This window comes from Mytilus californianus, unplaced genomic scaffold (genome assembly GCF_021869535.1).
Source record: "Mytilus californianus isolate M0D057914Y unplaced genomic scaffold, xbMytCali1.0.p SCAF_11, whole genome shotgun sequence".
In the NCBI taxonomy this organism is placed as follows: Eukaryota; Metazoa; Mollusca; class Bivalvia; order Mytilida; family Mytilidae; genus Mytilus; species Mytilus californianus.
The window spans coordinates 61,801,150-61,869,714 of NW_026262593.1; the positions used below are offsets into that span (position 1 = coordinate 61,801,150).

Sequence of the window (68,565 nt, forward strand, 5' to 3'; positions counted from 1 at the left end):
ACAATATCATTATTCCCCCAATACTTATGTTTGATTTTTGTTTAATTTTGGTCCCATCATATGATTGAAAATGAATAAATATGAAAAACTACCCTACCATTAGGATGACATTATAACTTGATTATATAATAATGTTTATGATATATACTACAAACTGATACACCTTAAAATTGCCTGATCCAGACCGGGGACAGGGAACACTGCCATTTGAATCTGTTAACAGACAGCAAGAAGATGAAGATGAAAATTAATATCTCCCATGAAAATATCATAATACCGTCCACAATTTTATTATTTGTTTTTCAGTATAGGACATATATTTAATATTTTGTGAAACCAAGTACTGTAAACCAACTTATTTTCATAGATATTCAATTTTCGCGTTTAGTCCTTTCTAACCCATTTTCGCGGCGATTTAATTTCGCGATTCTAAAATTTATTTTGATGAAAATAAATAAGGAAAAATTTTTTCATGTTCGTGACGAATTATATTCACGTTTTTTTCTCGACTCGCGAAAATAAATCGCTCATGAAAATTAGTTGGTTTACAGTATTCCCTTAGAAAAAGTTTCATTTTTATGTCTCATTTGAATTCTATGCTTTTGAGTAAATTGTTTGAAATTTGAGTATAACATTGAAAAGAAAACTTTTAGTCTTGATGTCTTACTTGTGCAGTCGTTTTGTTTTTAAATTCTGAATTTATATAATTTTTGATTTTGACTGGACTTAAAGTGGTACATAACACTACAGGGAGATAACTCTGTAAAAATCAGCTTAATTTTTTAATCACATATTCTATTGTTAAGAAAAAATTAAGCTTCACAATGATCAAAATTAGTGTTTGTCAATCTGCTATATATCAAATGAAATTTTTCCAAAAAAGTGTGGGTTTCAAGTTTTTTTGAAATTTTTATATTATGGTCAAAGTAAATATTTTGTCAAAATTTTATGAAAATTAAAGAAGCTGTGTTTCCATGAACAAAGTAAGTTGACAAAAAATGACATACTTCTCAATTATATCACTTAATTTAAGTACAATGATATGGTTGATGTAACATTTATATTTATAGGGTAGTTTCTTTGAAAGACTTGTAAACTTTTCCCACAGTAATATCATATGGCAGCTGTTTTTATCCAATCTCTTCCAGTTAAGATGACAATTTTCAGGTGTGATCCAGATCACCACTGTACATGATGTTCAATAAAATTAAGCAATTTGTTAGGTTTTTTTTTGGATTTTCAAACTCATAAGTTTAAAACAAACTGACAATATAATGCCACATATGACCAAACAACAAACAGCTGATAGATAGCACATACTTCTAATGCACTTAGAATTTAAATGTAAATGCTAAAACATATAATCTAACCTGGGCCCCCTTGCATTTTTTTCACACTATATCTACTGAATAAAACTTACTGTCTGAACATCAAAATCTGCTTGTTGAGTTAGATTTAGGTCATCACTATTACTCTGAGTCTTTCTGTCTTTGGTTCTTTTTTTACTTGGGCCAGAGTCTTCATTATTCTTTCTTTTACTTTCCTTTAATTTTGATTTCCTATCATATAATCTAAAGAGAAATAACCGTGTACACTATTATTCTAATATCTGAGATTGCATGCAAATTAAGATGTTGAAACAACAATATTTCTCACTCCTGTATACGTGTAAGGAATTCTTGTAGCTTCAGTAGTTTTTCTTCTTCTTAAGGAATGACAGTAATATTTTTTCTGTCTATGAGTATGAAGAAATAACATAAAAAATGTGGTGCACACTGATGAATAACTTGCGTAGCAGGTTATTTAAAAGTATGCACCGCATTTTTGATGTTATTATTTCGAATCGACAGAAAAAAATATTACAGTAATTTATTTTAATTTAATTCTAAATTCTATAAGGAGTAAATCATGAAAAAAACATTGATGACATCACGGTCACATGACAATATTATGTCTATGAGCTGATAGACAAAAAACTTTCAGCCAATCAGAAGATGTGTTACATCCAAAATTAAATTATATTGGTATAATATAAATTTTAAAGAGGACAAATTAAGTCCTCATAACAGTAAAATCAAAGCATTGTTTGTGCTGTGATGCAGCAACTACACCACATTATTTACATTTTCAAAATTACCCCATTCAGCTCTCAAAATTCTGAGAGAATTTTCTAAGATACTTCAGAAAAGCAAAGTGATTGAAATAAGTAATGGAAAGGTTTGAAGAGTCGTGTCCTGATTTTAAATCATATGTACAGTGTATGATGGTTAACAATAAACATGATATACATTTTTTAACACTATTGTATTAGGTGTAAAAAGTCAATTATTTGATAAAATGGGCTTCATGTGGAATGTCATAGGGTTACTAGATTTTCAAAACAATATCTATTCAATTGTATTTTAATATTTTCATGGAATTATGTTCTCAGTTTCAGTTTTAGTTTTTGAAACAGAAGTAAATTTTCAAAAAAAGATTCATCTAAAAATTTTATCCTTTTAGAACCAATCAAAGATTCATCAAAAAGAATTTATCCTTGTGATTCCACAGTATAAAACCTTGGTCTAAGAGTTGTGCTATCAAAATCTATGTCCCCTTAAATTTGATTGTAAATGGTTGATTTTAGCATGTTTAGGGGTATTTCTATTTTCAATCACAGGTATACCAACTTTAAAACCCTTTTAAGATTGTAGACCACTAGACTAAACTTAAAACTAGAATAAGAGTTAATTCTAGGTGCAGAATTGACAAACCAAATGTTGAAATGAATTTACAAATGGATTGCAATTGATTTGACTACTGATGCTGAATCAAACAAGTGTTGATTTGACTTTTAACTAGGTTTTCCAAAAGAAAAAGTCAGTAATTAATTTGGTGAAGTATGGTGAGTTGTTGCCAAGTTTCCTTGCAATAACTTAGGAACTGTTCATCCAGATTTTTAAATTTTAATATATATTGATACTAATGACAAAATGGAGGTCAAGTTCATGGATGTTGATTTTCGATTTTGCCATTCAGGAGTTATGGTTCTTGATATATTAGAAATGGCACCCTATGTTGTTTTGTTCAATAACTTATGAACCCTTCTACCAATAGTTTTCAAATTTAAATATTAGGTTAATGATGACAAAATGGAGGTAAAGTTCAATATTGAGGATTTTCACTTTTACTGTTCTGCAGGAGTTATGGTCCTTTAATCTATTGGCAGATGGCAATCAATATAATTTATACAATTACTTTAAACCATTTGACCAATGTTTTTAAAATTTTTATATGTTGGTACTGTTAAAACAATAGAACTTAACATAAATATTGATGATTTTGACCTTAGACATGTTAGAGGTCAATGAGTTATGGTTCTTGATAGATTGAAAAATGACAATTTATAATAAAATATTGTCATTTCTGTTCTTATGTATTTTTCAACCAAATTACTCTTATAACTTTAATAATTAAGCTTTTACTGATGATAAAATGGTGGTCAAGTTTGAAATTGGCAATTTTCATTTTTGCTGTTCAGGAGTATTATGGTTCTTGATAAATTGGATTATAGGGGTAAATTCAGTAAATAAATATACGTCATCTAAGGGACTGCATGCCGATTTGGGGGAGAGCTTTTTGTACAAAACTGAAGTCCTGTGCTCTTCTGATTGGTAGATAATGTTTGTAATAAATATTTTTTGATAGATGGATCAAAACTAGAGTTAAAAAAAAAAAATGAATGCTGAAATGTACTAATTTTTTTTACTTCAGGGTTGAAAAGTAATGGGGGCCAGTAAAGGAATTAAGTGCGAATCTACAGTGTTTGTAAACAAGGCCATGTGAATGCCCAAAAATGCTGCATGACCCTATGTTTTTATTGTTGCAAAAGATAGGGCTACATTTGTACTTTCATGACTTATGTATGAAAGCTTCCAATTTCTAAAGTTAAATCAGGTATAAATTTAATTCAAGACAAAATTAGATTAAAGTCAATGGGAGATTTTTTACTGAATTTACCCTTATAGGGAAATATGCACTATGTCACTGTACTTGTTCAAGGCCACACAATAATCACAAAACTCATTTCCTGTAAATATTAATGCAATATGGAAGCCTTTTAATGGAACCAGTTAAAGTTGTTTTTATACAAATTTCTATGTTTAACTGCAGCTATCCAGGATGCACTGAGGATTAATATGTATCTTATTACATACTTTACTACACAAATTATTCTTCCCATTAGTTACAATGTATTTCTTTGTAAAAATCAAATTGAATTAAAAAATTTGCACCATGTCAAACATGAAATAAATTTAAACTATAAAAGACCATTATTATTCTAATAAAATATGCTTGTTCCAGGACAATCCATCTCTGCTTTTTCTTTTGAGAGCCCTATTAACATGACAATGGTAGGATTTGAATCTTGAATAAATGCTGAATGCTAATTTTTACCCTACTTTCATTTTGGCCAAATCACTACTTTCACTTTCAACAATTTTTTCCACATGTTTTACTTGTTTCAATATATATGCAGCTGATAGGACCACTTGAATAGTAAACTTTTCAAAGAAAACAGTAGTCAGAATACTCAGGAAGAAATTTAAACAGACGTAAAAATGACACTACTACATATGATCACATATGATATGATATAATAAAAGGTCTGAAGCCTAATTGTTATACACTTCATCATCAGCCATCTTCAATCTTTGTCTTGATGACAGGGTAATCTCTCATGTGGAATATCTTCCCCTGGTAAAATGACAATCACAAATTTAGTTTCTACTTTTGTACTTTTAAAAATATTGTATTAAACATCTCTGTTGACTTCTAAAAATAGCGGCAAATCTTCGTCTGTGGAACGTTTACATCAAACATGCATATCTTTCAATATTTAAACATTCAAAGGGGCTCAATTAAGGACATTAAGGTTTAATTATTGTATCATCATTACTTATAAGTAGCAGAGATGAGAAAAAAATTATAATTTTTTGACACATATTTGAAGGGATTTCATTCATTTAACCTGGGTATAGAAACTGATCGATCTGTTGAGATTTCATTGTCCCGATAGCGGATTATTGATTTTTGTCGAGCCTTCGACTTTTGTCGAAAAAGCGAGACATAGCGATCCTACATTCCGTCGGCGTCGTCGTCGTCGTCGTCGTCGTCGTCGGCGGCGTCCACAAATATTCACTCTGTGGTTAAAGTTTTTGAAATTTTAATAACTTTCTTAAACTATCCTGGATTTCTACCAAACTTGGACAGAAGCTTGTTTATGATCATAAGATTATATTCAAAAGTAAATTTTGTAAAAAAAAAAATTCCATTTTTTCCGTATTTTACTTATAAGTGGACTTAGTTTTTCTGCCAGTTAACATTACATTCACTCTGTGGTTAAAGTTTTTAAAATTTCAATAACTTTCTTAAACTATCCTAGATTTCTACCAAACTTGGAAAGAAGCTTGTTTATGATCATAAGATAGTATCCAGAAGTAAATTTTGTAAAAAAAAAATTCCATTTTTCCGTATTTTACTTATAAATGGACTTAGTTTTTCTGCCAGGAAACATTACATTCACTCTGTGGTTAAAGTTTTTGAAATTTCAATAACTTTCTTAAACTATCCTGGATTTATACCAAACTTGGAAAGAAGCTTGTTTATGATCATAAGATAGTATCTAGAATTTGATAAAATTTTGTTCCATTTTTTCTGTATTTTACTTATAAATGGACTTAGTTTTTCTTCCAGTCAACATTACATACATTCTGCAGTTTAAGTTTTTAAAACATTTATTAGATTCATAATTTATCCTGGATTTTTACCAAACTTGGACAGAAGCTACTTACAATCAAAACATAGTATAGAGGGGAATATTTTTATTAATTTTTTTCTTCATTTTTGTTGAGCCTGCGATTAACACCAAAAGTAGGCGAGACACTGGGTTCCGCGGAACCCTTACGAATTTTTTGTTTTAATTGACATTTTATCATGCGTAAGATAAGATAAGACAGAGACATATATACACATATATATATATATGTCTCTGGATAAGATAAGAAAATTTTATTTAATTCAGGAGCTTTTGACCGAATATAAAAATCTGTACATAACATCAGAGACATATAATACATTATTATATGTCTCTGATAACATAAAAACAGTATAAGATATAAACAACCTGCAATACAAAGTTGAATCTCACACGTTAAAGGGGATGTCAGTTTAGCTTCTGCAAGCAATATTATACAGCTTTAAATTTGTATACAAACAAATTCTGTGTCAATACTGTGAGGATCAGTGGAGACTCCAAATGCACAACTGTTCTGATGGAAAGCTCTGTAACTATATAGCACTTTCAAGACAAATTTTGGTCTTGAAAGATATCTTATTTTTTGCGATCACCTGAGCGGAGGAGAAATTTTACTCGATTGCGTATTCCTCACAAACAAATTCTGTGTCAATACTGTGAGGATCAGTGGAGACTCCAAATGCACAACTGTTCTGATGGAAAGCTCTGTAACTATATACCACTTTCAAGACAAATTTTGGTCTTGAAAGATATCTTTTTTTTTACGATCACCTGAGCGGAGGAGAAATTTTACTCGATTGCGTATTCCTCACAAACAAATTCTGTGTCAATACTGTGAGGATCAGTGGAGACTCCAAATGCACAACTGTTCTGATGGAAAGCTCTGTAACTATATACCACTTTCAAGACAAATTTTGGTCTTGAAAGATATCTTATTTTTTGCGATCACCTGAGCGGAGGAGAAATTTTACTCGATTGCGTATTCCTCACATGGACTTTGAATTGAACTAGGTAGATATCATGGTATTTCTCGAACAGTATATGTCTCAGGTGCACCTCAAATGAAATTGATGATGAAAAACATTTTTTTTTATTTTCATGCACATCATCTTTAAACTAGGAGAAACTGCATGTACTCCATAATTAACTCACTCTGTCCTAATTTTAAGCACTTGGTTCCTAGTCAAAAACTAATCTGGCTACTGAATGTAGAGAATATATATGTTGATATATTATTAATATGTGTTTGTGATATGAATGATGAAGGCAAAATATAGATCTAGCTTATCTGCATCAGGCACGAGGATGGCATATGGTGGTTACCTATCATAGACTCCCCAATAATAATAATGTTCCTTCTTGTATTTATTTTATCATTGACAATCAAAATTATTCCCATACATATTATATTTAAGTATTTTTCTATTTGCTACTATGAAAACTTGGGCATGTCATTTGAAATAGCATCGTCCCTTGGTGCCTCTTGCAGTCGGGTCAACTTACAATGTGTATCAACCCCTCTGCATCAGGCACGAGGATGACATACAGGTTTTTGCATCTGCTCATAATATCATAAGGGGACGACCATTTGATATTCTGGGGGGGGGGGGGGGGGGGCAGGAGGATTTGTTTTGGATCGGTTATTTATTTTTGTAAACTAAGAGGACAGATTATCTATTTTCTGCACTATTGAAGCAAGATTTTTCATTTTCATTAAAGCAAGGGACTGATTATTTATTTTCACAACTATATTTATAATATTCGAAAACATACAATTTTTAAATTATTTGTTTATTATAAATAATTCATGTAAAGTCAAGTCATTATGTACCATTTAATCAGAATTAATTGTTATCCTCTGCAGAAATGAATCTTCTATATTCCCCAATGCATATACACGTATTGCATACATACACAGTATTAAAGTTTGGTTGTAACTAAGGCTCTTTTAAAAGTATTGGCAAACATGGCCGAGCGGAGCGAGGCAAAATTTTTTTTGAAGGGTTTTTGAACCGCTGAAGGCCCAAGAAGCTATAGAACAAATGATGCAAAATCAATGCATGATCAAGTTAATAATAAAATTACTAAATTACAAAATGAATGCAACACTAACAGAATACAGAAGGGCAATCAATGAACAAAAGACAAATAAATAAGAAACATTGATCCCGAAAAATCAGGGGCTACATCTGAGGGAGAATAGAACTTGCTTCTTGCAAGGCACTCACGGTGAACACAATTTGAAATTTCCTACATGAGGCATTTGTCTCAATGTAGTTACGGCCCTGATTTAATAAAAGTGAGGTAAGTGTTCCTGAGACAATTAACCTCAAGTTAAATCAAACCAATTTTCTGACATTTCAAGTATATTTAAATAATATTTATACTTTTATTATTAAAAGATATGGGAAGTGTTTCCCGATTTTTTTTTTGGAAAAAAGATGAATTTATGAAGAATCTGGTGCCATCTCATACTTTCGATTAGACCTGTTGAGTTATTTATTTTCAATACATTGCAAGTCAGGTAATTTATTTTCAAACTACCACAGAACAAACCATTTATTTTTGTGATTATCAAGGCTGAGTTATTTATTTTCAAAATCCTCCTGCCCCCCCCCCCCCCCCCCCCCCCCCCCCCCCCAGAATATCAAATGGTCGTCCCCTAACCAAATTGTCTATTTACATTTATGTGTGTCTATTTCCCACCTTGCCATGCATTACAACTCTAGATTCTACTGACGAGGAAAGGTAACACTAGGCCACCGAAAGCAGAAATGGACGTGTTGTTTATGTTCTCTGTGCATTATTATAGAATAGGATAGTTTAATCATTGTTCAAAGATCAAGAATTTGGTGAGATCATTCCATACATTTCACTACACCATATTGATAAAAAAGAATTTAAATAACTCTACAGATATTACTTCATAAACATGTATTCAAATTCAAATCACTGTGAACTGTTTTCAGCGATCCACTACATATCTTATACATAATGAATGATCTAACGGAACTTAGACCAAGTGATTTACTTGTTCACTGAGTTTTATAGATAGCCAATACGATCCTTTTGATGATCTTCTTTCGTCACAAAGACAAACTAACATTATAATTGATGTTCCTTCAAACATAAGCAACATAAGCAACGATACTAGCATAACAGAATCGGTAATAAAATTTATACAAGAAGAACTTTTATCCTTACCTAAAGACAGTATTGTGTCCAAATTAATTGATAAATGTAAAAACGCACACTGTGACATTGACGACATTCGCTACGCACTTCTGGAAATTGCAAAATGTCAAAAAAAATTTCCATATCTGAATGCAACTCTTAAAAAGTGCCTTTGTCCTAGAAAACCTAATGGGAAATCAGTTGAAAATAAACTTGGTAGCGATTGCTATGTGCTGTATCTAGCATCACACACTTAATACTCGTTCGCATACACAAAGTGCGCGAAAAATGTCTACAGCAGATGAAAATAACCAAACTCATTCCAACGAATTCTCTCAATGTGTTTGAAAGAGACTCTCGTGCGCATAGAAAGAGAAATTAACACATTGAAAGGCGACTACACTCAAGAAATTGAATATCTGAAGACGATGATGTTGGGTTTTATCGTCCGGCTATCTTGATAGATATTGCGGACTACAATAACCTATTCTTGCAGTGTTGGATCTGCTGTTCTTTTCCCTTTCATCTTGCTCCGACCTGGTGGTTGAGGTTGGTACGGAGTGTCTGGCCGTTCTTGTAAGGCAAAGGCAGTTTGAATGGCCTCTGGATCTGGCATGGATATTGGTGAGGTATATGATGGTGTGCGAAGTAGGTCGGGGCCATCGATGTCAAAACACTCTGTGAAGTCTATCCTACTACGCTTACTTCTAGGTTTGGATGGAGTATAGAAGTAACGGTGATGGCATGCCTTCTGGGAGTTGTACGGACTAGTGACTATGTCCGTCTTGATGATGATTCCCTATGGTTCTCACGATATTTTGTTGGTGTAAGTGGTATACCAATAACTGTATCCCTGGCTTGCGTCTGACAGATGTTATCTACGCTTGTACTGGTGGTAGTTTCAGGGGTAGCAGCGGAAGTAACGGCTTTTTTGTAGTCCATCCACTGGGTGAAACGCTCGGCATTTCGTCTCCTGGTAGATGGAGGCTTGTGTTTCTTTTACAGGGCCGGCTTAATTATAGGGTTCCTGGATGTAGTGTCTGGGTCCTTGGCCTTGATCCAGGTGAGTTGGGCTGTAACCTGGTTAGAACTGGCAGTAAATTTCCACTCAGGTTCTTTTCCTTCTAACTTCATGGTGGCTAAAAGCGCTTTCAAATCATTCGGAAATTCCATAATAATTGTTCACGAGATTGACGGTTCAGAATACAACTCACTGAATTGAATATCTGAATAAGACCGTCTCTGTATTAGTACGAGAAAACAAGCAACTGGTTAACGCTTACCAGAAAAACAATGACCGGTTGCGGAACTTTCAGAATCAAATTTCATCTTTGCGAGAAAACAACGAAAACTTAGCTAAAACCGTAAACAACATGAGCGTCGTTTCACTTGAAGCGGTAATATGACATGCAAATCTAATAAATTAGCAATTGAAAAGAGTTCAGGAACTTTCCGAAACAAACTTGATGAATACGAAAACAACATTCAACAGTTAAAGACAGATGTAAACAAAATAAAAAAACGACTTTAAAACAGTAAAACTAAATGTTAACGAACTACGTTCAAGCGTGAAATCTGAGTCATTTAGAATTGACCAGTTAAGTGATACACGCGCGCAAGGCGTTGTAAGTCTCAAAACAAAGACAAACCTCATGAGTGATAAACTTAAAGAATTTGACGATGTACTCAATAATGTAAATATTGATTGTTGTTCTCACGCAAAGTCAATTAGTGATTCACTAATTGAATTTGCGTGAGAACACTGATTTGCGAAAGCGTATCATAAACACCGAGAAAGATGTCAAGGTTCTTGACAAGTCTACAAAATCTTACGCAGACATCCTAAAATCTAAATCTGAACAAGTTATAGCTTCAGCTGAAACATTTGATTATAGCAATGTGAGCGAATCTTTTTGTAAATCTAGGTCAACTAGCATCAATGGTAAAATTGACGATTTGAGTCAGTCCACAGAGCCGATTCAAAGGAATTCCATTAATGAACATTCCCATTTTCAGTTGCCAAATACTCTAGTGGACTCACAACGAAAACACGTCAGATCCTCTGATGTTACGAATTTGTCCGTTTTAGTCAAAGACATTATACCTGTACAAAGTAATATTGTTAATCCAGCTCCCTCTACTTCAATAAAAAATAATAGCATGAGCACCAACAACAATATAACTGGGAATGAACAAAATACAAGTATTCAAGTGCATTTTCCATGTGTAATTGTAAGACATAATAGTGTCCTGTGAAAAAGTGTCCACCTGGACAGTTTTTCATAGAATTTTGGTATTAAATAATGTCCATTGCCATGAAATATTGTCCCTAAAGTGGACAGATTTTTACTGCAAAAGTTATGAAAGAGTGTCCACCCACAGGACAAGTTTTCATAGTAGTTGCTATCAAATTGTGTCCTCCAAGGGAAGTAATACAAAGGTCATTAAAAAGTTTTATTATACTTAAATTGTAATAAAATCTGAACGATTAATTAGAAATTGATTATTATACAAATGTAAACAAACAAATAATGCCATGGAAGTGAATATAGATCGAGACATTTAAGTTCAAAGAATCATCCAGCTAACGCTAAAGACAATAAGAAGGAAATGTGTAAAGTATAATATCAAATGTGACGAACTTTACTATATTTATTATGAGAAGAAGGCAAAAGAAAATATAGAATTTTGGTATTAAATAATGTCCATTGCCATGAAATCTTGTCCCCTAAGTGGACAACATTTTACAGCAACAATTATGAAATATGGTCCACCTATACACAGGACAATTTTTCGTAGTAATTGTTAATAAATTTGTGTCCTCCAAGGAAAATAGTACTGAACAGCATCTGTTACACTACTGTAACAACAGCCCATGAAAAGGCCGTGAAATGTCTGTGAAATATCACAGGGCCGTGAAAACCCCGTGAAAATACCCCGTGACTTTTGTAAAAAAAATATTTCTAAAGGCCGTGAAAAATATTTGATGTTAGAAAAAGGCCGTGAAATTTCAATATCATGTGAAAAGGCCGTGATAACTTGTCCTTTCATGCTTAATAAAAAATATCACGGCCTTTTCACTGGTTGTTGAAACCAGTGAAAAGGCCGTGATATTTTTCATGTCAATTTTTTCTTATCCTAATTCAGATTTAAAACATCCCATGTGATTATTGTAATATGGTCTAATTATTTCCACTCACATTTTTCTAAATATCCTATAAACTTTTCATTATAAATATATGTCTGTTTAAATATTATTATATGCAATACTACTGTACAGGCCTGACTTTTAGATGGAACCATTCATTGTTATAATTGATGACTTTGTGCCAATAAATATTTTGTATTTAAAGAAAAGTATTTTGCTTCTCGTCTGTACATTATTAATTTTTTATAAACAATGTAAACATTAATTTTAATTGGAACCGAAACATGTAAAAACGAGAACTTCCCGGAATATCAGACCGTATCCGGTTTCGTGTTTCTTTTAGAGTAATTGTAACATTTCCGCACTTAGGTTGGAAATTTGAGAGACGCCGAAGGTCGATTGTTATTTATAGTAGGGTGCCCGATGTCCAAAAAGTCCTCTAGTTAACGAGTTTTAAGTTAACGGATAACACACGGCTGATTTTTTTGCACATTATAGGAAAATCATTATATTTTACAATCATGATTGTCGTCGTAAGTTCGCGTGGTCTCGATTTTCTAAATTTCGTGTTTTTACAGGGTACCACCAGTTACCGTATTGTACGGGGAATCTTTAACATGAAAAATAAAATTATTGCGTTCTTTGTTGGCAGTTAAAACAGTACCTATAATATAGTTTATAAATTAAATATATCATATAACGAAATCGGAAAGTATTTAAGTGATTTTGATATAAGTATTTCAGCATTTTAGTAAGAGTAAAATTTTACCCGAAATTTACCCTATTTTCATCGAAAGCAAAATTATTACGTGTATCATCACAATATGTTTTACTCTGATTTAAGCAATAAGACACAGTGCATGTGTGTGCCAAATTGCATGCGTGAAATAAAAATCGTTTTGAAAAAAATAGCTATTAAAAAACACAAATTAAGTCAACATTTTGGTATTGATTTAACACGGATTATCTCGTGCCATTAATCATTTTGTTGCTTACACTATTAGGTCATTAACAAGGACAGAGGTCACTCAAAACATTTCTCTTTTTTGCTTGTTGTGTGATTGATTTATTTGTTGTGAATAGCCAGCTAACTTTGTAGATTGCCACTTTGTTCGGAGAAATCTGTTTTGTGCCTGTTTTTCAAAACTTTAAACTTTTTAGTGAATGAATATTTTGTTATAATTGTAACATAAGAATCAAATCGGTCGGTTTTGTTTCACACCCGGAATATGGCACATCAAAAGTCTTGTATGATGTTTTCGACCTAAATCCCTCTCGGTGGGAACGACAACAAAAATCAATCTAATTAAAATATAGATCTCGGATTTCGTTATACTACGTTATACTACATAGACCTCGTATGTAGTATAACGTAGTATAACGAAATCCGAGATCTATATTTTAATTAGATTGAACAAAAATATACCACCGTTCATGCAACAACAAAAAAAATAGATACAACAGACAGCAACCAACGACAACCACTTAATTGCAGGCTCCTGATTTTGGACAGACATATACAGAATTTGGAGGGGTTAAACATGTTTGTGATCCTTCAACCCTCCTCTGACCTGGACAATGGTATAACAACACAGCATGATAAGAAAAATCTGCTGAAAAACAGTTTGAAATGGCTTGACTTATCAAATCGGCATGAAGCACAAAAACAACTAACATGAAGACAAAAAACACAAAGTACCGATATAATAGTACTCGCCGTTAGGGTAGAACATTTTATATTCCGAAGAAAGGGATGGGGCTGGCGGCGCGAAAATTTATTTTCACTTTTGTACACATTGATATCCTCAACTATCCTGCAGTTCATGTTGAATAGTATTCATTCTCATCCAGTCTTGTACAAAGTCAATTATTTCAGTTCATTCCAGGCCAAGTAATTCATTTTCAAAATCCTCATTCCCTCCCTGTTTTCGAAATCAAATGTGTGTTCCCTTACTGAAAACTAATGAAAGGACTCATCAATAATCTGAGAAAAGTATGATCATAAACATCATTACCGTAAAAACTAGCTTTCGTTATAAATCAGGCCGTTAGTTTTTTTTTCAAATGAATTCTTTCATTTTTTTCATAACTGGCCTCTTTATAGTCGACCATACGGTATGAGTTTTTCACATTAATATTGTCGAAGAGCGTACGGTTGCCTATAATTGCTTGCTTCCACTTCTAATTTTTATATTATACAACAAGTATTACATAAAATTAACACTATCAATGTTCCATGTAAATGAAGTAAGGTCAAATGAACTCTGCCACAAAATCATGTACACCTTGTTACCATTCCATACACCAAATATATTTAACCCACTACTATCTGAGACTGTACGGACTTTACCACTGAAACTTAACATTGTTCACTGATCCGTGAAATTAGGTCGAGGTCAGGTGAATCATGTCTGACGGTCATGTAGACCTTGCAAAGATACCATATATTAGTAACCAAATATAGTTATCCTAGAACTCATAAAAATTGAGACATTCACATGACGAAAAATTCTATACAGTTTTTTAGCAGTCACTTAACCATGAATATGAGGTCAAGGATAATGATTATATAACGGAAACTTCGCAACACAACGGATCTATATATACAAAGTATGAATCATCCAGTTCCTCTGCCCTCTGAAATATAAAGCTATACAAATAGTTTACGGTGTTGCCGCCACCACGATCAGATTGTATTCTGTATGCCTCGCATTCTGCTACTTGCGTCGATTGATTGATTGATTGTTGGTTGGTCTGTTGTTTCGCTCTTATTAAAATTCTGATCTTTATTAACTCGCGTGCTCTTATATATAAGCTCAAATCAGGATAACGAAATCAGAGATCTATATTTTAATTAGATTGATGTTGTTTACAAGTGTTTGTAAAATACATCGATGCTGTACAAAACTTTCTTTTTGTAGATAATCTTTAACTTCATGTCAATTGTAGGCCAATTTATGTTCGATAAGTCATGTACATTACACTTGATATAAGTGTGTAAGATGGAGTGATTAGCCTGCTGTTTGTAATTCTCATTTTGTTTTCATAACTTGTAACAGAAACACTCCCCCTTTTTCACCGTTTGCAGTTTATTTTTTTATTTCTGTAAAGCAAATATAAACTCAGACCTGCTAATTCAATCAATTCTGCGTTAATATTCATCAGTTTTGGAACTAAGTACTATTTGATTTGCTTCCACGTTCACCAAAAGAAAATTGGATATTTACCCAGAAAATCATGACGAACATCTTCTATCAAAAGACGGAAAAATAATATTTTGGGAGGGCAACTTATAAATGTTAATATCTAAAAAACATCTCTAAAGATCACTGGTATCGAATCGTATGTAAAAATTCCGATTTTGGAACTTTTAAAAGGTCAAGGTCACTGTTATTTAACAGCTGAATGAAAATTGTAAAGGTGCACCCTAATAGTACAAATGTCAATCTCGAACCATATTTGGCAATAAAATTATCAAATTAGTCCTAAATATTGAAACTATAGTTATAATCCTTTGAATTATTCGAATTTACTTAGCTATAAACGCAAATATGTAGGGGTGGCCAGCTGTCTAAACGTGACTCTACGTTTTCCTTGAAATTTTAGATTTGACCTTTGACCCAAATTTAAGAAAATCGTGACCACTGCAGACAACGACGACATCAATATTTCGACGAGGCTTGTTCTCCTCTTTCCAATGATATAAAATATAGCCGTGTGTTATTCCGTTAACCCAAATCGATCAAATTTACTATTACTTTATAGATGCAAGACGAGTGACAGCAAGTTTGAGGTAAGTTAAGTTATTAATATTTTATTCTTTTATGCATCATATCACCAAAATGTTGATGACGTTTGTGAGCATTTCCTTGAATCCATTGAACTGATTTTGACTGAATTTGCAGAAACCGCGCAAACATGCATGTGATATATTCACTTATATTTGAGTCTGTTGCACTTGATTCCTCTAATCATTTCGGTTAATGTTTTCTAAGACTTACCGGATCCTTTAAATACGATTACGGTTTTGTTTTGTTTATGTATTTGGGGAAAAAAAGGGGGGGGGGGGGGTCCTTTCCCCCACACTGGCCACATAAAAAAAAATCGTAAGGGTTCCGCGGAACCCAGTGTCTCGCCTACTTTTGCTGTCAATCGCAGGCTCAACAAAAATGAGGAAAAAAATCTATAAAAATATTCCTTTAGATACTATCTTTTGATTGTAAGAAGCTTCTGTCAAAGTTTGGTATAAATCCAGGATAGTTTATGAATCTAATAAATGTTTTAAAAACTTTAACTGCAGACTGTATTTAATGTTAACTGGAAGAAAAACAAAGTCCATTTATAAGTAAATATGGATAAACAGGTACAAATTTTAACAAAATTTCCTTCTAGATACTAGCTTTTGATCATAAACAAGCTTCTGTCAAAGTTTGGTACAAATCCAGGACAGTTTAAGAAAGTTATTAAAATTTTAAAAACTATAACCACAGAGTGCATGTATTGTTTCCTGGCAGAAAAACTAAGTCCATTTATAAGTAAAATACGGAAAAAAGGAAACATTTTTTTAACAAATTTACTTCTGGATACTATCTTATGATCATAAACCAGCTTCTGTCCAAGTTAGGTACAAATCCAGGATAGTTTAAGAAAGTTATTAAAATTTTAAAAACTTTTAACCACAGAGTGAATGTAATGTTTCCCGGCAGAAAAACTAAGTCCATTTACAAGTAAAATACGGAAAAACAGGAATTTTATTTTCACAAATTTACTTCTGGATACTATCTTATGATCATAAACAAGCTTCTGTCCAAGTTTGGTAGAAATCCAGGATAGTTTAAGAAAGTTATTAAAATTTTAAAAACTTTAACCACAGAGTGAATATTTGTGGACGCCGCCGACGACAACGACGACGACGCCGACGGAATGTAGGATCGCTATGTCTCGCTTTTTCGACTAAAGTCGAAGGCTCGACAAAAATGACATTTATGTACAGTACACTATACGTAGACATAGACATAGACATATATAATTGGAAATGATTATAATAGCAATAAGTATCTCTGAAATGGAGTTCACTCTGATAATCAGAGGCGTAACCCCCTTTGAATGTGTCGGGAGCTATTTAAGTATTTTCTGACTTGGCCCTCGGGACACAGAGTTCAAAAGGAATTAATCAGGGGCGTAGCAGGGAAAGTATTTATAATATTTGTACGGCAAAATGTCCTTTCTAGAAGGGTTTGTGCCATATCATAAGAATAATTGGTATGGCAATGAGGTGTTTAAAAAATAATTGGTATGGCGAACGTGCCTGCAGTAAAAGTTGCTACGCCCCTGGCCCCCTGTAAAATAAATAGCTGTGACTCATTACGGCCACTTAGTCAAGTTTGGCTTTAGCCATACATATTATTACTTCAAAGAAACATTTAAATTTAATAGTCTGTCTTAAAAGTGTCTTTAGTCTTAAAAAAAATCTAAAAAAAATAAATAATACAAAACAATAAGTTAACAATACAGAACTTCGTTAACTAATGATGCCATATATATTGGATAGGGGGCAGATTTTCTGGAAAATGGTATGAAAATATGGGAAAACCTATGCATGTTTCCAAGTTGCTGTTCTGTTTCAATGATGTTTTTTAGTATTTTTCATACCATTTTCACCTCCAGTATGAAAATCTGCCCCCTATTCAATATGGGGTCATTAACCGTGAAGTCCTGTATTGCATGGAATAATATTGTAGCTGTTTTAAGTACATGTATGTACATAAATGCCAAAAATTAATTTGAATATATAAATAGTTTTTTTATATACATGTATAATATATGTAATGTTTCTTTATTTATTCTAGGAATGAAGAGCAAAAGGATATAGCAGTCTTTATATAAAATAGTTCAGGAATCCAGTTGGAAAGAAGAGCTTTTCAGTTAAAAGTATTTCCTGGGAATTAACAGGAACTTCTATAAATGTTTTTCTGGAATATATAAGTTATTCAAAGGGGCAGTGAAGTGAAAGATTACATTAGACAAATATTGCTGAAGTGGTAAAATCAGACCCAAGAGATGTACAAAATTTCTACAATACATTTTTGTACATGTTACAGCTGACTTTAGCTACTTAATCACATTGTCATTTGTGTGCTTTTATGTTTTCTTTACATAATTACTACAGTTCTATTAAAATTAATATTTTTATTCTTTGTCACAATTATTACTAAAAAAAAATACAGCATTTTAATATGGTTTTTCATAGTCTCACTTGCATTGTACTTAAATAAGTTGTCTGTAGATGTTTACACTAGGTTTTCAGGCATTTCACTTCACTTGAATGAAACAGCATTTAAATTTTTTGTTAAATTATGGCCTGATAAATACATTTAACATTTTACTGGAGTTTTCACAATCAGTGAATGGCTGTTTATCACAGTAGTACATGTACATTTCACGGTCTTTTCACAATGGGCACATAATTTATCACGACTATTTCACGGTGTATATTTTTGTTTTCACAGGGTTTCTACGGTCTCTTTACCCAAGTTTTTAGTTGGCACCTTTTCACGGCCTTTTCACGACAAATAAAGGCATATACTGTACTATATCTACATTTCACGGTCTTTTCACAATGGGCACATAATGCATTATCACGACTTTTTCACGGTGTACATTTTTTTTTCACATGGTTTCTACGGTCTTTTCACCCAAGTTTTCAGGTGGCACCTCTTCACGGCCTTTTCACAACTTTTCACAGCCTTTTCACGACAGTCATTCCACGGCATTGTCATGGATAAGTTTCACGGCCCACCGTAAATTAACCGTGACAAACACTGTAAAAATCACCAGCATTTTTACGGACATTTTCACGGCCAATCTACGGGGCATTGTTCCAGTAGTGTTACTTGTTTGAATTTAAATCATTATACATGTAAATATATAAAAAAATATAAATAAGAAGATAAGGATGGTATGAGTGCCAATGAGACATCTCTCTGTCAAAGTAACAATGTATTAAAGTTCGCGACTATAGGTTAAAATACGTCTAGTAATAACAAGGCAATGGATACACGTATCATTTAATACTTTAACAATATCAAAAAAATTTCTGTCGGACATAATGTCCTGTGAAAAAATGTCCACCTGGACAGAATTATAGTATTATAAATAATGTCCATGTTCATGCACACATAGCATGTTGGAACTGTCGCGGAATAATCATTCCGCAGTACTATATCTACTGGAATTCTTAAATGATAATAAGATTGATGTTATTTATTTATCAGAACACTGGCTTAGAAAATCACAATTCCACTTCCTTAATACAATCGGCAAACAAAAATTTAGCATTTGGAAAATGAGCCGATGAACACTGCCCAGAAAATACATTTATAGCGCCCGTGGAGGTGTTGCGATCTTGGTCTCAAAAACTGTATCTCCGTGTCACAGAATTAGTAATCGATAGCAATAGGATATGTGGTATCGAACTGAAACTTACTTATTTACCTAGTATATTTTTTCTGTCTATATACTTGCCAGCAACTACACAACCTAACGAAGCATTCGTTAACGAACTTGAATACTTAATGGACACGTACAAATCATATTCGAACCACGGGACGGTGTATATTCTCGGCGATTTCAATTGCAAGATTGGTGGACCACGATATTCGTTTACTCAGGATCGTCGTATAGTAAACTTCTTGAAATTCTTCTTATTAACAATAACAGTACATTATTACACGTTCAGGACTTTGCCAAAGGTCCTGTATGTACATTTCAATCTTATGAAGGTGGTCCTAAAACGGGGATAGATCATATAGTTATAAATAACGAAAATACACGAGATATTTACAATGAGTTTGTCCCAGACGAAAGCATATTTAACGTTTCTGATCACAAGCCTATCGCGTGTACTTTACTCATTGAACAATGTCATGCTGACAGTGACAACTTATACGAAAGTGTTATGTCTGACAAAGTCGCGTGGACCAAAGCGTTAGAAAGGAATTCAGTTAATGACTATTCATTTGCAGTTTCACAATTTTTATGGTCTGTTCAAATGCCGTCACTACCAGCGTCCAAAGAAGATATCGAGCTCTACTATAAGACTATTATAGATGCTGTTCAAAAAGCAGACAAGGAAACACTCCCACATAAGCAACTTGTGAAACATATAAAGCCGTTTTGGACGAAAGTCGTAGATTTAACACACAAAACAATGTTAAAAAAGCGCAGTTTATGGATACTAAACAGGAAAGTTCACGATAGAAGCGATCAATATTTTGCTGATTACAAACATGCAAAACGGACTTTCAGAAATGAAATGGATAAAGCTTACAACGAACATATTATGAACATTGCCAACAGAATGGAAGAGTCTATCGACAACGATCAAAGATATGTATGGTCGGTCTTAAAAAGCAGACGTAAACAGGAAACTTTTTGTCGCGAACTGAATTTAAATGGATTAACTCATACTAACGAAAGTGAAATATGCAAAGGATATGCGAACAAATTCAACAAACATAAATTTTGTAAAACATGAAGTGAATGAAATACGGAAAGCGCAAAGGGAAATTCACGCTCCAATCATTCCATTTGAGTTTGAAGAAATTTTCAACATTTGTAAGAATTTATGTAACAACAAATCTACAGGTTTAGACAACGTTTCATATGAGCATGTACAATATGGTGGTAAAACATTGCAAAAACACTTATGCAATCTATTCAACCTAATAATACAAACACGTTATACTCCTCTAGATTGGAAAACTAGTGTAATTATACCGTTATTCAAAGGTGGAAATAAAAACAAAACGGATCCCAATTCGTACCGCGGTGTATCGTTAACAAGCTGTATCGCCAAGATATTCGAAAAGTCTCTTTATCCTCGATTCGACTCCTTACAAATAAAGTTTCCATATCAATCTCAGATGGCATATCAAAAGGAATTATCAAGTATTCACGCTTCATTTAACTCACAAGAACCGATTCGTCATTATATTGAACGTAACAGCGACGTAATTGTTGTGCTGTTAGATAGCACGAAAGCTTTCGACACCGTATGGCATGATGCATTGTTATATAAAAAGCATAAATATGGAGTTACCGGTGATTAATGGCTGCTTATAGATGAAATATACAGTGACATGCGCAGTTCTGTACCATTCAATGGTAGACTATCTCGTTGGTTTGAACTAAAACGCGGCGTTCGCCAAGGAGGCGTCTTATCAGCTCTGTTATATTTAGTGTATATAAACGATCTTTTATGCGACATTGAAGATTCTGAATGGGGATGCGTTCTTCTAGATATCAGTGTAAGTAGCTCTGTTCAAGCCGACGACATTGCTTTACTCTCAACAACAGAAAAATGAATGCAGCACCTAGCTTATAAACATTTGTCAGACATATGATATAGCGAGAGTTGGGCATTCAAGTTTTCTCTTACATTATTCAAAGAAGAACAAGAGTGTTTCAAGCAATCTTACTTTATATGATGACGTCATACCACTCGTGACGTCTGTCAAACATGTCGGTATTCTTCTGAACTGTAATTTTAGATCAATGGACCAGACATTAAATGCGTGCAGAGTGTTCAGAGCAACTGCTTTTTCAGTTTTAAATTCCGGAATTCATCCATCAATTTTAACCCCTTTGACGTGTTCTAAGATTATACTTCAAATATGTTACAGCAAAGCCCTATATGGTTGTGAGTTATGGAACTTGACAATTTGACTCAAACAGAACTTACGATGTTTGAAAGATCTCACAGATTTTTGTGTAAAATTATCCAAGGACTTCCGAAACGAACCCGTTCTGACAAATGTACAAGTCTTCTTGGTTGGTTTTCAATTGAAAGCATTATCAACAGATGTAAACTTTTATTTTTTGGTAGACTATGTAGGGTGAAGTCTTCTGCGTTACCAAAACGAATAATGATAAGTAGACTATTGGAATTCAAATATAAATGCGTTCCAGAACAACTTGGTTTTATACCCGACATCTATAAAGCAGCCCGGAAAAATATAATATTACGGATTATATTGTGAATTTTGCAAATACTGGTTCTTTCCCATCAAAAAAACTTTGCGGGTCAGTTATTGTAAACCGGAATATAAAAGCAACTGAAGAAACATCATCATGGTGGTTATACCGAATTTCATGCGATAATGACTTTTATATATTTAGGCATATTCATTCTTCAATCAAACCGCATAAAGCATGGACAATTGCTAAACAGTTTCCTGAACTTCGTGCCTCTGCCAACATGGCCAAGTATGTTATTGATTTATGTTCTGTAGTACGTTATGAAGATGAACATTTACTTTGTCACAAATGTGGCAAGTTCTTCTTGAATATCGTTGAACACTTACTGGTATCCTGTGATTTTATACAAGACAAAAGAGATGATCTATGGCAGGACATAATTAACGTTAATCCCATTCAGTTCAGTGTTTTTATGGACAGTCTTTCGGCACATGAATTCACAACGACAGTTCTGTCATGCAATACGTCATATGAATTAGGAAATGACGAATTAACTTTTTTCGCTAAGATTTGTGTTCGTCATGTGGAAAAAATCTGCAGAGGTTTCCACAATCGATAGAAGATGTGACCGTTATCGCTATTATTGACAGTGCTCATGTTTTCTTTTTATTAACTTGAAACAGCAACTTAAATTCTTTGTTTTTTAATTTTCTGATTTATATACTTCATGTACACCAAATCTCTATGATAGAGGAAATAAAGTTATATATATGTGTGTAGTTCATTATGTTCAAACTGCTTTTTCTTTTCTTTGTATTGTATACTAGACTATTGTTGTTTCTTTTTGTTATTGTCTTATTAATATCATATATTGTATTATGCTCCTTGTGAGCCCATGCAATGGAAATAAAACATTTTCTTCTTCTTCTTCTTCTTCTTCTTCTTCTTCTTCTTCAAAAATATTGTAACTATTTAAATCATAAAAATCAAATAAAAAAAGTTTGGAACTATAGTATGTGCTTCGAGATATAGAAATTTCAAAGAACAAAATATTTTCAACATGCATTGATTACCCAATTTCTGGAAATTTGTGTCAGAAACTAAATATTAAATATATAAAAATTCACGAAGAAATACATCTTTGCTAGTTCAAATCAACAAAAAGCAACATGAATAATACGAATGCCAATTTGGCTACTCGTCCCCGCATAGCTCAAGAGTTATATAGATCTAGTTGCAAGCAGACTGACAGAACTGAACAAGACTTTTTAAAAAGTGAAAAACCATTTTCAGTCCTGAAATGGTTTGGAAGGCCGTTCCATAAAGTTGCAGCTGCAAATTTGAAAGATTTATTTTACCGTAACGGGTCGACTTTACCTGTGGCACATCCAGAATATTTCCATACCTGAAAGAATACTTAGATTTTTTTAACACTGACAAAAATTTGTATAATCAAACAGGAGCTATATTGGTCATAATCTTCTAGAGCCATTGTTCTTATCCGTCATATCTGCAAGGAGGGCACCTTAGCTTTATGTAAGAGGTCCTCGTATATATAGGAGCTGCTATAATCCTCGTATACAAAACGGAGTGCTATTTCCTGCACCTTTTCTTAGTAGCTTTTTTGAAATTTTTCAGTGCAAAAGTGCCATGCCAAAGGCAAAAACAAAAATGACTAAGAATAAAAGTATGAAAAAAGTAAGTTTACAAAGTCTATCCGAAACAGAGCCCAAACGTTTTAAAACATGTAGTTACTGTGAGGCCCTCCTGCAGATCGAGCTCAAATCTGGAGTGCAGAAAGACAGAGTAATACTATTGTCATCTAAATACATGTAGTTATATAAACTACCATTTTTAACAAAAAGAAAAATATCATTTATAAATACGTTTAACAACAATGGCCTTAGTATGGAACCCTGTGGTACGCCTTTATGGATGTCAGCCCAACCACTCAGAACATTGTTGACTTTTATTTGTTGTTTACGATTAGATAAATAGGACTTTAGAAGAGCACCATGAATGGGTGGATACACCATATATTGATAATTTATCATATGCTAGCAAGATATTGTGGAGCAGGCAGTCAAAAGCCTTAGAAAGATCCATTAATACCGTTGCAATGTACTGGTTTTTATCAAGAGCTTCACGCCAATCTTCTAACACTCTGAGTAGTGTGGTCTGACATCCATGTCCACGTCTAAATGCACACAAAAAAGGATTAAATATTTTATCAAAGTATTGTTAGTTGAATTTCATATATTTTTTCAAAGATTTTTGAAAATATGGGTAAGACACTAATAAGTAGTCTATAGTTTGTTTTCAATAATGGGTCACTCTTTTCAAGAAGGGGGTCACTTGGGCTTCTTTTAGTTTATCAGGGAAACAGTTATTTTCAATTGACAAATTTACAAGCTGAGTGTCACGTGGTTAATTTGCCTTTGATACATGTAAACAACAGATTTTGGCTAACAAGTCAGCTTGTAGCTGCGGAACCATAGTTCATAGGTTCTTGTCCGCAAATTTTCAATTATTTATCATTAGGACCTATATAAGCTATAAGGTTTCGCAGCTAGTCATCATATTTAATACCGATAAAATTGGTGGATTTTAAAATGAAAAAGAAATATTCAAACGCAAAAAATAAAAAAATATAAAATTAAAAGCATTTTTAACAAGTTATACATAACTTCATTCATGATTCTTATACATGTCACAACTGAAGATTAACAGATTAACCAATCATATATGATTAGACGGTGTGAAAATAATTTGGATTTAATTCCCATACAGTTTGAGGTAAAACCCCGAGAATCCCATCGTCCAAAAATAAAATTGAAAGGATCTTCGTAAATATGTATAGGACTAAAGAAGAGGGGGTGGACAGCTTTTGAGGGAGGTTGGGGCGGGAGGTGGGAGACAAAAAATAGGTGGGACAGAAAAAAAGATTCTAAAAGTGGGAGGTGGGAGATAGGGGCGGGAGGTGGGAGAAGGGTACCCCCTGTCCACCCCTCAAAAAGGATTAATCTTCTATTGTTATTGCTTCATCAGTTCAAACACTAGACTACGACCTGCACCATCACGTGGAGTTTGTTTTTACTTGTATCGTACGGTTTTTCTTTACCAACTTTTCATCTGTTGGTACATGTTTTTAAGATAATCAACCCAAAGGCCCTTGTCCTACCATTTTCTATACAAATAATGTTTCACTACTGTTGCAAGTTGTGCGTTATTGTTTTGAATAACTTTTGGGGTTGAGTGGTTACTTTATAGATTCGCTGAAGGACTAATCCCAACAGAACTTCTCATCGCAGTATTCGGAACATTTCTAGAATTTACATAAAGATCCCGTGACTGTGATTATTTATTGGATGCTGAAGCTGACACAGAGAAAAAGAAATAAGTTGTAAAATGAATCCATCGAGTGTCTCACTAAAGGTTTTGATTATTCATTTAGTATATTTATATCCTTTAAGAAAAGTGAATATATGTAGAGTTGCGAAGAAAAATACAGGAAACTGAAACAATGAAAATTATATCCGACTGCAACAGCTTGTTCATAAACCAAGCTGTTGCTTCGTGTTAAATTATTTGAACACATTTACTAAAAAAGAAAATATTTTCAAACACCTGTAAGAGAAGCTATACTGGAATGAACAAAGCTGTCAATGATTTTTTCTGCTACTTTCCTCTAAATATAAAAAAGTTAATGGAAATCGATGTCATTCTTTTGTCAATGGACCAATCTCAAGTAGTCCAAATAATTATGATGTCTTGAAAGGCTATTTCAATTTCTTTCTGTGAAAGCTATTTCAATTTCTTTCTGTGACGCCTTCCTACAACGTCATAACGCTTAAGCCATTTTTTTCGTCTAAACTTAGACTTAGAGAGAGAATTTTCGGCAGCACTTTGAGACCAAATTGAATATTGCCATGAAATCTTTATTGATGGCTAGAAATGTTTGCATAGTTCTATACAAAGTCTTACATTTTTTGTGCTTGTTGGTGCAAAATATTTCCAGAAATATTCAAAAGTAATGATAAATAAGTTACGATTTCATTTGAGGTGTGCAATGATCATCTATATTTCGATTTCAAAATGATTTCCCAAAGATCCTTCAATTCCAGAGAGTATAAAATATCAAACTCTGTAAAGTTTGGCAGACCTGAAATTCGGGATAATATAAATCAAACATTCCGAAAATTCAGGTCCATCAAATTTTAAGATATCATGATTATTTGGAGTAAATCTCAAGTTGTGTTTTTAATATGAGGCAGATGTTACCCATACCTGCCAACCCTCCCGTTTTGAGTGGGAGACTCCCGCTTCAGTGGCGAAATTCTGGAAATCTCCAGCTTGCCGGTCAACTCCCACGCGGGAGTATAGAATCTCCCGCTTTCAGATATTTTAACCCTGAATGACCCGTGTTCATAATTCTCTGACTTTTACTGTCAATAGAAATAAATAAACAATCAGCGATCATTTGAAAACTTTGGTCAGTAGTTTTTATGTTTGATTTACAAGTAATCGAAATTCATTTCTGCTATGTCAACTCCAACAAGATAGAGGTCTTTGTCTGGACCAATCAACAGTGTAAAAAAGAAGAAATAGATAACTGCAAATCGAAATGTCAAGCAGACGAATTGAAAGATTTTTAATTTTTACGACCAAGTTCACTGACACTTGGCAATGAATCTTCATTTTGCACATCATGTTCAATCAACTTTTTGGATTCTTCTGGTGGTCTGTACGATGTTTGAAAGCATGCTTAGTGTGGGTCTCACAACAAAATCAAAATATGGAATGTTATGAGTTATGAGACTCAGAGGTATTAAAAAAGGCAAAAAAAAACAAAACACACCTTGTATAGATTATAACTATGAGTTGAAGAAATAAAGTATATCTTTCAACTCTTATTGGTGTTTTGTAGATGAATAACAGCATTGAACAGTCAGAGCTAAGACATAAACAAGTCGTTTTTTGTTTTTGACTTACAGAAGTAAAAAAATGTATTTATTATAAAAATGTGTTTTCATTTTCAGACTTATTTAAGTCAGAAAATGACAGATTTGTTTAGGTCTATTTATGTTTATGAAAAGACTTAATTTTAATTGGTGGCCAAAGTGCACCACCTATATGACATCATAAACCTGTCTGAGAGTTCACAAGGACCTGAGCTATCTATATTTAATCATCTAATTGAACATTTTTACTTAACATAAGATTATTTTCCTCATTTTGTGTGGTTATAGATGGTTGCATTGTAAAGGAAATAAACACTATCTCCGTTTTTTTAGGCTCTCATGCATATTTTCCTTTAGAAGACAAAGCATTGTCTTTCAATGTTGTCATAATTTCATGTAGATGCATGACCTTTTTATAAATATGCTTGGGTCTTGAAGTTGACCAATTTTGGTAACTTATCAACTTGTAAGAGTCAATATTTGCAACATTTTAATTCAGGTCAAATATTTCTTGCTTAACACTAAATGACTTATTGAAGTCATAATTTGTCTTAAATTAAAGGGAGACAAATCTTGAAACCTACAAATTTATACCTCTACGAGTCAAAAGCAGATTTAGACTTATTTTAATATGTCTGAGCTCTGACTGAATAAATAAACAAGTCATATATTTCACTTGAAAATGTCGTTCGCGTAAAATCTCCCCCTCAGCTGTCATAGCTGAGGGGGAGATCTCCCTCTTTGAAGGTTTCAGAGGTTGGCAGGTATGGTTACCTAGGGGGAAGATTTTTGGATGGAGGGGGAAATAATAAGAAAGTACGGGAAAACATGGATAACCTATGCATGTTTCCAAGCAACTGGACTGTTCTGTTTTCTATGATATTTTCCTGTGTTTTTCAAAGCATTTTCACCTCCATTATGAAAATCTGTCCCCTAGTAAATATGGCTGCTATAACCATGATAGGGCATATCGGTTCGTATTGTGACTTAATAACATAAGTATTGTGTCATAGGAAATGTACAGGAAAATATATGAATTTGAATGTTGTCTATGACTTAATCCCCTTTCTTTTCTGAATCCTGAGCCATTTTCTTGTTTGACACACTTTAAACTGGTGCCTTTTATGGAGTTGTTAAAAGTTATAATAAGTGTTTATATTTTTATATCTGTTTTTGTTTTGCAGGGAGCTGTGATAGTACATTTTGTTTTAACAATATGGTGAGTTTATATGTATAAATTTCTAATACATTTGTAATAACTGAACACTGGTAAAAATTAAAATTAGTCTATTCTTTGTAATGGTTCAGAAAAACTGACAATACCATGGCAAAAACCCCCAACATAGAAACAGTATTCATGCCAGGCCACAGGACCTCCAGCCCAGGCTTTTAAAATTTCTATTGGTATAAACATGTGGTATGACTGCTGATGAGACAACTATCCACCAGGGATAAAATGAAGTAATGATAAGCAATTATAAGCCACTGTACAGCCTTCAACAATGAGCAAAACCCATACCACATATCAAGCTAAAAAAGGCCTCGAAATAAAAATGTAAAACAAATCAAACAAAGAAACTAACGACCTGATTTACGAAAAAAACAATAATTAAAAAACAAATATGATATACAGCAACAAAGGAGAACTACAGAAGCTTCACAAATATTATAAATAGCAACAAAGGACAACTACTTATGCTTCTTTTAATTCCTCTTTTGAGTTATTCATTTTATATAATTTAGGACTTCAATAGTCATTTCAACACCTCTCATAGAGAAAATCCTCCATAACTCAGGAAAGCTCACCGGTCTGATTACATAAAATCATGACAATGTTTGAAAATATCTAAATCAAACAGGCTCAACTGAAATATGCAAAATTGTCTGAGGTTAACAAAACTCTCCAACATACACACGAAACACTTAAAGAAGATTGAATAAGAGGAGATCTAGGGTAAATGTCATAGAGACAGCAACTTAATAAATAATGCAAAATAGAGAGACAAAAGAGGTTAATGTGCTGCCCTCAATTATGTCAATGATAGAGGCATGTCTTTTATACAAGAATCCTGCAGTTTTGAAAACAAAATATACAAAGAAAAAGAAGTCAACAAATTACTTAAATTGTAAAATGTCAGTGTGTATAATTATCCTTTACCAAGTTTAATGTCAATTTGTTTATAGATAAATCAATGTCTTTATATCTTCAACATGTTCAATAGTGCAATTCTATAAAAAAAAAAAGAGTTATCTCCCATTGCATGTACATTCAGCATTTACATTTTATAAAATTTATGTTTATTATACCCCCACTTTAAAAAAGGGGGTATACTGTTTTACCTCTGTCTGTCCTTCCGTCAGTCCTTCCGTCTGTCCGTCCCATGAATATTTTCGTCGCATTTTTCTCAGGAACTACTTGACAAGGATTTCTGAAATTTGGTTTCAGGGTTTATATAAGTAAGTTACACCGTGTGATGTGTTTTCAGATTCATCACTCAACAACTTCCTGTTTACCGTCAAATATTTGGGCTGGGGGTATCATCAGTGAGCAGTAGCTAGAAGTTTCACTTGTTTTTCTTTTAAATACCAAAATTTTGAGAAAGGCTATGTACTGTAAAAGGGGTTTTGAAGGAGAAATGGCTAAGATTAGAATATTTTTTTTTTTAAAAATCCTTATATAAAGTACGTAAATACAATATACATGTAGATTGTAAAAAGTAGAATAAAATTTTGAACAAATTTGAAAAACATTGTATTATGTAAACTTGCTTGATAACTATAAGTTTTCAATTTAATCCCATTTTACTGTTAAATATACATTTGCATGTCTCTTTTGCTAAAAAAAATAAGGCAAATGCAGAATAACCATTTCAACATGTGAGCTTTGTATTAGTGAAATGTATTGTACATGCTGTCGTACTGTGAGTTCAGCAATTATTGCGATTTTGCTTTTTTAGACCAAAATGCCAATATTATATTTGCGATACTGGGATAAATCCTGCTGCATTCATATAAAAAAATCCAAAATGCAAGTTTAAATTATTGCAATAACAACCCTGTTGCTTTTTTTGCAATAATAAAAACATCATAATAATTTTGGAATTTACAGTATATCTACCATTCTACATATATATTTAAAGTGTATTATTTTATTTTAGGGCATCAATGAGTCATTATTTCTTACCAGATTCCTATATTTACATGAATATGTTTGTACTGCTGATTGGTGTATTTGCCATTGTGATGAATGAGTCTGTAGATGCAGTTTTTATGGTATATTCACATTGTTTATTGTAATTAAGAAAAAATTATCAAAAAACAAAGACAACTATGCTCTTGAGCATGCTTAGAACATTGTAGAAAAATACGATTTTGTGCAATGCTCTAAGTAAATTTTAGTTCTGATTTTCAAGATAGAAAAGAAAATAAACATGATGAAATAAACTTTTAAATGCATTTCAAACTGTAATAAAGCAGGTCAATATTAATCTTGAAAAAAAGAAACTCAAAATGTTTCACACAGACAGTATCATTATAATCTTTATCAATAATTATGTACTAAGCCAAAAGAAAAGATGAAAAAAAAAATCTTATACATATGTTCTTGCCTTCTTTTTAATTGTTGAATGATAATAACAATAAAAAGCTGGGTATGAAATACCATTTTGTAGTTCCTGCAAGTTGAATCATATTTCCAAATAAATTCCTATATTTGTGTATTTAGTATAAAATTTGACAAATTTATGAGTCTTTATCTCTGATGAAGTTTTTGTACTAATCAAAGTCCGATGTGTGAATCACGATTAATTCATGTAAACATTCAAAAATCCAGTTTTGGGTATTCAGGAACGTCAAGGCAGTTCGAGATATTTCCATGCAATAACTTGAGAACCTTTAAACCAATTAATAGAAAAACAAAGGATATGGGGTATCCATCCATGACATAAAATCAGTACATGTACAGCAAAAAATACACAAAGAGCAAAAGAACAACGAAGCTTTTTAAATTTTAATTCATTGTTAATGACGATAAAATGCTGGTAAATTTGTTTATGTATGATTTCAGTACCAGCAAGGATGTACTTGGGTCAGGCTTATGAATTTTTGTCAAATGTTCGGACTCCTTGTCAAGGATCCGGAAATTTTTCCAGACAATTTCGGTCATTTTGAGATGTTGAAAAGTTGGTGCCCCTTTTCAAATTGTCGATATCAACTTGACTATATTCATAGCATCAACGAACATGACGAACTTGTATTGCTGTTTCATCGCATTTACTAAGTAAATGTCTTACCATTACCATGAAGGACAGTTTAGGGAAGGCAACAGTCTAAAATTGAAATGATTTTAATGACTCAAAATGGTTAATTTCTCAGACATTGCATACGTTTCTTTCGATTTGACAAAAGTTAAAACCGGAAGTTTGCGATATTTTAAAGTACGAATAATTCCAGATTCATTTCCGGGATTTGTTTTGTTTATCAAATTGACAGGAAATCACCGTTTATGGCTTTTTTATTTTATTACCTTTAAAAGTGTTTGAATATAACAGATAATAGTTGCACTCGTTTAATTTAGCATGAAATCAATTTGCATTTTACGATTAAATATTAAATTTGCTGAAGACATTTTCACGCTTGCGTATTACATAGTAAATAAAGCACACGTGTTACTCACGAAAAAATACTTTTTTCTACGTAAATTTAGATTTAATTTTTTAATCAGAATTGATGACTGTCTTTGATGAAAAGTAAATAAATAATGAATACACTTGTCAGGGAACTTTAATGTTTTAAAGATATTATTCTGAGCTTGTGATCACTGTCAGGTGTGAATTAAAACCACAGGTAAAAAGTGATTAGCGATCATTAGCCAATGTTTCCCGGAGGCATTGATATAGATATTAGGAGGGCCCTCAGGATTATCAAACTACTGTAGTGGCAGTTTTATTACAGGAAAGGGATTATAAACAAAAACAAGTGATCACAAGTGCAAAATGGCGATTAAGAAATCCGATTTCAAACATTGAGTCAATGAAATGACCGAAATTACTTCTGTAAAAAAATAAAATTTGTCCTAAATCCAAATTACTCGTTTAGGACAAATAGTTTCATCTTAGGACATGACTGGCAAATATGACTGTTTCCGGACCCTTGCTCCTTGTGTTTTTTTCTAAGATACAGGGTAAAATATTTTGCCATGTATCACCAACTTTTCTTTTCACAGAAGACTTCAATAGCTCGTAAAAAGGTTTTTACCAAAATCAAAGAAGATTCTAGAGTTTTTTCTTAAGATTTGAGACCCATATAATGCCATGCTATGTATAAGGTAAAAGTCTGAGTCAGCCTTTTTCCTACATTTTCAGTGGCAGATCCAGAAATTTTCATAAAGGGGGGCCCACTGACTGCCAAAGAGGGGGCCCGCTCTAGTCATGCATCAGTGATTCCCTAAATAATCAACCAAATTGGTAATTTTAAGGAAATTTTGCAGTTTTTATACGACCGCAAATCGTATATTGGTATGACGTTGGCGTCGTCGTTGTCGTCGTCGTCGTCCGAAGACACATTAGTTTTTCGCACTCTAACTTTAGTTTAAGTGAATTGATCTCTACCATAAGGTTCAATACCCCAAAAGGAAGGTTGGGATTGATTTTGGGGGGTTATGGTACCAACGGTAAAGGAATTAGGGGCCAAAAAGGGGCCAAAAATAAGCATTTTTGTAACTTCCAGACATAACTTGTGTGTTAGTGTATGGATCTCTCTGACATTGTACCATAAGGTTCCATATCACAAAGGGAATGCTGGGATTAATTTTGGGGGTAATTGCCTCAAAATTGTAGGAATTAGGGCCAAAAAGGGGCAAAAAACAAGCATTTTTCTAGTTTTATGACAATAACTTAAGTGTAAGTGTATGGATCTCTCTGAAATTGTACTGCATGGTACCATACCATAAAGGGAAGGCTGGGATTGATTTTGGGGGTAATTGCCTCAAAATTTTAGGAATTAGGGGCCAAAAAACAAGCATTTTTATACAACCATTCTAGTTTCAGGACAATTACTTGTGTGTAAGTGCATGGATATCTCTGAAATTGTACTACAAGGTTCCATATCACAAAGGGAAAGCTGGGTTTGAGTTTGGGGATAATTGCCCTAAACGTTTAGGAATTTGGGGCCAAAAAGGGGCCTAAAAATAAACATTTTTCTTGTTTCCAGACAATAACTTGTGTTCAAGTGTATGGATCACTCTGAAATTGTACTGCAAGGTATCATACCACAAAGGGAAGGCTGGGATTGAGTTTGGGGGTGATGAATCATAAGGGGGTTCAAATAATTTGGGGGAAGGATATTTTTTTCCTTTTTTTCCTTTTTTTTTCTTTAAAATTTTCCATTTTAAATTGGTAATTTCTGATTGATATATAAAAGCAAATAATAATGATATGGTTTGAATAGGTAAATTTAAATTTTTTAAGTTCTTAGACCACATTTATTCTGTGTCAGAAACCTATGCTGTGTCAAATATTTAATCACAATCCGATTCAGTTCTGTATCAAGCTTGAATGTTGTGTCCATATTTGCCCCAACTGTTCAGGGTTTGACCTCTGCGGTCGTATCAAGCTGCGCCCAGCGGAGCATTTTATTGGTTATTATCTTGAATATTATAATAGATAGAGATAAACTGTAAACAGCAAAATTGTTCAGCAAAATAAGATCTACAAATGAGTTAGCATGACCAAAATTGTCAATTGACCCCATAAGGAGTTATTGCCCTTTAAAAAGTAAATTTTTCACAATTTTTCGTAAATTTTTGTGATCTTTTACAAAAATCTTTTCCTCTGAAACTACTAGGCCAAATTAAACCAAACTTGGCCTAAATCATCCTTAGGGTATCTAGTTTAAAAAATATATCCGATGACCCCTGCCCATCAACCAAGATGACTGCCATGGCTCAAAATAGAACATAGGGTTTACTATAGAAGCATGAGAAGTGTATGAGAAAATTGTAAAACAACGATTTCAAATGATCACAACTTGAAAACTAATTTAAATAATGATAAGGGGTCTTCAGTAACTATTGTAAGACTACAATGGGATGACCTGCTTTTAATTTAACCAAACTTGGTCTTAATCATTATTGGGTTATCTAATACTATTTATTATGATTTTAACCTTATTTTACATGATTTCCAAAACCACAGTAAATACAGGTGAGCGACACAGGCTCTTGAGAGCCTCTAGTTAAAAAATCAAATATTTCTGAAAAGGAGTTCATAACCTGTCAATATTTTAAGCTTATTTGGTTCCTTAACTAATGCTCTTCTGACTTAGAGTATCAATTCTCCGCACAACTCTTTTTTTTATGGTATAATTACATTGTAGTGTTAGCACTCTCATCATGCTCATGTGTACAATTCTTGCCCGATTTTTATGAAACTTATATTGTAGGTTTAAATCAGCAATGTCTTTGACAAGTACGAAAATCAGTGCCAGTCAATAGTTTTTGTCGAGCCTGCGACTTTTGTCGCAGAAAGCTCGACATAAGGATAGTGATCCGGCGGCGGCGGCGTTAGCTAATTTCTTAAAAGCTTTATATTTTAGAAGGTGGAAGACCTGGATGCTTCATACTTTGTATATAGATGCCTTATGTTACAAAGTTTCCATCTGTCACATGTCCATTGTCCTTGATCTCATTTTCATGGTTCAGTGACTACTGGAAAAAAAAAGTTAACATTTTTTGTAATGTTAATTTCTCTCTTATTATGAGTAATAGGATAACTATATTTGGTATGTGGATACCTTGCAAGGTCCTCATGCCCGTCAGACAGTTTTCACTTGACCTCTACCTCGTTTCATGGATCAGTGAACAAGGTTAAGTTTTGGTGGTCAAGTCCATATCTCAGATACTAGAAGCAATAGGTCTAGCATATTCGGTGTATGGAAGGACTGTAAGGTGTACATGTCCAACCGTCAGGTGTCATCTGACCTTGACCTCATTTTCATGGTTCAGTGGTAATAGTTAAGTTTTTGTGTTTTGGTCTGTTTTTCTTATACTGTATGCAATAGGTCACTATATTTGGTGTATGGAATGATTGTAAGGTGTACATGTCTAGCTGGCAGGTATCTTCTGACCTTGACCTCATTTTCATGGTTCAGTGGTCAAAGTTAAGTTTTTGAGTTTTGGTCTTTTTTTCTAATACTACATGTATATGCAATAGGTCATCTATATTTGGTGTATGGAAATATTTTATAATGTACATGTCAGTCTTGCAGGTTTTATTTGACCTTGACCTCATTTTCACGGTTCATTGCTCAGTGTTAAGTTTTTGTGTTTTGGTCTGTTTTTCTAATACTATAAGCAATAGGTCAACTATATTTGTTGTATGGAAGGATTGCAAGCTGTACATGTCTGCCTGGCATGGTTCTTCTGACCTTGACCTCATTTTCATGGTTCATTGGTCAATGTTTAGTTTTCTTGATTAAGTCTATCTTAGAAACTATAAACATGATAAACAATAGGTCAACTATATTTAGTGTATTTAATGATTGTAAGGTGTACATGTATTTCTTGTTTGGTTTATATGACCTTGACCTCATTTTCTTGGATCATGTTAAGTGTATGTGATAGTTGTAGTAAAGCTTTATATTTAGGACTATCAACATAATATCAATGATTAGTAAAGAAGGCGAGACATTTCAGCGTGTGCACTCTTGTTATAAGAGTGATGGCTCTTAGAAATATTAATAATATGGAAAATTTCATTGTTAGTTCTCTCATGTGTACAATTCTTACCAGATTTTTATAAAACTTATATTATAGGTGTATATCAGCATTGTCTTGGACAAGTTCAAAAATCAGTGCTGATGAACTACTTTGACGCGTTTAAAAGAGTTATGCCGCTTGGAAACATTAATTACATGTACATGTATATGGAAATTTGCATTGTTAGTGCTTTCATGTGTACAATTCTTGCCAGATTTTTATCAAATTTATATTGTAGGTTTACATCAGCAATGTCTTAGACTTTTTCGAAAAATCAATTGGAACTATGTTCTTTAATATATTCTAGATTTTTATGCCCCTGCCGAAGCGGAGGGGGCATTAAGTTTTACCCTTGTCTGTCTGTCTGTATGTCCCAAAATTGGTTTTCGTTCTCTAACTTAAGTTTGCCTCAATCAAATGTTATCAAACTTATACACAATGCTTATTACCACAAAACACAGATCAAGTTTGAATTTTGGTGGCGACACTTTTACTGTTCTAGAGTTATGCCTCTTTCATGTCTTTACAAATGGAAAAATTGCTAAATTTTTCATTTTTTTTCTAAATATATCAATGATGTCATTGTTCAAGTAATTTTTAAAATTGAAGTTATCTTCCTTTGTCCATGATTATAGTTGAATCAACTACAATCAATGCTTTATACAATGCAATGTTTAATTTTGCCTTCCACTGATAAAACACAGATCAACATGATCAAGTTGAATTTGGGTAGTGTCACTTTAACCATTATTGAGTTATGCCCCTTTATAAATCGAAAAATTGCAAAATATTTAGTTTCCGTTCTGTAACTTAAGTTTGCCCCAACTAAACATGAAACCTATACACAATACTTATTACCACAAAACTAAGATCAAGTACAAATTTGGGTAGCGTCACTTTTATTGTTCTTGAGTTATGTCCCTTTATAATGTTGTATGCAAGCGGGGGCATCATCTGTGTCTATGGGGATACATTCTCCATTTTTTTAATTTCACCTGACTACATCCTTAAATGTTAAAGAAACGGTTTGCTGCCATTTTGACAACCTGTTTTAATCCTACATTGGCATGATTGGGTTGAAAAATTACATTCATCTAAAAGGAAGGACTGAAAATGTTGTTTAAGGATGTTCTCTTCTCTTGTTATAGAATTTTTGCCAGATATTAAGAATCCTCTGGTTTTATCCATGTAGTGCCATTAAAAACTTTTGCCCACTAACCTCTACTTTTCTTTTCATAATATCATTACAAAAAGTTTAAAAAGTCATATTTCAAAATCTTATAAAATCCTTGTTATTTTTTCATAGTTTTTGAAAGAAAAAATATGCCAATGTTAAATGTATGAAAAATCTAGAGAGAATCATTTCCCGCCAAATTTTCAATGGTTTATATCTCGAAAACAAGCACATGGACCCTTAATTTTTATCTGTTTTTTAAGTTCCTTTATGTATATACTATCAATTTATTATAGTCTTTCAAAAAGCTTGTTATTTTGAAACAAAGTAGCGAACATCCTTAATTGAATTAGATAGTAGTAACATTATATATACATCATATCTTAAAATTTTGTAGAATATTGCAGAAGCAATTTCCCAAAGCACTGCTAATAGATTAAGATCTGAACCAATGAAACATGATGAAACTGAAATTAAATGATGCTCTATTTTATTGCAGTTCTTATTTTTCCACTGTTTTACAATGATACAAGACATCATATTCCTGGGTGTCTTTGAACCAATGGGACATGATTATTTTGAGAGACCTGACAGTAAGTTTCGTCCTTATACAAACACATTATTTTCATGACTTTTTATAAAAGAATGGCACTGCCACTATTCAGATTTTTGTTTTCAGACTTTTTTTTGTGTCTCTAAGTCTTGTTATTAATAATTTTTTTTCCTCACTTGTTTTGTGATATAAGGTAAGTTATACAACCAGGCTAATTAAAGATAAGGTTTCTTTAGAACGTGGAACTTCGTACTAGGTTAAAAAAATATACGGCTGTTTAAGGTTACATCATTAAAAAAAATAGGGTAGGTAGGTCGGTATTCCATTTTATTTTATTTTTTTCATTTTATTTTTTCGACATGATTTTGAGTCATGTGAATTGTCCATGGGCCGGTAAAGTGACTTCTGGTCGGTGCTCAAAAATAGGATTGTTCGGATTACCGTAAACAGACATATACTTTTTTTTTATCCTACTTGTATTGTATACAGCTTTGTTTGAACTTTTTTTTATATTTCAGAGGATGCGAGGGAAAAGAATCTGTACAGATTTAGCCTTGGGTATCCTTTAGAAATTTTAAACTTTTATTATATGAGGAAATTTTTATATTTTTTTTGCCCATTACTGGTGATCCACTATAGTGTTATTCATGGTATACGAATTTTCTCGGGTTTCCTTAGAACAGATGAACCAGATATTCAAGGAAGTACAAATTTTCTATAAGTTTTTATACATACTTTGGCAAAACCATGCAATCAAATAATTGAAATATAAATTTCATCAATGCATGAAAATTGATACACACAAAAACATACGAGTCCATAGTATTCTCTACACAGGCAAAATTTGCTCATGTGAATTTCACATGAATCTCACATGAAATTTACATGAAAAATTTCACGTGAGATTCACCTCAAATGAGCTACTGTAAATTCAGAAATTATTGCGTGCATTTATTATTGCGATTTTTCAAGGATGGACAAAAATGTGAGATTAATTATTGCGATATCAGGATAATCTGCATACAGATATATGTAACAGATATCAGAATGCAATTTCTTATTATTGCGATAGTCACCCAGTCGCATTATTCGCATTAATAAAAACCTCGCAATAATTTCTGAATTTACAGTAATTCACGTGAAAAATTTTACCAAAAAAAAAAAAATAGGTATTTTTCATGATTCTAATTTTGAAAATTTAAATGTTATTTAAATTACTTTATTTTAAAACATTCACATGAATTTCATGTGAAAAAAGTTTATGTTATTTTAACGTAAAATTCATGTGATTTTCACATGAATTCACGTGAAATTGATGTGAGTGATATTCTGTAAACCCAATCCAGACCATCATGTTGCATCAGTACAGGAACCATATTTTTTATCATCATCAGTCCTTGAAATGTCGAAATAAATGGCAAGTGAAATAGTGAATTTACAGAAGGTATACCTATTTAGCTAGGTAATTTCAGCCAACTATGCCTCATGACTTTGATTGCATCAGTTTGTTCTTCCTACTGAAGTGGGGCCTTGGTGGTTGAAGTAGTTCATCTACTGTAATACTAGCCTCACAAATGGCAGGTGTGTTTGACTCGTCGTTGACTAGGATTAACAGTTTTCCTGCTGAAGGTCTGTGTTTCCCTCTCCAGGGACTCCAGCTTCCTGCACCAAATAAAACTTGCTACAAAGAAATTACCAATAGTGCTAATTATGCTGAGTGGTGTTAAACACCAAAAATCAATCAATTAATTCTTTTCCTTAACACTAAATCAGAATGTGCATTTTAAATTTGATTTTAAAACCAGTGACGGCCATATTGTTGTACAGAATCTGGCAGGATAGACAAGGCCATGCATTTGATCTGCCTTTTAACATTCCTGGAATTCCTGGAATGGGTAGGTACTTATATATATGTTTTTCTACATCAGTCAAATCAACAGCAGAAATGCATCTACATCTATAAGAAATAAAAATTAAGTATCTTCAGCTTGAAAATTATGTTTGCACTTTGCCTTTTTATTATTTGATTAAATTGTCAAAATGATCTGATTCAAATACATTGTGTACAGTTTATTTGTCAATTTTATCATTAATAGGAAATAGGAAAATTATATTGAATGAGAGAACAGATATTAATTTCAAGTGCCAGTGGAGTTCAATTTTGTGAAATGTATTTAAAAAATAAAGTATATATAATTTGCTAAATACTACGAAAAACTGAAGTATGGAATATTTATACATGTATTAAAAAAAAGGAAATTTTGAACATATCTAACAAGAAGTTGAATGTGTTAGAATAATTATAGGATACATAAATTTTCAATTTTCCATTAAAATTGATGTGGAGGATTAAATGGAAGGTTTTGTTTTTGGACATGGGGTGTAGGTCATTCAGGGTTTTGAATTCATTTGATGTATGCAAAATTACTTTTAAGAAAGTATGTTGGTTGTTGGGGAATTTTGGAAGTTCATTCTTACCCTCCCATAACAATTTTAATGGAATAGATAGATGGCATAATTTGAGTTTTAGCTATTTCTTTGCCCGCCATGTTGGAGGTATAACTGGTTGATTTTCTTGATTTTAATTTGACAAACCTAATTAAATCATGCTGTACAAGCAGTATGAGAAGATATCATTCATACTTGAGTGTAGTGATGAATTATGCAAGTCTTCAAGAAATTAAACGTGTTCAGAAAACTTGATTTTTATGCCCCCACTATCACCGTAGGGGGCATTTAGTGTAACCCTTGTCTGTCCATCTGTATATCCATACGTAAGTACACCCCAAAATTGGATTCCATTCTCTAACTTTAGGTTGCCTGAACCAAATGTTATGAAACTTGTACACAATGCTTATTACCAGAAAACACAGATCAAGTTCGAAATTGGGTGGTGTCACTCATACCGTTCTTGAGTTATGCCCCTTTATAACGTTATATGCAAGTGAAAGAATGTGAAATAATTTTGTTGACCTCCAACATGGCCACAAAGGGAAATAACTCTTGCTCAAATTGCATCAATCGAAAATTTTCAATAGCTCTAATGTGGTACATATATTTGTATTCTTTATCAAATAATCAGTAAAATAACCAAAATGTTTGTTTTCTTTAATAGGTAACCAACATGATAGTAAATATGAAAATATAGACCAATCAGTGCCATCCAGTAACTATGTGGAAACTGCATCAGCACCTAAAGGAATAGATGATCCCCATGTTACCCCTTGAATCATCAAATCTGTGTACATCTTAAAGCTTTTTTTGTGCAATAATTAATGAACCTTTATCAATATTTTTGCTCTACACTGTAGAGCTACTGCATAGAAATATTTGCAATTTAAAACAAACAAAAAAAATAAGAGAAAAGGTTGTCTTTAGAGTTCTGGTTCTTATGAAAAAGTTGTGAAAAATATTCTCAAAACAATTGCGACTTAACTGGATATTGAAGTATAACAACAAAAGAGAAAAATAAATACCATAGCTATTTATCTAATATAGACCAAACAATTTTTTGGTTTGTTTTAAATCAATAATTTTTACATGTATTTATATGTGTCCCTATTCACAATTCTAATCAGGTATGGGGCAATACTTACATTTTCTTCAATTCCTTTGTCCATATTGTGAACCTGGTTGTGTACGATTGCTTGTATTTCATGAAGCTGAGAATTTTTCAAATGATTATATGGTTTGATTTTTGGATTATCATAAGAGATTAATTTTCAAACATTTATTGCATCCAGAAATTTGTTTTTATGCCCCACCTATGATAGTAGTAGGGGCATTATGTTTTCTGGTCTGTGCTTCCGTTCGTTCGTCTGGCCGTTCATCCATCCATCCGTCTGTCCCGCTTCAGGTTAAAGTTTTTGGTCACGGTAGTTTTTGATGAAGTTGAAGTCCAATCAACTTGAAACTTAGTACACATGTTCCCTATGATATGATCTTTTTAATTTTAATGCCAAATTAGAGTTTTGACCTCAATTTCACGGTCCATTGAACATAGAAAATGAAAGTGCGAGTGGGGCATCCATGTACTATGGACACATTCTTGTTTGACCCTTTTTTGAGTGGAAAAATCTCCATTTTTATACAAGGGAACTATGTAGCAAACATTTTATAAGGTCAATGTTTGTACATCTTTATTTTAATATCCTCTACTGTAAAAAACAGGCCTACTAAAAGTTAAGCTTTGTCAACCTTGAAAATAGCAGCATGACCGTTATAATGGGGCAGTGGATTTTTATTTACAAACCATGCCTCACTTTGAAGAAGTGTCAAATTGCATATGTTATTATATACTTAATTTTGTATGACTGTTGGGAATGTAGACACTTCTCTAAAAAAATTTCCATTCTATAATATTTGACTTAAAACACGACTTGAAGGTTAAACAAATTTATCACATGTCATATAAAGAAAAAAATATTCATTAGAGGTTGCAATTCTGTATATATAGACAATGCAATTTCCCATAGGAACTCCCTTTACGACTAAAACTGTACCACTTTTACTATGAAGTTTTGTATAAAATTATGTCCTAGAATGGAAAGCTTATATGCACTATTATTTTTTTCAAAGGTCAAAATATAGGGCTGTGTTTTTCAACATTTATATGCCCCGAACTTCTAAGAGTTTAAACTTGTACAAAAATTCTGTACTACCCCTCCCTTCACTTTTGGTCTTCCACAGATTTCAATTTGACCGCTATGCATGTGTATATTTACTGGTCCCAAGTTATGTCTCTACGAGATGTATTTACAAAGTGCAACCTAGAGCATGTTATCCATTTTTCATGAAATAGAAGTTCCTTCATGATATAAGTTCCAAGTGGAAGTAATATTCTGTTTTATTATTTCCACTGAGGCAAAAATTATACTATTTGTTTCTTTAATTAAAGGTACGAAATATTTGTTCTAACAGGAAGAGTATTATGGCATTGTTTAGGCTGAATAATTAAACATTGATACATTCGGTGTCAACCTGGAAATTTAACTCCAGAATTTTCAGTCAGTACCATCCTGACTTGTCTTCTTGAAAGTGGTCACATAAAGCTAGACATTTACATATATCATGTACATTAAGTATTTTATATTTTACATTTGAAATGATACGAGTAAAAATCCCCTTTAAAAATCTGCATAACTGTAATTTAATTGCAAGCAAATCTATTTCCTAAAGATCTTTCATCTAACACATCTTTTAATGCTTTGATTGTCCCATTTCTAACAGATAGCTTTATATTTTATATGTCACAGTGTGGTCCTGAGAAGAATATGCTAACAAAATATTTACTCGAAAAGGGAAATAACTCATTAAAAGCCAACCAAATAAAATTATCTCCCGCCAAATTTTTTTTTTTTTTATCATTTTAGCTTCAATTATTTTTATATGATATATTGTCTAAATATACAGCAAATACATAAAGTAATCCTTCAATTGCAGTGAAGAGTAGTTAAATGCAGGGGTTAAAATATAAAACCTAGCTTTTGAAAAATCTGTGTTAAACCATGCAATGTGATCAATTATACATGATCTTCCAACTTGTTCTTTTTCCCTGAAAAATTTGACTTCACAACGCAAACATCTTCATGTCACAATGTCCCATGACTTGTTTTCTCTTAATGACACTCAGTCAACCGGGGCAGTTAATTAATAAAATCGAAATTGAAAACTTGTCTATAAAGAATATTAAAAATTTTACTTGTATTCAGTATTTGTTGTGTATGATTTTTTAAGCTTTTAAACAGGGTATATATATATTTATCAATATAACACAAATATTTAAACATTCCAGCATTTTATATTTTGTTACATTGAACAGGCTAGAACTGTAAATTCTGAAAATTTTGGTTGCATTCATTATTGTAGTTGTTGATCAAGGGACCAAAAAAATGTGATATTTGTTATTGCCATTTCCAGAAATGTTACTTATAGATAATGCTATAAAAAAAATTTAATGTGAGTTTTATTTTTGCGAAATTTGGTCTGTCACAATTTTTGCAATAATAATAGCATTGCAAAAAATCTGAATGTATTGCATCATAATTGAATAATCTTAAGTCATGTATTTAGATATGTTATATTCAAACATTCCATTATTTTATATTGTGTTTTATTAAACAGGCTGGAACTACTATTAAATCTGGTTGTGAATGATTGAAATTATGTTATATGTGGTCATTAGATCTACCTTTATCTGTATATGTATATAAGTAATTCTGATAGACATAATTTTACTGGTGTTTTTTCATACTCCATTTTTTCATCAAATTCATTTTATTATTTGGTAGCTAGTTTAATTATGATAGAAGTGATTTAGAATGATTGATTGCATGTTGTTTAACGTCCAGTAGTAAAAATATAGCAGACATATTTAGGACCATATTTTAGAATAAATGTAATTGAGGCAGTTTAGAGCATTTGCAATCACAGAGTCTAAAACCTGTTCTACTGATCCCTTAAGGAGGGGGATCCAGGTTGGTCGAGGGAAATTAAAATTTACACATTGGAATGATTTGAATCTGCAACACATTTATATTACTTCTCTGCAGTTTTTTTTAAATAATTCATAGTTGCAATGTTAAAATTGTTATTCCCATGACATAAATGGTGCTTAGCTGGCTGATATGAAAAATTTATCGACTGATTCCGGCTAATATCGCATGCCTTTTCGTAACATTATCGCATGGCATTCCAACATTACTCGGCAAATGCCGGACAATACACCTCAATGGTAGGTTTTCAGTGAAAAATATAAAGTAAGGTACAAAACAAATATTACGAAACAGGAAAATATATTATGTAAAATGCAAAACAAATGATACAATAAATGTATTTTTCAAAGTTTCCAGCATAATTTAGCAAATTACTTTACAAATGTTGACTTTTCCAAACAGTGTTCATAATAAGATCATGTTTTGTTTATTTTTTTTTTATTCGTCAATATAAAAATATATTATACAGTTGTTTTTCTCCTCCGTTGAGGCATATGAATGAAAGATTTCATATGGGATGTATTACATTTGGTGTCCGTCGTCTGTAAACTTTTCACTTTTTGAACTTCTACTTGAGAACCACTTAAAAGGATCAATATACTAAACTGTTATTTTTCTCCATTGTTGAAACATATGATAAAAAGATCATAACATGGCATTTTGCATATCAGATATATTATCAGCCCTCAGTCAATATCAGCCCATCGAGCCTTTGGTTCTTGGGCTGATAATACATCTGATATGAAAAATGCCATGTAATAATCTGATAATATCTCCCTCAGGCACGGGAAATAAATGTATAGTATTGCATGCTAGATTGATTGTTCTTAATTCCAACTCAGCACAAAATGACAGGATCATGGTTTGCTGGACAACATTTTTCTATTCTTTCATCTTATTTGCATTTATATTTCTGCTTAATGAGATTATAATTATGAATTGAAGAAAATCTTTGGAATAACTTACATAGTTAATTGTGAAAAATTAATTATTATCTGTACGTGTATTGGGAAATCATTTGAAATTGTTTTATTTACATATTTTATTATGTACATGTATGTGAAATGATAGCTTTAACACTATATATTTGCTTTAAATTAACATTCCAATCGTATTAAATGATAAGCATTTGTATGTATTTATTTAGTCAGTAGGAAGCATCCATTAGAATATTTATATTTATGATTGTTTATGTGAATTAAAAATGAATTCTAAATCTTCCTTATGAACTGTTTTATTATTTTCCTATATTGCAATTTAACCCTTTCCAGAAAGTATAAATTTGACACCACAAAATTGTCAATTGTCTGCTATAGAGTTATTGGCCTTGAAAGATGATTATGCTTTATTTAACCGTCTTTGGCAATTGTCTTGGAAACTATAATTGATGATGAAAATTAAACTTAAAGTGTATGAAAAATTGTGCGTCCATGGTGTTTTTCTCGATTTACCTGCATCCAGAGTGTTCAAACTCCAACTGAAATTTTAAAACCAAGGATTGTAAGTACTTGAACACGTTGGGTGCTACCAGTATATGACTCATGGAGATATGAAATAGCTAATTCCATCAAAGGTTAACTTTGTTTGATATAGGTATATAATAGATACAGAAAAATTGAAAACAGTAAAAATAATCAGCAAAATCAAGATCCACAAATTAGTCAACATTAACAAAATCCACAAATTAGTCAACATAAACAAGATCCACAAATTAGTCAACATTAACAAGATCCACAAATTAGTCAACATTAACAAGATCCACAAATTAGTCAGCATTAACAAGATCCACAAATTAGTCAACATTAACAAGATCAACAAATTAGTCAACATTAACAAGATCCACAAATTAGTCAACATAAACAAGATCCACAAATTAGTCAACATAAATGAGATCCACAAATCAGTCAACATTAACAAGATCCACAAATCAGTCAACATAAATAAGATCCACAAATTAGTCAACATTAACAAGATCCACATATCAGTCAACATAAATAAGATCCACAAATTAGTCAACATAAACAAGATCCACAAATCAGTCAACATTAACAAGATCCACAAATCAGTCAACATTAACAAGATCCACAAATTATTCAACATAAGCAAGATCCACAAATTAGTCAACATAAATAAGATCCACAAATCAGTCAAAATTAACAAGATCCACAAATCAGTCAACATAAATAAGATCTACAAATCAGTCAACATTAACAAGATACACAAATCAGTCAACATTAACAAGATCCACAAATCAGTCAACATAAAAAAGATCCACAAATTAGTCAATATTAACAAGATCCACAAATTAGTCAACATAAACAAGGTTGTGATGGACTACTGAAAGGAGTTACTGCCCTTGAATTACACATTTGGCCAATCTTTTGAGTTTTTATTTTTTCTTAAGCAATGATAAAAAGAAAATTGTGAGCAAAAAATGACCAACAAGATAAGATCTACAAAAAAGTCATCACAGGCAATAATGTCAACTCCTTTTTTCATCCTGGCAATTAGCTTGGAAACTAATAGATTGCGAGAAACTGTAAACAGGCTTTAGCCGTCAAATTGTGTGCATTTTTTTTAACTGTGATGAAAAATAACTTGATAAAGATTCATGGTTTGTTTTATACTCTATGCTCACATCTAAAGTGCAATTTTTTTTTAACTGTGATGAAAAATAACTTGATAAAGATTCATGGTTTGTTTTATACTCTATGCTCACATCTAAACGCTTCAGATATCTTTTTTAATGATAGTACAAGTTTGGTTTATATATAAACTTTGTTTTACATATCTCAAAACCTTTACTTATAAATGGCAGTGGCTATTTTGCCGGCGCAAATAGCAACGGAAATCATACAAGTTTTCTTCGAGACTAAACATTTTGTATTTTAATAGTTTGACATTATGCACGTCTTTCAACATAGCTAAATATATTTAAATATACACAAAACGTTCACAGTATATATCAACAGATGAAGTATCCACTCCAAAAAGTAAAATCTACGGAAACGTCCACAAAAAGTAACTTTTATAAATGATCTATTAAGACCTGTTACAGGGGCATCCATTTCGTAAAAAATGGATAGCAAGCATGGACCATTGTCAAATTGTTCTAACATCAGTAAAAGTTATTCGATTTTTACGGATGTGAATTTAAACATTGATCGATCTGGGTACTCTTCATGTATAGAATCATGGATCGATTTGAATACTCCTCGTGTATAGAATCATGGATCGATTTGAGTACTCTTCATGTATAGAATCATGGATCGATTTGAGTACCCTTCATGTATAGAATCATGGATCGATTTGAGTACCCTTCATGTATAGAATCATGGATCGATTGGAAGTGGGTTCTAACTCGTTTTTCTATGATTCAATATAAATTCAAAATAAGAAAATTGGTGGAACTATATAGTAAATGAGGATATATCTAAAAAATAAACACAGAATGAAAACTTTTGTCTGGATCATAAATAAACGTAGGTGAAAAAACTGTCAAAATAGGTGCAGTTTGAGTACCCTAACGTTATATCAATTTGATAAAACATTATAAAATCTAACAAAATCAATCACATAGCTTCGAAATCAAAAATGTTTAAATTAAATTTGCTTTTGAAATAATAGTCAGTTCTTTGAATTGCATATCTGTAAATAAAATCTGCTTTTTACTGGCAAAATTGGCTTCTGCTTTCCTAGTGTCGACAAAATAGCATATAATTATAAATCATAATTCTATTGTTATCATTTTGATATAAACGTGTTAAATACGCCTTTTGTTGATTATTGTTTGAATTAACGTCAAGTAGCAAATATTTCATGATTAACTTGAACAGCTGAAAATGAAAGAGTGGTTTATCCGTCTTTATCACGACAACGACACTCCTCCTCTCCCTTTGAAATATATTAAGGCCAAACTACGGCAAGAGACAAATGTGAATAAAAGTGAATTAACTAAACCTAGACAACCAAATATTCACCACCAACACCAAATTCCCCATTTGACATAACATTAAGACATAACAAAAAAAACCACTGACATGGTTCCGGACTTTGCATAAGTGAAAGAACATGTGACGGGGTTACTTATATTCGTGGGGTACACATTTTCGTGGATTGTTTTAGTAAAGGTAAATCACGAATTTAAATGTTCAACGAAATATACATTTTCTGTCTGTTTCCGAAATCTAGTATCCACAGTAGTATTTTTTAAATTACAACCTTGGCCTTCATATTGAATATGCCTTGTGTTTGGGTCAGAGAAGATACATATGTTTATGAAATACATTTGAAAATTTCTTAGGGTTAAGATAATATGATTATGTAACATCAACGGATATGAACAGGAAAAATCAATACGCCTGCCACTAGCGGAGCAGGAAGCTTTGACCTTTCCGGAGACCTAGGTTCATCATCATTCCCGTTTTGGTTTTTTTTTCTTCTTCTTTTTTTTTTTGGGTGGGGGGGGGGGGGGGGGGGGGTCGTGTTAGATGTTTTATAAATTTGTTTTCTGCATGTGTAGTGTTTTATGACCTGTATCTCTCTAATCTTTTGCTAGTTAGTTTCCTCCCCACTTTTTTTTAAATAGCAACGACAACATTTTGTCGCCACACATTTCTAGTGCTTAGGGAGCAACCATTTAACTTCAAAAGGGAGGGGGGTGGGGGTTATGGTTTTTTGTCTGAGTCAGAACATTTGTTTTATTTTTTCGACGCTATCAATCAAATTATTTTTTTTTCAAAATTTAACACTATAAGGTACGGGGAAAATCTGGATTCAGAATATTTTTTGTCATCTGCTTGACTACAATATTTTTTTTTATCAAATTGGAGATCAGAATATTTTTTTAGGAAAAAACCATAAACCCCCACCCTTCTTGAAGTTAAATAGTCGTTCCTTTACTTGTAGAAATCTCATCGGATGCAATAGTTCACATTATTTCAAAATTTAATCAAACGGATTGGATTTTCGATCATATTATTAAAAATAAAGTACATACATTTTTCGTCCTTACGAGTTTTTAATTTTTTTAAAATGCAGCTTAAGTATTTTGAATTCAACTGACTGATTAATGCTCGCTACAACGTCTTGTGTCTTTTGGATAATTGTATTTCATTGATCTTTTATTGAAATAAAAGCAAATAATTAATCTACGTCAGTTGGTCTTTGTTAGAGAGTTATCTCATTGGCAATCATATACCAGTCTCTTATTTTTATATGAAACCATTTTTCTTTTTTCAAATATTTTTGACATATTTTAAATGGTAAAATAATTGTGACAGTATTTCCACACATATACAAGATAATTGACAACCTCCGTTTCCAATAGTGTGTAACATGTACTTCCTTTTGAAGAGACCACCGATCCTACACATGTGTGTATAGTACTTCGGTAAAATTCGGGAAATTGACAATTGCGTCGAAGTCAATTTCATCTTATGACTATGATAACATCACTATGAAAGGATTATAGAATACTTATATTCATATATGACTAAAGGATAATGGAGTCGTCTAAACTTTTGTTAAAGGTTGTATATATATTTTTGTTTGTTTATTTCCTTGTCTCAATGTAAAATACAATAATTGATTATATAAAATATAAATTAGAGTTTAAACTGAAACCACTGTATTGAATGCGGAAATTAAAACGAGGAAGGGTAAAACTATTCATTGTTTTGTTGTTGTTGAATTTCATTACGAGTCAAGCATGGTAATTTATATTGTTATGACTTACAAAATATACATGTAAATATCTTTCTGTTGAATTTTCGATATAACTTAACGTTGTCAAATCAAGACGGCTTGCATTGTTTGACAACCAAATGGTCGGTTAAGATGTACTACTTCTACTACTACTACTACTGCTACTATACTAAATTAAATACTATTACTAATATTAATTCTAATACTACTACACATGTACTACTGTAATGATAATCATAAGAAGAAGAATGAATTATTCATTTAAGGAGGGTAACTCAATTTAAACTTGGCTAACGTTAGTTGAGGCCCTGCACAAATAAGTGCATAATATAAAACACAGATCCCGCATAAAAAATTAAAAATAAGCACTTTTTTTTATAATATCGTGCTTTTGATCGAAGCGCTTTTCTTGGTTGATCAACATCAGGATCGCTCAAACCCGCAAAACATTTGAAAACTAGGGGTGTATAAATACGTAGGAACGTTAGGAGCTATCTGTCTGAAAGGGAATAACTAGGGGTGTGTAAATACGTAGGAACGTTAGGAGCTATCGGACTGAAAGGGAATAACTAGGGGTGTGTAAATACGTAGGAACGTTAGGAGCTATATCTGACTGAAAGGGAATAACTAGGGGTGTATAAATATGTAGGAACGTTAGGAGCTATATCTGACTGAAAGGGAATAACCAGGGGTGTATAAATATGTAGGAACGTTAGGAGCTATCTGACTGAAAGGGAATAACCAGGGGTGTATAAATACGTAGGAACGTTAGGACCTATCTGACTGAAAGGGAATGCATGCATACAAGTGAGAGGTTTAGCTAGCTATAAAACCAGGTTCAATCCACCATTTTCTACATAAGAAAATGCCTTTACCAAGTCAGGAATATGACAGTTGTTATCCATTCGTTTGATGTGTTTGAGCTTTTGATTTTGCCATTTGATTAGGGATTTTCCTTTTTGAATTTTCCTCGGAGTTCAGTATTTTTGTGATTTTACTTTTTACAATACAACGGCCTTGCAAAAATATATGCATACAATACACATTCAACAGCAAAATACAACATACAATAAACAGGCCCCGTGCAATATCACGCATATGATACACAGGCCCTGCACAAATACACGCATAAAATGCACCGGCCCTGCACAAATACACGCATAAAATGCACCGGCCCTGCACAAATACATGCATACAATACACAGGCCCTGCACAAATACATACAAACAATACACAGGCCCTACACAAATGCATGCATACAATAAAAAGGCCCTACACAATTACATGCATACAATACACAGGCCCTGTACAAATACATGCATACAATACACAGGCCCTGTACAAATACATCCATACAATACACAGGCCCTGCACAAATACATGCATACGCAGGCCCTTTACAAATGCATGCATACAATACACTTTTAACAGCAACTTACAACATTCAATAAATAAAATCATTCACACATGATTCAAGATAGCTAAAATAATTAACATTTCATATTCTTACGAAACATAGAAATATAATAACTGCAAAATTCTATGTATAGTGATATAGGTATATTTCAAAAGAGGTGCTTTATATGCAAAAGGAAATATTCTTAATTATAGTATATACATAACTATATTTATACGGTCCCATCTTGATTAATTTTTTTTTATCAATGTCGATTCGAAGTTATTTAAAAGAATAAACATTTTCATTTCAGGCTTAATTATGAAAACAAACGTTTGATAATTTTGTACTTTTTTTTTATTTCAAACGTAGTTACACATACACTTTGTTTTTCGGTGTAATCATTTTCATACTATTATTCTTTGGAAAATACAGCTGTAATAAAATGACAGAGAACTGATGATGATTACGATTTTTTTTACATTATTTTAGGTAACAGTGATTATGCACTTTATCTTGACGGTTTGGTAAGTATGGTATCTTAATTAATCCTAATTGTATTTTATTTTTAGTTTTAGTTAAATACCCGTTTTTATATTATTTATATTTTTGGATAAAAGACAAATACATGATTGTATTATATCTTAAACTTATTCATACCGGGTATTACGTTTAGAAGGGGAAAGCAACTCAGACAAGTTACTATACACTTTATTTTCCGGCGTGGTGAGTATTGTATGTCATCTTTTTTCATATTTTTAGTAATGCACCTTTTGAAAATTTTATCTTTTCGATCTTCAACGTTAACAATATTAGAACGATATTAGACAAGTGCCAATACACCAAACTCAATTTTGCGCCAAGTCTTACATCTACGAAAATATTCTGTAAATCAATTCTACAGAGACTGAAATATCTTCTATCAATTTAGCTAAAATAAAAAAAGAAATAGGATATTAACTTTAGTTACGTACATAGCCGTTAAAACCGCACACATTCAGTAAAAACTAATAAAATAAAGCAGTGTTTTTAATCTATTGATACAGGGCCACAACATCCAGCTTCTTACCGGATTCTTACATTTACATGAATTTGTTTGTTTTGCTGATTGGTATATTTTCCATTGTACACAATGAATCTTCAGACGCAGTTTTCATGGTTTGTTATCTTTTATCAGGCAAGGATATGGTGGCTGGATGCGGTAATTTCTGGTTTTCGCCATTTCGCGTTTTTTCGTTTTCGAATTTGTGTTCATACGTTTTCTCGTGTTCGCGTTTTTCCAAAATTGTGAAATATCCGGCCACCATTCTTGCCTGTCTTTTCAAAACCTACATTAACGATAAGCCAAGATGAAAAACACATACGAAAACACTTGTTTTAACTAATTAAATTTTGTACCATTTTGTCTCATCTTAATGGAGTCAAAAAGCGAGACATAGGTATACTGTTTCCTTCGTCGTCGTCGGCGGCGGCGGCGTCAACAATGTATTAGTTTGAGATTAGGTCTAGTTTATGGTGGACCACTAGTGGTAGGTCAATGATATCTGGTATGCAGTTGTATTAGCATTGGCACATGTCCTTAATTTCCATGGAGATAATTTGACCCTGCCCCTCCGTATTACGTACATGGGGGACATATACGTGCCTCCCCATGCCGCTAAACTAATATTTGCTTGAGAGCAACAAAAACACATCTATTGCCATATCACGTTTATTTAGAAGAGACAGATTACATCACATGACAAATATGCATCATCATAGAAAGGGACACAACTCTCACGACTTTACTATAAAACACATACGACAATACATATACATAACATCAGTCATGGTCTATTGACTTTGAAACTTTTGCTTAGTTTACATGTATTAGTTTGTGATTAGGTGAGTTTATGACGTTTATGGGAACCACTAGTGGTAGGTCAATGATATTTGGGATGCAGTTGTATAAGCATTGGCATATCTCATTTCCATGGAGATTATTTGGCTCCGCCCCTCAGTCATGGTCTATTGACTTTGAAACTTTTGCCTAGTTTACATGTATTAGTTTGTGAGTAGGTCAGTTCAAGGGGAACCATTAGTGGTAGGCCAATGTTAATTGGTATGCAGTTGTATAAGCATTAGCACATCTCTTTCCAATGGAGAATATGTGGCCCCGCCCCCTCACTCATGGTCTATTGACTTTGAAACTTTTGCTTAGTTTACATGTATTAGTTTGTGATTAGATCAGTTAAAGATGAACCGCTAATGTTAAGTCAATGATATTTGGTATGCAAATTTATTGGCATTTGCAAGTCCCGTTTCCATGGAGATTATATAGCCCCACCCCTTCATCATGGTTCATTGACTATGAAACTTTTACATAGTTGACAAGTTAATGTTTGTGTTTAGGTTTGTTCAAAGGGAACGACTTATGATAAGTCAGAGACATATATACACATGTGTATATATATGTCTCTGGATAAGTCAATGGTATTTGGTATGCAGTTGTATTAGCATTGGCACATCTCATTTTCATAGAAATTATTAAGCCATGTACCTTCAGTCATGGTTCATTGACTTCGAATATTTGCATAAATTACATGTTAAAGTATTGCTATTTTAATTTCAACATTTGCACTATCAAAATTACAAAAAGGCGAGACATATCTCTGTGTTTACCGTTTATTTTCAATAGTTTATTATGTACATGTAGCGAACTATAAATCAGTATATATTTTGTTCTATTCTGAACCAAACAATATTACTTTCATATGACTAAGTTAATAAAAATCCAATAAAAGTCATAATTTCTTAATTTTCAAAAGTTGTGGTAGTGTTTGTGTCAGACTTCAGACTTCAGACTATCTAAACATAGCAGTATAGGCGGATGCGAAACATATCCACTGTTATGGACACCATCACGAGTTGGTTGACCTTTATCTGGTTATAGAATATATGTTTTACATGTTCCAATTGTTCCAAAATGAGTTTGAATATCCCATTAGTATCTTCCGCCTCTCTTCTCAATAAACAAAATTGTACACATTTCAAACTAATAGTATTCTGCAGAAAAACGCTTTTAAGAATAATGCATGCAATCTGTCTAGACAAAATAATAATTCATATGGGACTGAAGATATGTATAAGTAAGGGTTGAACAAGATAAATATATTTACCAAATTGACAAGCAAGATGTAAATGTAAACCGCTAATAGTAATCTTGATTATTTTACAGTTTTTTGTTCTCCACTGCTTTACCATTGTACAGGACATGATCTTTCTTGGTATATATCAACCTATAGCAGACGAAACCGTCGAGGTACCCAACCAGCCTGGTAAGTATATCTAATGGGTTTTTTCTTGATTTTCCACACATTCAGGAACATGGAATTAAAAAAAAATAGTAAAAACAAATTTTCCCAAAACACAAACAAAACACACAGGCAAGCAATGATTATTTTTAACTCGACAGTTGGAATTGTCGAAACAATTCTATACAAATCACAAAAATGTCGACATTCACCTCAAAAGGTAACCAAACCTTTAAACAGACTTATTCAGAAGGGATATAGTTACGATATTGTTGTTAGGTCATTAAAGATGGCATACTGTGGTATTAATATTGATTCACTCATAGGGTCTTTGCATCGGAAATAAACACATTTATTCTAAAACCAGTTGTTGGCATGATACGGGTTATGTTCTTTTCATATATTTTATGATGGTATGATACTAAATCCCTAACGGGAGGGATTGTGCTTGTTATCTCACAAAACATGTTTAACCCCGCCGCATTTTTGCACCTGTCCCAAGTCAGGAGCCTCTGGCCTTTGTTAGTCTTGTATGTTTTTTATTTAAGTTCCTTTATATGTTTTGGAGTTTAGTGTGACGTCGATTTTTATTGAACTAGTACACATTCGCGAATAAAGTCCCTAGTGTGGACAGTGTGTTGCTTGCCAATTTTTTTAGTACCCCTTCCAAATGTATTTCTTCATGTTTTATGCCTCAAATAGCAAGTAGGGGGATGAAATTACACTGTAAAAAAATTTGGGTCATGAATTGTAAAGTAAAGTAGTGATTTGGTCCAGCTGAAAAAGGTTAAAAATTAGCACTTCGGAAGCTGTCAAAAGATTTCAAGACCCCCTTAACATAGAATTGTCCATATTTTGAGTTAGAGCCGATGAAGTTTTCTATAATTTTGATATAATTTGTCCCAAAAGTAGTACAACACACTATAAAAATATTATTGAGAAAGCGCAGGTGGGATTTTTTTTATTTTCATTTATTGTCTAAAAGAAATGCACTACGAAATAACTGTGTACTCGGACCAGCTGAAGCCCGCCTCCGGTGCGGGATTTTCTCGCTGTGTTGAAGACCCATTGGTGGTTTTCGGCTGTTTTCTGCTCTTTGGTCGGGTTGTTGTCTCTTTGACACATTCCCCATTTCCATTCTCAATTTCATCAAATGTTTTTCCTTTTTTTTCAAAATTGATAAAACATAATCTTTTTACCTTTTAGCAACGTTATACGAAAACTAGTATACCTTTAGTCATTAAGATTACCCCTATGGACAAAGACAGTACATCATTACCAGAGAAAAATAATTTTTTATTTACGTTTCGAAGTTTTCACTTTTATATATTATGAATACATTCAATTTCAGATGATGTAACGGCCAGCGCAAAAGTTGACGTTTGAATACTCTGTTTTTTTAATACATGCGCATGGGTTGTTCAATTGTCTAGTAAATGTTTATATCTTGGTAGAAGATATAACAGTATACGCATCTCGTTTTGAAAAATGACGAATTATAAAAAATGCATTCGTAATTTTGTGCACCGGTTCATTTACAATGAAATGTTATTCTTTGCATCAGTGTAAACATGTGCATTTGCTGTCTTCTTTTTCGTACACAAATGAGTTGATTTAATATTTACAATCTGCTTTATCTTTCAGATAGTGTGAAGAATAGGTACAGATTTAGTCTTGGGTATCCTTTTGACGTTAATCATTTACCAGCAATTTCCTTACTTATCACTTTGCCTCAAAAATCATTTTGGAATACATTAGTTATGTTTATACCAACCTCACCGCCACCACCTCCTCCAACATCATAAATTTTCCTTATTGTTAGTCACTTCAACTTTTATTTTTGTCTTATATTCCACGATGTTAACAGTGCGAGCGTCATCAATACTATGTCCCATACCAAAACAATAGACCACTTTCGAGTTCGTTGCATTTCCGTCAAAAACTTTGGTTTTAGAAAATCATTCGTGCGTTTAGGGGTATAGGCCTTTTCTCGAATCATGTCTCTCATCGGAAATTATCGTCAATTTCGCACGCCTATATGACGTCATTTACCAGATAGAAGGCGCGCCTGTATCCCTGCACTATCAAAGTTTCAAACACTTCCAGAATCGTCATTCTGCAGGGTAGTCTAGAAATAATTTATGTTCCGTAAGTACGTAATCTTTATTCCCGTACGACTAAAGGGAGGGTGACCCACTTATTAGATTTTAATTTCTCAAATATTTTGTGCACTATAAGATCAAACTTTTTTCACCCGTTCGCTCAACATTTGGCCCGAGAACACAGTTATTTCATAGTACATTTCCGAGTTTTAGACAATAAATTCAAATTAAAAAAATCGCACCTGCTCTATCTCAAAAAGATTTTTACAGTGTAGTGTACTACTATATGGACACATAATATCAAAATTATAGAAAAGTCTTTCAGCTCTAACTCAAAATATTGACAATTCTATGTAAAGGGGGTCTAAAATTCAATTTGACAGCTTTAGACGTATTCATTTTTGACCTTTTTCAACTGGACCAAATCACTACTTAACATATTTTTTTTTACATGTAATTTCATCCCCTTACTTAATATTTCATGCACAAAATATAAAGAAATAAATTTGGAAAGTGTATAAAAAAAAAATTGCAAGTTATACACTTTCCACACTAGGGACTATATTTGTATAGACAACGAAAATCAAAGGACGATAACTGTGTCCTCGGACCATGTGTTGGAAGTGACAACGCCTACATTTTGGTCACGTGGTGATGAAAGTCACATGACAGATTCAGCTAACTTCCGTATCCCGGAACTGGCGTACGTCACTGCCTTCCCATGTTGAGCGAGCGGTAAAAAAATATGAAGCTATATTGCACAAATTATTCGGCAAATTGATTAAGGTAGATGGGGGGGGGGGGGGGGGGTCTAAATTAAAATCCATAGAATTTTTTAATAATTTGTCAAAATGTAGTTTATGTCATGCTTTTTTCAAAAATATAATAAAAAGTATGGATCACCAGGCTTTTTATCACGCTACAGGTTTTACAAAATTGTCCGTTTTTTTATAGATTATGCCTGGAAAACCCAATTTTGTGTGATAAAACGAAAACTACACCATAGAATTTTAAGATAAAATATGAGAAGATAGCTCTGATAATATACTTTCAGATAAGAAAAAGGAAACAATGGGGTCACCGGACTCGTTTTCTTGCTACATAATAAAATAGGTAAATTCACAACACATTCAATTATAAAGGTTACTTTATCTGCGTTATGCCCCCTTATATTTGAGTTATCTACCCTTATGTGGCAAAGTTGGAAAAAAGTGAATCAAACACAAATATTCTTGTTTTTTTTTTGTAAAATACAGCCGTAAATATGATAAAACAGATAATTTTCTATATTAAATGATAAGTCTTACACATGAATTATATACTACTCTTGAAATTAGCACATTTCATTAAGGATCTAGACCGATTGCTATCTGCTATTTCAAAATCCAAGATGGAGGAAGACACCCAGTCTACCTTAAGTACCTACGGAACAAACATTATTTCTAAATTAGCCTGCATAATGACGATCACGAAGATGTTTGATGAACTTTAATAGTGCAGGGATACAGGCGATCCCCTCTATCTGGTAAATGACGTCATAAAGGCGCGCATAATTGACGAACTATTCCGGTGAAGGATATAACTCGAAAGTGGTTTATTACGGCCTAATTGACAAGTAAATCAAAGTTGTCGTATGTTATATATGTTTTTCAATTGCAAAAATATCCAACACTTAACTGCTGTTTCTATAGAACATATTTTATCTGGAACAGACGAAATTAGTGTTGAACAAATCACAATAATTGTTTGGAAATATACATAGTTATATACGCTATACGAAACGATATTTTGATTAGTATTGCTGTATCTTAAAATGTACTCGTATCCAACTGTTTATGTTTAAATTAATAATTTTTTTGTTTTTTGATTTTTATATTGTATTTAATTATACAATTGCTGTCACCTTGAATTTTTTTATATTGTAATTATTTGGAGAGGATTATATTAAGTTATACTAAACTACCAAAAGAGAAGGAGTCCTTTCAACTACATGGGACTTACCAACATTATTCGAAAGTTAAGGATATATATATTATATTTCCAGCTCTTCTAAATATACAACACGGAGTTAAAAGGGCATTATCTGCGATTTTGACAGTATAATGTGAAAACACTTACACTTTAAGAGCGAACTATTGAAATAATAATTCCAATCAATATCAGCAGTTCAATTTTGTCAAAATAAGCTTAAAAAATTGGCTGTTGAATAATGACAATTTCATGGCCATATAATTAAAAGTCAATATCTAATATCTTTAACTGACACGATTTGTTTTGTTATAAATTAGGCCGTTAGGTTTCTCAATTAAAATTGTTTTATATTTTACATGACGGGGCCTTTTATAGCCGATTATATGGTATGGGTTTTTCTCATTGTTGAAGGCCGGACGGTTGCCTATAATTGCTTTCACACATTTTATTTGAACTTTAGTGGATAGTTGTCTCATTGGCAATCATACCACATCTCCTTATTTTTATATTATAAGGATTCCTCCGGCCCTGGAACCTTCTGACATTTTATACACCTCACTCTACCATGAAGCGTCAGCAGTTAGTTCTCAACATTAATTTAGTTTTGATTACAGAATGCTGAACTTTCAACCAGCCTCTTTAATTCAAAATCATTATTGCTTTCAATTGATCTGTAAATTGAATGATATTTATACTTTGAATTTGAATCAATTCACCGTTTCAGAATCAAATACATTTTGAAGACTATTTTCAAAAGTGTACAATAATTATATGTTATGATTGGCTAACAACACCATGAACAATTGAAATGCAACCAATAACATGGCGTTATTTTCATTTCGCGGCATGAACAATAAAATTACATCTTTTAGATTTTGAAAAGGCGAATTAACCATTATTGAATATTTTTCCTGACTTGCACATTAGTATGTGCATTACAAACTTGATTATAAAACCAGTGACAGCTTTCCTACTGTACAAAGTGTGGCAAGAGAGACAGGGAAATCCGGTTAATCTTCCTTTCAGCATTCCAGGATTTGGTATGTATATTTTGTATAATTCAATATATGAATAACCCATTAAACAGTTAAAACTAATTGGTTATGTAGGACGTAACTCGATTGCATTTTTGTATACTGATGAAGTTTAACCGTATTAGGACTCAACATGAAATACAGTCTAGTTCTAGTAACTGAAATGATTAAAGTGAGTTCAACACCTGTTTGTGGATTAAACTTCATTCGGTTATTCTTAAATACCGATTAAAGATTTTGGAGAGCAAAACACCAAAAGGACCTAAATAGAATAAGGCTTACTTTGCCTGACAATCAACAATCTTCCTACTATAAAAAGCCGTAATCTAACATTTTTTTTTATCAAATATCATGTAACGCTTACTCTAAAATCGAAAGAAATGTTTTGCTATGAGTTGAAAACTATTTTGACATATTTTATTTAATTTGTAGGAGACGGAAATGAATACAGACCATATCACGACATTGACAGGTCAGCTGAAGGTTATGTTGAAACAGCGTCAACTCCAAGAGTAATGGAAGACAGTCGCTTGACATCTTAACGTGGGGACTACTGATTATATCACTGTGCGTTAATTTGTATCGAATCTGATCATTTGACAATAGATTGCCTCTTATGTGAAAAACTGTCTCCTTGCAGCATTGTAATTTACAAATCTAAGTATAAGCTTTCCGAAAAAGCTTACGTGACTTCACCAATTATTGCGTGTTTTTATTGTTGCTGATCAAGTCTTAACATACAGTAATTTAATGAACGATTATTCAGTTATTATTTTCTTACATGAAGTCGGTTTTTTTGCAGAGTTAATTCTTTTTATTATAAAACGGATAACAGAATGTATGTCGAATAAAAGAGGATATTGGGTTTAAATTAATGAAACAGAAACCCAACATGTTTTAGTATGACAATGTTAGTTCGTATTGTATCAAGCTTTAGTTTTTGTGTACATTGTTCCTATACACCATTTTGTTGATCCGTATACCTGTGAAGTTGCTTTTTGTATCGTGCATTGTCCGCTGATTTTCTAATTCCTCATTTAAGAGAGGTTGATCGCGTGTTTCTACGCGTTAAATAAACATTTACAGTGAATGTTTCAGGATTTTCAAAAGGATGGGGGAGGGTCCGATGTGCCCAAAATAATTAGCCGACCGTGCAAGGGCTGTATAGCCAGTCAAGGTCGTTAAAAACTTCCATTTGTTGTGCCCAATGTAGAAAATAATCGGTTTGTAGTATAAATACTTCATCAATTGTGTTAAATGTCCGCTGCTAAATAATGATGGGTTCTTGTAATTAGTTATACAAAGTTTTTTGAAATGAACTTATGGTAGCACGTTGATATTTCCAATACTTAGTTTACTAAAAAGGACTTGCCTACCATTCGAAAGCATTGACAATTGCTGTCAAAATTTGTTTCTGCGAGTATATACTGTAACATTGTTTAATTTCAAGGAAAGCATGAAAACGAATACATGTTTACTGTGATAAATGGGAATCACATTATTTCAGTGTTTGTCCCAAATAAGGAGCCTATGATAAATTTGGTGTCATTGGCTACTGTCTGCTATATTTCTTTTTCGTTTATTGTTTCTAGCAATAGTAAGTGCGTTGTTTTTCTCTATTGAATTATTTCAAATTTTCTCATGTCGAGGCCTTGATAAATTTCTATACGATATAGATTTTGCTCATTGTTGGAAGCCGTACAATGCTCAAAATTGTTTATATCATCGTCCTTCGGTCTCTGGTGAATAGTCGTCTCATTGGTAATCAAACCATATCTCCTTATTTTTATTACAACTAAAACAAAGAAAAAAAAAACTACATTCTTATTTAGATAAAGCAAATCCACCTGGATACTCTAAGTCGAACGGTATTTATAGCCATATACCAGGAGACCAAACTTGACATTTTTGTCAATGTGTGAATTTGTGAATGACGTATCCTTGGCATTTAGGCTGGCAGAAATACCCTTATAAACAACATGGAACATCTCAACTGGTGTCACATCAACTGCATGGAATAATAAATACCGCCATTAAGACGAACGCCATCTACATTATCGTTTGAACTAATGATCACAGTGACGTAATTAGTATAGTTGGAATTGGTTGGCGTGGTTATGACGTAGTTGACCCCGGTTTGACCCCATTTCTTAAAGCAACAATGGAAGTCATGTGATTACCATATATGGGCATTTTTTTACCAAAAAAAGTGAAGCCCGTTTTTTGGAATTTGTAGTATTTTGCATGAATTAAAACTAATTTGCTTTTAAGTGAACATTCTTGAATATATAAGAAATATATTGGTATTAAACTAATTTTTTTTCTCAAAATGTGTCTTCAAAGTCTAGGAGTTGACCAAAAAAATCGGTCACTGGAAATTAAAATCGTAATTTTCTTTCTTAACTTCTCGGGAAGCTATGCTGAATTTAAATTATGTTATGTAACATAACTTTGACTATGATATGTCAAATTTGTGCCACTTAATACGCTGTAATACGCAAATGTGCCACTTCGATGTGTCGATATTTCTGACGAAGCGGGGCCGATAGTAATTTACGAGTTACGTCCCTTTGATTGACACTCTCATGATCAAACTATTATTATATTAAGCACCATATGCTGTTATTTACATGAGGATATTATTAAAATAATTTTATTGAATATATTTTGATACTAAAGACATGTGCAAAAAAATTAGCGAAACACATTTTATCACTTTTCAGAACTCAGTCTCACTGAAATACTCAAATACTGAAATAGGCCCTATGTCAGTATGTGCCATAATATTATTATTCCAAGAGTTAATTTAATATTTATATTTTGGTTATAAGTATTTATACTGCTGTAACCAAATTATTTCAACACAGAAATAAATTTCTACTTTAATCATACAAGGGGTAGCCAAAATATTCATGAATAATGGATCAAGACAGGATTAAAATTATCAAATACAGGAACTCCTTTTCATTACTGATACCTACCTTTTTCATTTAAACTTAAACGAGACCATAATGAAAGTATTCTGAATGTAAATTCTTCATTATTTGAAATAAAAGGAAATTAGTTTGCAATTCTTGTATGAACAAACTAAATATAACAATAAATTTTGTCTCACTGATTCCATGCAGATTCTAATGAATGGACTCAAATTATAAAAAAAAAAACACTAAACCAATAAATAAATGGTTCTAATCATGATATTGAAAATAGATAAGAACAAAAAAGACTGGGTCTAATATTTTTCTTCTTCTATTTAATTTTTTTTAACAATTATGCATTTTTATATTTATATAAAAGTATTTCAGAGCAGATTCTGAGTGCTGGTCAACAATATTATGTTTTAGATCACTAGTCATAAGTAAGTCACACTTCATGTCAGTATGAACATGCTTTGAATAAGAGTGATTAAAATGCTAGTCTGAAAGAGATTGTTTTAAGTTCATATTTAGGACAAGACTTTTTCATTCACCTTTGGCAGTTCTGCAGGATTACTTCATCACAAATTTTTTTTTAATATTATAAACGATGAATGAGTTTTGGTTAAGGTTGTGTAAAGACAGTATACGATTTCCTGACCTTGTTTTAGTTAATTCAAACAATTCACTGACTTAAAGAGAATAATTAATCCAGTCAAATATTCACAGCTGAACTCGCCATTGCTTTTTCAAACAAACACACTAAATGTGTGTACATTGTGTAAAGATGCAAGTTGACATCGATGTGTAAGATAAAAAAACTACAATGTCAAAAAATGTCTTTCGTTTGGAATTTAGTTCGAACGGGGTTTCCTAAGGGGTGATAGAACGTTAGACTTGTTTTTTGTTTTCACTTTGAGATACTTATTAATATTTTTTATATAGTTTGTATATTCTTTGTTTATCTGGAAAAAAAGAAGAAAAAAATAACAGACAATTTCGCATAATTCTTAAACGACGATCAAAGGCATTACGTTATTTTTAAAAGACGGACAATTTATAACATGGTTAAGTATTATTTTCTTTGATAATAAGAACCATGCTTGAAAAATCGAAAGAAATCTATTTCTGACCCTAATGGCAAGTAAGAAACAGAAAAAAGAAAAAATTCCAAATTGGCGCCAAATTATTTTTTCCGCGAAATTAACGCAATTTCAGAATGGCGGGTTTTAATATCAGTCCCATTGTTGTCTTAAGAAAGTAGCAACAACGGTCGTTTCTAAGGGCTTGCTTTCCGACTGGAACTGTTGATCTTTCATACATTGTGTACAAAGTAACCATGACTGGTCTCTGGGTGTTGATAAAGTATCCATTGTTCGATAGTTCTATAGCTAGCTGATTAACATATTGCTTATAAGTGTTCCTACAGAACCAATCTTACCCGTGATATAAACAATAGAAAGCAGATCTCTTGCAACTATTCGAAGAATGATATGTTTGGCATTGGCTATTTTGGAAACAATATACCTCAGAGTAAATTGATCTGTCGATATATACATTTCTGTTTGGAAATTTCTGTCACCAAAATAAATGGGAGAGTCCATATTTCCAGAAAGTACTGCGATTGGTATGTCGCTCTCAATTATCCCTCCAGTCGATATGTCGACATCATCTGATGTAACTAATACTCATTCAAAAGAATTTTAAATGAAAGTCTATAGTGCTGTTTCCGGGATGTGACATTGCCCTCACGGCAGTGTTGTCCTCTATCGCTACAATACCTACCGATCTGGTACCCTCCGGGTACGCTGCAATAATGTAATTTCTTTTAATATCCCGATTAGTATTAACACTGAAAGCCCCTCCGGAGCAATAGGCAGATTCGTTCATTGCAGCGACAAATACTGTAAATTCAGAAATTATTGCGTGCATTTATTATTGCGATTTTGTCATTTTAGACTAAAATGCGATTCTAATTTTTGCGATATTGAGAAAAATCCTGTTTAATTCATATAAAAAATTTCAAAATGCGAGTTTAAATTATTGCGATTATAACCCTGTCGCATTTTTGGCAATAATAAAAACATCGCAATAATTTCTGTATTTACAGTATAGGTTTATTCGACGTTATGGTAATTCCTGTGTCGTGAGATTTATATTTTGCGTTGTCGGACATTTTACCAAGGCTTTGGAGTGTGTTTGGTACATGTGTTCGAATGACATGACCATTACCTGTCCAGTAAGTATAAAATTTAGACTGGAAGTGGAAAGGCCTATACACTTAATTTTGAGAAATGAGCGTTGTAAAAACTTTGTCAGGATAAGTTGCTATTGAATTCGTCAAAGTAATTGTGCGAGACGAAATAAATATAAACCTATATGAATGCTATTGTAAATAATTGACATATGTATAAAAAGTTTAGATTGAGTAACATGAACCAGAGGTTAATTTTAACTCTTGTGGAAAATGCTATATTTCAAATCAAAGTAAAATAAAAATTCAAAGAGCTTGTCCATATATCTAGCAATTCCTCGTCATTGTAAATAATATGGGAACCTCTATTACTTTTTTCTTTTATCATGTTTATAGCGCTTCGGACGCATGAAATTTATAAAATGTTGTTTTTCATGTTTTAACTTGTCACAGTGTTCTTCAACTAATTGTCTCATTAACCTTTATACTTCGGTACTGACATGATTTATGAAAAACCTTTCTAAAATTGTCCGATAATAAATTTAGAAATTGAACTCCCTCAGGGAGAATAGTGTTTTTAGACCCGAATGATATTAAAAAGCAAACTCTAATTACCACTCGAAACAACACATTTTAAAAGAAAAACATATAAACTTCAGATAACAAATATCATGTCACAAAAGCCAAACCATGTACTTTACATACATTGAAGACGATACCATCAAAACCAAATGGATCGGACTAAACCAGTTCAGACATTCCATTTCAGTCCTCGTGAATATCAGAAAAAAAGGAACATTTAAGATTCTAAGCGTCCATTCCTAGCGATGTTGTGCCCGGATTGGTATTTACCCTCCAAAATGATGCAAGGAGAGATCATGTATACAACAATATCAGCAATGTCGAGGTCAAATTAAGAATATTATACATCCTGCGTTATTTATCTTCACCAGAAACGGTCAAATAAAAATGTTTAGAAAATTAGGCAATCTAATTAACATATAGTTCTATGATTTCGTTATACTCATATGAGCCTATATATATACGAGCACGCGAGTTAATATGGATCAGAATTTTAATCAGATTGGAAAACTAGGATATATAACAAACATTAAAACGTTTAAACCCGCTGCATTTGTTTGCACCTGTCCTAAGTCAGGAATCTGATGTTCAGTAGTTGTCGTTTGTTGATGTGGTTCATAAGTGTTTCTCGTTTCTCGTTTTTTATATAGATTAGACCGTTGGTTTTCCCGTTTGAATGGTTTTACACTAGTAATTTTTTGGGGCCCTTTATAGCTTACTGTTCGGTGTGAGCCAAGGCTCCGTGTTGAAGACCGTACTGTGACCTATAATGGTTTACTTTTATAAATTTTGACTTGGATGGAGAGTTGTCTCATTGGCACTCATGCCACATCTTCTTAAATCTAAAGATTAACTCAACTAATTTGCACGTAATCTAAAAGAATTCGAGGATCGTATTGACACGATAGACGGTTTTATACCCAAACAGATGTAAAAGAAAACAAATATCTAAATTCTTGTGTACAAATCTTATAATTTATCATTCAAGAATTTATAAAATGAATGACATAAACCCGTCTAGAAGTTGTATTTATCTAATACTTGCTGTGACAAACAGTTTTCATTTACCGATATCAACCTATTCAGGCAATGAAATTAACGTTACAGAAGTATTTTACCGATGTTCCAATCCCATAAGTCGACTTAGAAGACATATCAAGGTAGCAAACAAACACTGAATGAATCACATGAAATCATTAAGGAGGGAGACCGGATGGGTCGACAGGGTAAGCGTATCATGCAATGCATGTATCACCTGTCATATCATCTTATACATAAAGTATCATGGTTTCCCCCACATGTACGTCAAAATATCTTTTTAATAAGCCTGTTGTTGATATTCAATTAATCAATCCCCTATATATTTGATCAGATTTCTCTCATATATCAATTATTGTATGTTAAAAACGCGAATGAGTCATCACAAATGACAGTTATGCTCTAGAGTTACGAGGCTATATATTTGACATATCATATTTATTTATGAATAAGATTATTTTGAAACGATGGCAATTTTGTTTGTTTACAGTTCATTGGTCAGATATATATTTATTTTAAATACAAGATCAGCTTAAAAAAATAGATACAGATTTATATTGAAATTTCTTAAATTTGTACATAGTCAGCTACACGTATTTAGGTCTTATGTAAGCGAAAGTAAGACATACTGAATTTTCCTTAACCGGAGAGTAATATCAAAATTCATCTATTGTTTTCCGAAATTTTATGCGGAACCTCTTGCGTATTTTGTAATTAATATGAAGACAAGAGTGTGTAGTAGGTACATCAAGGAGATATCTATACACCAAAGATGAAAGGGCAATGTATATAACAAATACAGGTCTCTGCGCCGACTTCAGCAATGAGCTAAAACCATAACGTATAGAAATTGTAAAACAAAAAACCACTGAATAGCTCTTGAATTACAAGATTTGCCAATATTTTACGTTTTGGGCTCTTTTCGTAAAATCTATTATAGATTAGGGAAACAAAACAGCAAAATATATCAATAAGATGTAAAATCCAATATCCTGCAGTCAACAACACAAACATTTAAATTGATTCATTATGGAAGTAATAGCTATTAAGTTATGATTGTTAACCCATATTAGACTATTATGCCCCAAATTGTAGTACAGCGAATGCAACTGCAATCGACAAAAATATTCAGGAATATAGGAGCTACAAATAAATCAAATAGAGGAAATCGTCAATCGACTCATTATAGGAGAAATTGCCCTGAAATAACGATTTTTACCAAAGTTTGGGATGTTTGGTCGTTATATTAAAAACTGTAATACACAGAGAGAAACTAAAGGCAAAAATGATAGGAAAGATAAGAACTATTAATAAATCAACATTACGAAAATCATTAATTCATTCCTTGTAGGAGGTTTTATCTTAAAAATGTTTCCTCATCATCTTGGGATATTTTCGTGGAAACTATATAATAATAGTTATAGAGAAAAATTCAATTTTTCCTCATCATCTTGGGATATTTTCGTGGAAACTATATAAAAATAGTTTTAGAGAAAAATTCAAGTTTTTTTTAACTAAATAAGATCTACAAATAAGCAAACACAACAGATATGATTATCAATTAGTTGAGATGTAAATGATAATCAATCTGTGTATCAGTTAAACGTTCGCCAGTTTTCATTTCTTCAGTACACCAAACAATTCTTTATCGTAAAACTTTGCATTCTAATATCATCATAGTTTGTAGTTTCATTTTGTTTTTAATTCATAAACTTTGTTTTATGTCTGATTATGTATATCATGTATATGGCTGTTTAACGTCCAGCGGCAAATTAAATGCACATGCAGGACGATGTTTATCGTATGTCAAAACCTATAATTATAAATAATAATTCCATTGTTATCATTTTGATATAAACGTGTTAAATATGCCTTTGGTTGATTGTTGTATCTATTAACACCAAGTAGGAAATATTTCATGAATATTCAGATGGAAAATGAAAGAGAGTTTATACGTCACAACTACAGCAACGACGCCCCTCCTAGCCCCCAAAACATGTAGAGGCCAACATAAGACAAAAGAAAAATTTGAAAACAAAAATTTACTAAAAAGAGACTACCAAAGATTAAGAAATAATCTATGGCTGCCATGAAATATTTCGATTCTAATAGGAAAATACGGGAATTTTGTCAACCGTGAAAGCTCTATACACAGATACATACGATACTATTATATTGTCTGTTTGGATTGATTACCCAATTGTGTCATCATAATGGAACTATATACAACTGTCATATAACTAGGAGGTTTAGCTAGCCATAAAACCAAGTAACAGCTTCCATTTTTATTTGATTATTTC

The 68,565-nt window shown here is 32.5% G+C and overlaps 2 protein-coding genes across 2 annotated transcripts; both read left to right on the forward strand.

Annotated features, from left to right (window-relative positions):
* The first annotated feature begins 25,441 nt into the window (after positions 1-25,441).
* Positions 25,442-45,259, forward strand: LOC127720466 (type-1 angiotensin II receptor-associated protein-like). Its single transcript, XM_052227051.1, has 7 exons — positions 25,442-25,532; positions 28,243-28,277; positions 30,217-30,331; positions 37,487-37,580; positions 38,059-38,098; positions 39,314-39,435; positions 40,656-45,259. The coding sequence occupies exons 1-7, from the start codon at positions 25,506-25,508 to the stop codon at positions 40,766-40,768; spliced, it is 546 nt and encodes a 181-aa protein (XP_052083011.1). The 5' UTR covers positions 25,442-25,505; the 3' UTR covers positions 40,769-45,259.
* Positions 45,260-49,386: 4,127 nt separating this feature from the next.
* LOC127720467 (type-1 angiotensin II receptor-associated protein-like) lies at positions 49,387-60,447 on the forward strand. The gene is made up of 7 exons (XM_052227052.1): positions 49,387-49,565; positions 51,629-51,663; positions 52,183-52,294; positions 54,354-54,453; positions 56,074-56,107; positions 59,430-59,542; positions 59,969-60,447. The coding sequence occupies exons 1-7, from the start codon at positions 49,539-49,541 to the stop codon at positions 60,076-60,078; spliced, it is 531 nt and encodes a 176-aa protein (XP_052083012.1). The 5' UTR covers positions 49,387-49,538; the 3' UTR covers positions 60,079-60,447.
* The last annotated feature ends 8,118 nt before the right edge of the window (positions 60,448-68,565 follow it).

Excerpts from the sequence above, each read along its gene's own strand:
- LOC127720466 (XM_052227051.1), top strand. The coding sequence starts at position 25,506 with ATGAATCCATCGAGTGTCTCACTAAAG. Across the intron at positions 25,533-28,242 it reads CATCGAGTGTCTCACTAAAG|GGAGCTGTGATAGTACATTT; the intron begins GTTTTGATTATT and ends TTTGTTTTGCAG. Across the intron at positions 39,436-40,655 it reads TCCTGGAATTCCTGGAATGG|GTAACCAACATGATAGTAAA; the intron begins GTAGGTACTTAT and ends TTTCTTTAATAG.
- LOC127720467 (XM_052227052.1), top strand. The coding sequence starts at position 49,539 with ATGGAGTCGTCTAAACTTTTGTTAAAG. Across the intron at positions 49,566-51,628 it reads CGTCTAAACTTTTGTTAAAG|GTAACAGTGATTATGCACTT; the intron begins GTTGTATATATA and ends ACATTATTTTAG. Across the intron at positions 52,295-54,353 it reads CTTCAGACGCAGTTTTCATG|TTTTTTGTTCTCCACTGCTT; the intron begins GTTTGTTATCTT and ends ATTATTTTACAG.